The sequence below is a fragment of the Microtus oregoni genome, unplaced genomic scaffold, assembly GCF_018167655.1.
Source record: "Microtus oregoni isolate MIOR12 unplaced genomic scaffold, Mior012 000011F_ref0000422, whole genome shotgun sequence".
Taxonomy (NCBI): domain Eukaryota; kingdom Metazoa; phylum Chordata; class Mammalia; order Rodentia; family Cricetidae; genus Microtus; species Microtus oregoni.
Genome location: NW_024543070.1, coordinates 44520605 through 44581552, shown reverse-complemented (window position 1 = coordinate 44581552; position 60948 = coordinate 44520605). Strand labels below are relative to the sequence as shown.

The 60948-nt window shown below is 45.0% G+C and overlaps 1 protein-coding gene and 1 pseudogene across 1 annotated transcript; both read left to right on the top strand.

Moving 5' to 3' along the window:
- Positions 1-7883: 7883 nt before the first annotated feature.
- LOC121453116 (28S ribosomal protein S21, mitochondrial-like) lies at positions 7884-8209 on the top strand. Its single transcript, XM_041659620.1, has one exon. It carries the CDS (start codon positions 7884-7886, stop codon positions 8145-8147), a length of 264 nt encoding a protein of 87 aa, XP_041515554.1. The 3' UTR covers positions 8148-8209.
- Positions 8210-18489: 10280 nt separating this feature from the next.
- LOC121453211 lies at positions 18490-18974 on the top strand (annotated as a pseudogene).
- The last annotated feature ends 41974 nt before the right edge of the window (positions 18975-60948 follow it).

The following is a 60948-nucleotide window of genomic DNA, read 5'->3' as shown; positions in this document are numbered from 1 at the left end:
GGTAAAACTCTTTTAAGAAGTGGACTCATGAATTTGGAAGGAAAGACGGCGGAACAGAGCAGTACAAGCAGAAAATGAATGATCTATGCACTTCACAGCTACATCTCAGCCAGAAGTCTTCAAGTACAAACACCATACCTGATGAGCTGTAGGGCTGCTGGACCACTGACAAGGAGATACACAGAAGCTCAGAGCTCCTAAAGAAACAGGTCAGTACTGATTAGGGCCAGTATGGAGCTGCCACGCTACAGTCCATGCTGCCTGCCCTGCTGGGATAGAGAAAGTGTGGGGCTGTAGGGTTTCCCACAGCCTACAAGCATAACAGTTGTGACCAGTGGCTGGCCCTGAGGCTAGGGTGGTACACAGCAGTCTAGAGCAGGCCCCCAGGGCTTGTTCTGCTGGGAGACAGAGAGTGCAGGGCAGTGATGCTGCCCTCAGCCTACAAGCTCAGTAGTCTTCCTGGTGAGCTGTGTGGAAGCAGACATCAAGGGTGGGGAAGTGTGCAGCAGCTCACAGTTCACCCAGAACCTCTGCTTAGCCACCTGTGTCCCCTTATACATGTCTACCACCTCACCTGTATCCGCTTATCCTGTTCCTCTTCTTCTCCAGCACAATCACCTGATTTTCTAGCCACAGACAGACAAAGTGACTAGCTGTACCACAGGCTTTTCTGAGAAATTATAGAAAAATTCCCCAGAAACCTCTTCCACCAGGCACACTTCAGATACATCACTGAGCATGGCGTTTGCTCTGTTCCTCTTAAGAAAATAATAGCTTTTGGAAATTGCCTAGCAGGGAGCTGCATGTCTCTGGGAGTTCTGGTCTACTTATCAGGGAAGTCTCCATTCCCAGGTTCTAATGGAATATCTACCCAGCTTCCTTCTCTTCGACTCTCAGGAAGCTGGAGGCCAGATTCAAAGCTGACAGTACCAACCAAAGATCATCTTTCTGGTTATGATTTTTCTAGGCCCTTTGCACTTCCCCATCCATTCCTGTTTGCTGGAGATGCTGTGGTCTGCTGTTTACACCGTGTTGGGTCATGTGCCAGGCTCTGCTGTAGGAACTGAGGACAGGAACAAGCAGGAAGAAGGAATATGGCTTCCTGACTAACTACATTGTCAGCAAGGGCTGGTGGCCTACCCAATCCACAAGACCCATAGGAAATTTAATAATGCCTTGAGCAGACAGGGGAAAGGTGTATAGAGGCCAGGGCCACAGCCAATCGCAGACCCCAGGTCTTGTTCACGTGGTCCTTACGTGGAAGATCATACAAATGGTGAAATACAGCCACGGGCTTATGGAATTTTTGAACTGGAAAGAACAGCAGATAAATCCAAATCCTTCTTTACAGACACTAGAAAAGCTGCACAGCAAGCAACTTGCTTAAGGCTGGGACTAAGGGATGAACGCCTCTCTCCTCTAGCCCAGAGCTTTTTCCACCATCCCACCCACAAAGCTGAAGAGCCTCACGCTTTGCCCATGGAAAGGTTTTCATTGCAGATCCTTGGAAAATGCGCAAAGAGCTTATGCCTGTGCATGTGTGATTCTTTTCACCCCAGCAGACATTCCAAATTGAATAAACATGGGAGCTAAGTCCCTGAAGATTGTTTTCCTCAAAACCTTCCCTGGTTTTGATGCTCTGGTTTCCCTGCGCTTTAGGAGTCACTGGGTTGAGGTTGGGGGCATCTACAGTTCTGTTGGGAGCAGCAGGGGCTGGGAAGTTAGGGGCTTGTGGCTGAACGTGGGGAACAGAAACAGGTGGCAAGTGGGATTGCTAAGCAGGAGCTCCAGGGAAAGCCGTCTGCCTGGTCTAGGACGAGACAGATAGGGATTGCAGATATTTCCTAACACATCTGGTTTTGGTCAACGTTGGAGGGATCATGAGTATAGCTTCTTAAAAATTCCTGAAATCCAAGGGGGTGGGGAGACTAAAAACCGGACGAACGTGGGGACCTTGCTTGCATAGAGTGCTAACCACTTTCTCATTGCTGTCCCCAAACACAGAGCAAGAATCAACTTAAGGAAGGAAGGGTTTATTTTGGTTTATAGTTCCAGGAGACCATAGTTGGAAGGCATGGCCTCAGGCCTGAGAGGCAGCTGGTGACTTTGCAAGCACGGTTAGGACAGAGAACAGACAGGGAACCTGGCTGGGCTGAGAAACCCCAGGGCTCACTTTCAAATACACGAGCCACTGGGAGACATTTGAATTCAACCCACAGTGTCAGGCCAGTAGGCATCTTGGCCTCTCCATGTCTGTGATGAAAGTGCTTGGCGTCTTCAGCAATAAGTCCTTGTCGTCACATTCTGATGAGTAACCATGAGCCATCCTAATAGCCTACATTGTTTTGGAGGTGTTTGGGATCTCTTGACCCCTTGAAGATGGGTATCCCACAGCCGGCCTTGGGTGCTTTCGTTGAACTACCTATCAGCTTCTGGAAGGAGCATTGTCTCTCAGTGATGGTGACTCCAGCTAAACTCTTATTTCAGGAAACTCTCAAAATCGTTGGTTTCCATATGGCTTTTCCCAACATCCCTCGTGTTAGTTGTTCTTCCTCTATACCCTCCTCTGTCCTCTCCTCCACTTCCTTCTCATGAAACCTTCCCAACCCTTTATTCCTCTTTCTCCTTCATACCCACCCCTGTCCTCTCCCTCAAGGTCCCAGCAGTGGTCCTTTTCCAATTTCTCTACCTCTATGGTGCTCCAAGAGAAACATGAATTTGAAGCTGCTATCTACACATGGGAAAGAACACACAGTATTTGTCTTTCTAGGTCTGAGTTACCTTGCTCGGTTTACTTTTTTTCTAGTTGCATCCATTTACCCACAAACTTCATAATTTCATTTTCCTTTGCAGCATAATAAACTTCTGCTGTCTATACATATGACGGTTTCATTATCCATCCATCAGCTGACAGAGAGCTAGGTTGAAGCAGAAGGGGGAAGGCAGTTGTGGGTGGACATGATCAAAGTAGATTATGAGCAAGTATAAAATAATTGAATAATACAGGATTTAAAAAAATCAACAAAATAAAGAAGAAGAGAGATAAACTACAAATACAGTTGGCATGTGTATGTGTGTGCCCGCATACACATGTAGTTTTAGGAATAAGAACCTCACTTAAGGACACAAGTCATCCTGTTGCCAGGGGTTTTTGTCCTGTCCGGTTCCCGCAATCATCAAGTCCCAAAGAAATCACACAGAGGTCTACATTAGTTATAAACTGATTGGCCTAGTATCTAAGGCTTCTTATTAACTCTTATAAAGTATATTAGCCCATTATTCTTGTCTATGTTAGCCATGTGGTTTGGTACCTTATTTGTCAAGGCATTTATATCTCGTTTCTTCTGTGGCTGGACAGGACTGCAGACTAGGACTTCCTTCTTTCCAGAATTCTCCTGTTCTCATTGACCTGCCTCTACTTCCTGTCTGGTTGTCCCGCCTATACTTCCTGCCTGACTACTGTCCAATCAGCGTTTATTTAAAATATAATTGATAGAATCAGACCATTGTCCCACAGCATCATCCTAATAATTGGGTATCTATGACAAGTTCTGGCTGAGTGGTTTTCAAATGAGACTTCAGTTCAGAGCCCTAGGAAGCTCAGCCTCAGCCCCTTTGTGGTGTTTACAGTCAATCAAACACAGAGGCCTGTGGGAGAAGGGCTCCTTTGAGAAATTTGGGGCCCATGAGCTGTGGGAAATGCAAGAAAACGCTGGGTCTGTGCATCCCACCCTCCTTACTTTGCAGGTGTCTTACATACTGTCAGGACCTTTTAGCAGGGGCTCTCTGCTCTGCTACATGTGAGCAGTCATGGATTCCATGCCCACATCTGGGTAGGGCCTAGTTTCCTATCTTGTGAAGTAACGGCATTTGGCATAGGACAGATTTCCAGCAAGGATCCCAATAATGACCATGTGACTACTCTTTTGAAAGCTGAGCGGTCAGATTTTGCAATGATGCATTCCCCCCCCAGAGACATGCAGCTCTGGTGAATGCAATTCTGTGTTTCACCCTTGCTTGGTTTCAGAGTAGACTGGGAGTTGTCACAAACATCTAGGTGTGATTCATTCCTTTGTCTCCTCGCTGGGATCAAAAGAGTGGGAACAGGTGGAGGGAGTGGCCTCTGAAGGGCTTGTGCTGGTGATGCCAAGACAATGAGCTAGGAATTGTGGCAAAAGTCTGTCTGGCCTTGAGCTTGTCAGCCATTGTGTCCCCAAGCCTGGCCACTCTCTGAGGTTTGTCAGCTATGGGGCTGGGAGATGGCTGGGTGGTGAAGTGCTAACAACCTGAGTTAAGAGCCCTAGCTGGGCGCACTGGCCTAAACCTGTAATCCAATTTCAGGACTATGACAGAAGCATCCTTAGGGCTCTATAGACAGTTAAATTGTCAGAATTGGTGAGGTCCAGGCTCAGTGAGAAAGTTGGCCTCAAAAATTAAGGTATATGTTGGGTGTGGTGGCACTTGCCTTTAATCCCAGCACTCAGGAGACAGTGGCAGGCCAATCTCAGTGAGTCCAAGGCCAGCCTGATTAAAGTAGTGAGTTCTAGGACAGTCAGGGCTATGTAGAGAGACCTTATCTAAAAAAAAACCAATACCTAAATAAATAATAGGCAGAGGGTCTACAGAGATGGCCCAGCAATTAAGAACACTGACTGCTCTTGCAAAGGACCCTGGTTTGGTTCACAGCATACACATGGTAGCTCGCAACCACCTTTAACTCTGGTCCCAGGGGATCTGATGTCGTCTTCTGACTTCTTTGGGCACTTTATGTATGTGATACATAAACACATGCAGGCAAAACACTCACATATAAGTAAAAATGAGTAAATTTTTAAAAAATAAGTAATATAGAGATTGTACTGGTTAGTTTTTTGTCAACTTGTCAAAAGCTAGAGTCGTTAGAGAGGAGGGAGCCTCAGTTGAGGAAATGCCTTCCTAAGATCCAATTATAAGGTATTTTCTTAATTAGTGATCAATGGGGAAAGGCCCAGCCCATTGTGGGTGGTGCCATCTGTGAGACTGGTGGTGCTGGTTCTACAAGAAAACAGGTTGAGCAAGTCATGAAGAGCAGTACCCCTCTATGGCCTCTGTGTCAGCTCCTACCTCCAGGTTCCTGCCCTGTTTGAGGAACTCAAACAGTGCTGTGGAAGTGGAAGCCAAATAAACCCTTTTCTCTCCAGGATGCTTTGGTCATGGTATTTCATTGCAGCCGTAGAAAGCCCAGCTAAGACAGAGACGACAGCAGACAAGAGGAGGAGTGTTGGCCTTATGCAAAGACTAAGACTTTTGTACAATGGATTTATGTCCCTACGTTTTGATGTGATGGATCCTAGAACCCCATGGATACCAGAGGGTAAATGGACTGTTTTTTCTCCAGTATGAGGAGAAGTAGAAACTTAAACAGGAGAGTGGTCACGTGTTGATAGGAGCCAGAGACAGCTGGATATGGTCCCAAGCACACAATGTTAACGCCTCTGCTGACTGTGGCATCCACCACTGCCATCAAGCCCTGGAGTTCCTGACTCTCCAGTACACTGGGACGCAGAAGAGGCTGGACACATAGCTCTTGGATTTCTGTGAGTGATCTTCAGAAGCTCATGAACAAAATCAGACTTTTAAACCAGAGTGGCGGGCAAATGGAGGCGTACATTTAAAAGCTAATAATTTTTACTTATGGGTATAAGTTTGATTTATGTTTTCCTTTCGTTTTTCTTGTTGTTAGCACTGGTTTTTAAAGCTACACAATTAATATCAAAATGAATTTTCATTCTCAGCAATTCCAGTAAATGAGAGTAACAGAGTCAAATGTGAAAGGGTCTGACTGTCTCCTTGCTGGACAACACTTCTTCTTTCTCACAGACAGCTGTTGGGTCTGACTGTCTTCTTGCTGGACAACCCTTCTTCTTTCTCACAGACAGCTGTTGGGTCTGACTGTCTCCGTGCTGGACAACCCTTCTTCTTTCTCACAGACAACTGTTGTTGTTGCTGTGGCTCCTTCATGCTCTTTTCCTGTCCACACATGAATGGATATATGCCTACTCCATATGAATGACACGCTATGGTCCTCTTTCCTTTCCCCCTATAGAGCTCACTCGTGCACCCCTTTTAAATTCTTGCCTTACTGATGGAAGCTTGGGTTGGTCTCACAAAGAAGGTGCCACCTGCAACTTACTTTTGTTTACAAAACATCCGTTTTGGTTTGCTATCAATTGATCTAAAAAGCTCATTTGGTGTTGAGATTTACTGTTCCTTTTCCTATCTATAAAGTTGGAGGCACGGGCACTTTCTAGAGTGTGGATTGTGGTCCACTTTGTTTTTGCAAAAGCAGTGACTAACAATGTACTGCCTCCCAGCTGAGAGAGGCCCAGCCTATTGTGCTCTGAGAAGAAGCCTGGGATGTCATTACATTTGGCTACCCAGTGACATAAAGGTCTCCTAGAGCCACTTATGTCCTTGTCCTCTTTGACTCTTCAGAGACATTGCACAGATTCTCACCATGGTCTCTCTACCTGTACAAGCAAGATTTCCCAGTGTGTTTATGTGGGGGTGTGCATAACACAATGTAATGTTTCTGTGTGGTATATAGTATTGTTAGGGTGTGTAAGGTGTGAGGAGTGTGTGATGTATGGTATGGTATGTGTGCAGTGGGATGAAGTGGTGTGCAGAGGGGTGTGCCACAATGTGAAGTTTGGTGTATATAATATGGCATGTTTGATGTATGTTATCATGTGTGAATGTATGTATGTGTTGGTGTATCTTTGTATGTGGTTTGATGTGTGGCGTGGTATGTTTGGCATATGCGATGTACTGTGTAGATTATGTAGAGACTCCAGCCTGCACTTTGGTACTTACTGGCCCACTCCTTTGGGAGAAGGTCTAAGGGAAGGTAGTTTACCCAGGGAGGTATTGCTCCCCAACTCATCCCATTTCATGGCTCCTGCAACAATCCTTCCCAGTGAGGAACAGATATGAACCCAGGCAGCAAGCATTTCCCTCTTCTTTGTAAACTGTGCAAGACTGTGGGCTCCTGGTGAAGTTGCAGCAAGAGACTCCCGTTGGGGGAGAGTCTGGGCACTTTTCTGGTACCACTCAGCACATAGTTTGAGGAGTGCACTTTTTTGATGAATTTTGTGGAATCTACTGTTTGACCTGCGTTGTTCTACTACCTCCAAAGACCAGTTGACAGTGCTGTTCTCTGAAATCAAAGAGATCAGTTTGGTTGATGTAACCAACCGAATGTTTTTTCTTCCTCCCTTCCTCTCTCCCTCCCTCCTTCCTTCCCTTCCTTTTCTCCCTCCCTTCTTCCTTCCTTCCCTCCCTTCTTTCCTTCCTTCCTTCCTTCCTTTTTTCCTTCCTTCCTTTCTCTCTTTCTTTCTTTTTCAAGACAGGATCTCACTATATAGCTCTGGCTGACCTGGAACTAATTATGTATACTGAGCTGGGTTGAACTCACAGAGATCCACCTGCCTTTTCCTCCTGAGTGCTGAGATTAAAGGCGTGCACTACTATACCCTGGCCATTTTTTAAACATTTGATTTGGAGTTACAATGTTCTCTTCCACAGGCACATAGAGTCTTCCGTTAGAAAAGTTTCTTTTTTCCTCTAGCATCCAGAGAGATGCTTTTGTCATCAGAGGCTGGACCCAGTAAACAATATTTTATTTATGTTTTAATAAATAAAGGTTGCCTGAAGATCAGAAGCTAAAACTAAGCCACTAGATGTCAGGCAGTGGTGTCATACTCCTTTAATCAGTCCCAGGATTTGGAAGTCAGAGGCAGATGGTCCAAGGCCACCCTGGGCTACACAAGATCAACACAGAAGGAGTCCAAGTGCTACAGCCGCAGCCTGTAGGTCCTGAAGAATGAAGATTTGAAAGCGAGGCCATGGCTAAACACCTGAAGTTCATTGCCAGGACTGTGATTGTTCAGGAGGGGAACGTGGAAGGTGCATACAGGACCCTGAACAGAATCCTCACTACCGATGGGCTTACTGAGGTCATAAAGCAGCGGTGTTTCTATGAGAAGCCCTGCCGCCGCCGCCAGCGGGAGAGCTATGAAACATGCCGGAGGATCTACAACATGGAAATGGCTCGAAAGATTAACTTCCTGATGCGGAAGAACCGGGCAGACCCATGGCTGGGCTGCTAAGCCCACGTTAGTTCTGTGTCTGACTGTTCTTACACAACCACAATCTCTGCTACCTTTCTCTACAATAAACTCAATCACAGGTGAACAAGAAGGTGAACATATAGAAGCTATCTCACTAGTCCACAATGGACCCTTTTATTGAAAAGAAAAAAGCTAATAAAAAAATGGAATAGGTGCAAAAAAAAAAAAAGATCAACACAGAAACAGATTCAGGTGTTGGTGGCTCACACCTTTAATCCAGGACTAGGGAATCACATGCCTTTAATCCCAGCACTAAAGAAGAATATAAACCCAGAAGAGACAGAGACTCAGGGCTCAGTCTGTAGTTGTTCAGCCTTGGTAAAGGTAAGACTTCTCTAGCGACAGATATTGGGGTTCAACCTGAAGGTCAGAAAAGCAAAGCAGCCAGCACTGGCTCTTACCTCTCCCTCAGTCTGAAATGACAATCCTGACCTCAGGAATCCTCAGAATGAGACTGACTGAGAGCTGTCTCTCCCATTTTATATTCCTCTCTAGTGCTGGGATTAAAGGTGTGCACCATTACTGCCCTGTTTCCTTGGCAAACTAGTGCGGCTACTGGGATTAAAGGTGTGTTACCACTGCCTGGTCTGTAAGGTTGGCCAGGGGGGCTGTTTTACCCTCGGATCTTCAGGCAAGCTTTATTTATTAAAATACAAATGAAATATCATTACACTTTAGTGGCTTGTCTGTTTTGCTTTTCTGATCTTCACCTTGAACCCCAATAACTGTCTCTGGGTTTTTATTATTCTTGCTACAACCCCAAGATGTAGAGAAGTGATTTAAAGATGGACACATTCTCAGACCATCAGTGAGAGCAATGAAAAAGAGCACTGATGTCTTCCCCCTCTTGTGTGCACACCTGGACACATGTACACACACATGCATACTACATCACACACACACACATCCATAAGCATGCAGACACACATGCAGGTACATGCACACACACAGACACAGTATAAATAAACAACAGCTGACTTTGTTATTCTTGGGTTTGTATACATTATGCTTCATTTCTCTTGGATAATGACAATTAAGATTCCATCACTAGAAATCAATTATTCCTATCTGACTCCCCTCCCCAACTGGGGCTCAGAGGAACCAACAGTCAACTGAGGTTCTTATCAGTGAGTTTTCAGGATAAAAAAAAATGAATAAAAGTCTATTTATCATGTAGGGAAGGAATCTAGACTTTATGCTCTGCTGCCCTTTGGGTTGGTGAAAGACTAAGAATAGACACAAGAAATCAGACAATAATAGAATACACGGGCTTTGGAGGGCCCACTTCCTCTCTGAGTGTCTCTTTTGAGGGCCACTTCTGCCTGCCGGGCAGGACCGGGAAGCGTCCTGGACAGAGGCTTTCAAACGCTGCCTCTCACTCCTATACATGGGTACTTAAAGCCGGAAGCCGTCCCTGCTGGGAACCGACTGCTAACACCCAGTTGTGGCTCCTGCCCTGACCAGGAGGCTGAACAGGTGGCTCTTTTCTCCAGAGCCCCTGCATTTTTTGAGGATGGAGTGAATGTTTATGTTTTCGTGAGGCCATGTGAAAAGAATGTGGATATTTGAAAAGAGCCCTATTCGTTTTAACGACAATCGCTGGATACTTCGCGGGCAGCCCTGTTTTCCCGTCCACGGTCTCAGGAAAGACAGTGAGACAGGACACTGTTTGGTTCTGAGGACCCGCGCTCAGATCCCTCCCAGATGAGGGTTTTCTGCCACTTTCCTTATAGTTTTCACGAGTGACTTTAGCTTCTTTGGTTACCAAGTATTTCAAAGCGGTTGTCTTCATGGCGTCTAAGAGCTGATGAGCCCAGGGTCTTATACAGACGAACTATGTGGAGGGAAAATGTGATAAAATTATAAAGGACACAAATATGCATAACTCATTTGAATCAATATTCAGGCCTGGTTACACCATAGGCCTTTTCAGAGGTTGTCAAACCAGGCCCAGCTGGCCCCTGCAGACGCCCCCTGCAGTAATTTCCTCAGGAAGTGAGCTCACCTCCCTTCATGGGAGAGTGTTTCTAAAATGCCGCTGTTTCCTTCAGGCTAGCTCAGACGGGTGGGGATTCACTCCAGCCTTAGAGTTGCTCCTCAGAACCAGGGCGAGAGCACTGAGGAGTAACCTGCCTCTTTGTGCCTTTAAATTTGTGGATGGAGTGTGGTGCCTGCAGTTTCCAGTGACCTCAGGGTGAAGACAGGGTCAAGGAAGGAAGAGTGGCCTGGGGGCTTGGTCCTCTTCCATAGTGTCCCTGGGTCAATGTGGCTAAGGGGGAGACATTTGGTAGGTGGAAACACCTGCGTGTCTCGGCTCTGATAACTTGAAAGTGTCAGGCTCTATTACCCCAGATCGCCATGCCGATGGTCCAATGTGAAGGCTCTCTTGTCAGGGTAACAACTGGTTAGAGTTCTGCTCCTGTGCTTTACCAGCTGTGAGGCCCGGGGCTATTTGTTTAACCTCTCTGCATCTCTGCAATCAAAGCCTGCAAGCCAAGGGGACAACAGCTGGACTTTCTCCTGTGTGCTCAGAAGAGGGCCTGGTTCATGGAGAGACACAGGGGAAATGACCAGAGAATGAATCTGTGTGTGTGTGTGTGTGTGTGTGTGTGTGTGTGTATCAGAGAGTAACTTTCAGGAGTCTGTTCTCCCCTCCCACAGTGTGGGTCCTGGGGATACGAGTCAGAGCTCAAGCTTGGTGGCAAACACCCTTACCCACTGGGCCATCTTATCAACTCATCCACCTTATTATTATTTTATTTTTGAGACAGGCCTCACATGAGCTTGGAGTTTACTGATTCAGCTGGACTAGCTGGCCAGCACACCCTAGGGATCCTTTGGCTCCCCAGAGCTAGGGCTGTGCTGTGCGTTGTAGGCATTTTGGCAGAATGCCTGGCCTCTGTGCACAAGAAGTGACTAGCAGGGTCAGTCCCAGCTGGGACAGGCAGAATTGTCCCTACACACAGTAAGTACACAGAGAGAAATCATTCCTGATTGGAACCCCCATCCTAAGGAGAAGCATACTACCTTTACGATTTCGTTTACTTATTTTTAATTAAAACTTTTTTTCTGAGTTTGGTGATGTGACCTTTAATCCCAGCACTCAGGAGGCAGAGGCAGTAGGATCTCTGTGAGTTCAAGGTAATCCTGATCTACATAGTGAATTTACATAGGACATCAAGGGCTACATAATAAGGCCTATATCAAAAGGTCAAGAAAAAAATGAAAAAATGTTTTTATTTTTACTTAAGTGTCTGCATGTGTGTGTCCATTCCACGTGTGTGAGGGTGCCTGAGGAGGCCAGGAGAGGGTGACATTTGGAGTCAGAGTTATAGACAGTTGCGAGTCACCTGACACAGACTCTGGGAACCAAACTCAGTACTTCTGCAAGGGCAGAAAGCACTTTGAACCTTGAAGCCATCTCTCTACCCACCCCATGGCTCTTTTTAAATACATATATATTTCTAAGAATTGCATTTATGTATTTGAGGGGCGTGTGGTACAGCACAGACATGGAGGTCAGAGGACAACTTGCTGGAGTAGGTTCTCTTCTCCCACCAGGGTGAAGTTCAGGCTGTCAGGATTGGCACCCAGGGAGGCCTGCTGAGCTATCTCAACAGCCCCAGACTGCGTTTAATGCTCGCTAAATACCAAGGTTGGGGAGCCTGTGTGTGTGTGTGTGTGTGTGTGTGTGTGTGTGTGTGTGTGTGTATGTGTGTAGCCACGGTGCCCCAAAACAGCTGCAGAACCCAATCTTGGCCACTATGACTCTTATATTATATTACATTATATTGTTTATTTATTATTTAGTGTGCATGTGTGTGTGTGAATGTGTCACGACGAGTGTCGCAGAGTGTGTGTGCAGGTCAGAGGACAACCTTTGGGAACCAGTTCTCGCCTTCCTCCTGGTTAAAGTCAGTTCCCTCCTGTTTCCTGCTGAGCTGTGCCTTACAGAGTAGCTGGCCCAAAGGCTTCGAACATCTTCCCCTGTTCTCTCCTCCCACCTGACTCCACACCTGTCTGGAAATGAGTCAGGATGGGTGAAATACAGGCAGCCTTGGGCCACCTGAAGGCAGGAGGGAGGGACTGGAGACTATTAGATGGTGGAAGTGTACTGAGCCTGCAGTCTTCAGTGGGTCTGCCCTGAAGTCTGTCAGAGGTCTGTTAGTTCCTCTCTTCTGGGGATATTAGAGTGGAGGTGATCTGGAAGCCCACAAAATTTACTCCGATGGTGGAAGGGTAGAGTTCTGAATTGCAGCTTTTCAGGGTTATTTTAGTATATTTTTCTTGTTTTCATTTCTTTACAGTTTGGCTGATGAGTTAAGACAATACAGATGGCATAGGCTCAGCCAAAGATGCTAGGCTAGGGCTTGTAAGAGTGTTGTGGATGCTACAGGCAGTCTCTGCACCCAGCCTTGACAGAGACATGTCTACTCCTTCCTTCCTTCCTTCCTTCCTTCCTTCCTTCCTTCCTTCTTTCCTTCCTTCCTTCCTTCTTTCCTTCCTTCCTTCCTTCCTTCTTCCCTTCTTCCTTCCTTCTTCCTTCCTTTCTTCCCTTTCCTTATTTCCTCCCTCCCTTTTCCCTCCCTCCCTCCCTCCCTCCTTTCTTTCTTTCTTTCTTTCTTTCTTTCCTTCTTCTGGTTCATGAGGCAGCAGATAAAGCTTTATTTTACAGCCCATTGAGAATGCATTTGCACATAACATACCCATTTACCCCTGACTGATGCTTCTCACTCATGCCAGTCCCTTCCATTCTCCATAAATCTCTTCCTGTAACCTGGAAGTGGTCCTGTTAGGGATCAAGATCAAAGAACTGGAGAGAATGTCCCACCTGGAAGCAACATCCCATGGTGGAGAAACGGACTACTTTTTAGAGTTATCGAGCAGAAGAAAAAGCAGCTAGCCGACTTGGGAGGGTTGGAATCTGAAATGTTCTCTTAAGACTCCTGAGTTGGAGTTACGGTACCCAGCTGGTGGCAGCTTAGGGAGATGGGGCCTTGCTGGAATGAGCGGGTTCTGGACAAGAACCTTTAAGGCTATACGGTATCTTGGCAGCTCTCCACCACACTTCCCTGCTTCCTAGTTGCCAGGAGTTCTGTGATACCTGTCTCTTCTCAGGCCTCAGCCTGAGACCTCTACACTCATAACTCAAATCAATCTTCCAAGCTTTGCAAAGTATTTTGTTATAGTGACAGACCACGGCTAATATAGACACTACAGACACAGATGACCACCCTGAAAGAAGAATGAAAAACACTGGACAAGTGAAACCACAGGGTACAAAAAAAATAGAAGCCAGAACTCGAGAGCCTACACAGTCAAGTACAACAGCTCCTCTGATCTACTGTGCTACTTTCTGTTGTTAAAGTCAGCTACAGCCTGCACAGTCTGAAAATGTGAAGTGGAAAATTGCAGAAGTGGGTCACTGATGCTTTACATTAGATGCCACTCTAACCAGCATGGTAAGGTAAGTTCTCCTCCTCCTCACAGTGGCCTCTTTTCACGAGTGACCTGGGAGCCCTGGGAGCCGGCTCAGCGTCCGATGACATTCCTGTGTGTAGGCATCCTGACTGTGGCTTCAGGAATCTCCTGGGGGTTGTCCCCTGAGGCTGAGGGGAATACTGCAGCTCTGAGAAGCCCTCCTGACCTTGGGAGCTGTTGGGAGAGGTGAATGGCAAGAATGATGAGCGTAGATGAGTCTGGATCGTTTAAAACCACACTGTCCAGGGCTGATGACAGCTGGCTCCTGAACTCGGAAAGTCATTATTCAACACCGTGGTGTGTGTGAAGGCTGAAACACACCAGGATTCGAAGACTTGGTAAGAAAATAAGAGCATAAATATCTCATTTCTCAGTTTTTAGATTCCTTACCTGGTGCAATAATACTTCAGATATAGTAGCGTAAGTAAAATCTATTACTGAAATTACTTTTACCTGCCCTCTCTTGCTTTTTAATGTGTCCGATGTGAAACAAATCTAATTTTATTGAGATATAATTAACAAACAACTATTAAGTAGAGGTAAACTAGAAAATGCACCATCAGAGGGGACCTGCTGTGTTGCTTTTTTTCAGTCTCCTTTCCCCTTTTTATCTGATTTTACTTTTTGTGGTGTTGGGACTGAACTCAGAGCCTGGGCAGCTGAGCAAGGGTCCTGCTGCTGGGCTGTTTATTCCCTCTGGGGAACACTGATGCGGACCATATATTCTCACAGGGGACTATGTGCTCTCCTCGGGGCAGAGCCGCGAGTCTCGAGGGTGGTGGTGAGGCGCTGTAATTTATGCATATTTATGTTTATATGAACAGATTTATGAAGTATCTGTGGTCTTAGAATTCATAGGGCAGAAGTTAGGGAAAAAAATGTCTAAGAAAGTCCCTTATATGGATAATAGTGAAAGTTGAGGGACTCTGCAGAGAAGCGCATCACCCGAGACCTGCTGCTCACGGCTGCCTGCTTCCACGCTTGTGTTTACCACCGCATTAGGAGAAACATTTTAATCATCCTGTGCAAACGGGAAAGAATCGAGGCGTGAGGATTTATAATAAGAGGATCAAATGCCCTCCAAGGTGCCCTGTAAAGGTTCCAGACCAGCATGAGGGAGGACAAGAAGGCCCAGGGCTCGCTGAGGGCTGTGTCCACACTGACGGTAGTGATCCCATGTTGGGTTGACAGCATAGCCATTTCTAGTCCACAGGCTAAGAAAGGAGCTCTGGGGATTGTGGACCACCAGGGGCTGTGTGGGTTAAATCCACGGATGCCCCTCCATGTGAAGTGGAGGGGGTGTGGGTACAACCCCAAAAGGTGTGGTTGGATGCTCATGTTTTTTGTGAAATAAACAGAACTAAGTAGCTATGATGGGATCTTAAAGACTCTGCTCATAGCACATGGAAAGAGTATGAGCTGTGGGCATTGAGTCTGTGAGACTTTATTTTGAGCCTAGGGGGGAAGCGTTTGCTTACTTGCAGCAGGTGGATCTAAGTTGATGGATGCTCTGTGGTTATGCCCTGCCAGCCTGGCCTTATTCAAACACATTTCCAGTGAGTCTTAATCAAAGATTTATTCACTGTTTGAGTGGGAGCACTAACTGGTGGAGAAGCAGGCGAAAGGCTGGCTTATGCTGTTAGCCAAGGAAAATGCTCGGATCTGTCAAGCTATCAACATTGGCTGATAGGATCATAAAACCATACCTTCTCTCCATCTTTCCTCCTGGATAGTAGGAGCTCGCTTTTCTAGTGGTCTAAATATCAACTTTTACAATTTAAAATCCCACTTTATGTACTCTAGGTGTTGGTAAAAATCACAGATTGCAGAAGTCAGGTAACCTTAGGGAAGGAAGGCTCTTAAAGAGAAGAGTGTGAGCTGTGTCTCTCAGTCCACCTCATGTATAATTGTGTAAGTCAGATTTCTGTCACTGTGGCAGAATACCCGAGACAATCAACTTAAAAGGCAGAAAGGTTTATTCTGGGCCCTGGTTTTATAGGTCTCCGTTCATGGTCTCTCAGCCCTGTTGTTGGTATGTGACGACCATGTGTACCTGTGGGTTGGGTGGGGGAGGCCCGTACCTCATGGTGGGCAACAAAGAGACATCCAGGCAGGAACGGGCATTGCAATATTCTCTTCAAGGACATGCCCTCATTGACTTAAGTTTTTCCCACTATGTCTTCTCAACTTCCGAGAGTGCCAAGCTGACCTTTAACAAAACCTCACAGGATGTAAGTAAGTTCTTACAGCAAAAATAGGTGGCGGACATTGACATAAAATCTTCGGTTGTAAACCCTAGTTGCACTTTATGAGAAATTTTAAAAAATACAATTGTCACTTAAACTAAATTTCCCTATCACGTCCAAGGAACTTTGCCTAATTCATGTTTTCTTCTAGTAATTATTTTCTGCCATTCCAAGCAAGTGACTGACAGAAGATTCAGAATCAGCCCACATTTGATGGTGACATTCAGGACAACTTTTAACTGTGACACTCTCTGGTCTTGAACCATACTTGAACCTTCTGTCTATGAACCCTGCTGTTGGCTGGCAAACCATAACTTCCTGGGTTTTTAGACTCAAGTGAGGCGCCTTGGACTTCAAATGGCTATTACAAAACAGCATTTTGATGAGTTAAGTGTAAATGAATCAGAAGCATGTGGACTTAATTAGCCCCAAACACAGCCATTTCAAAATGTAGGAGTGAAAAAAAAAGCATGCTTGTGTCAAACCTCATCTTGGGGGTTTCCTGCTAAATTCAAAAGGGTGAGGAAAAGGGGGGAACATCTGCCAAGCATTCAGGTTGCTCACTTCATGTGCTCTATCTTATCGGGGACTGGGGAACTGTGGGAAACCTCTCCCACAGCCATCGACAGCGCTTCAACGTTGCGGTTGCCAGCCCATTCATGGCCTACATTTAATTAAACCAGGCCTACGCATGGCTGGAGAGAACGCAACTTCCATGTTTTTGAAGATGGGCCAGGGTGCAGTCCACATGGGACCATGTGTGTGGTCTTCTTTTACAGTTAAAATAACCCCATATTATTCTCATGCCTTATGAGTTTTTCCATGTTACTCCTCATTCTGGTCACAGAGACAGATGAGGGCTGAATACAGCTTGCTCCTGTGGCCTCTTCTGGGTGGAACTGAGTAGCGTCCGGCAGAGTCAAGGAATACACGTGCTTTTCTGCTGACGGGTTGAACTGCCCTTTCTCTCCAATGAGAAAGGTGTTAAGAGCTCAAGGGTCAAAAACCAGTCTTCCAGATGAATGAAAGGCGGCCTGTAACAGGGAGGTTTTCAGGAGAAAATAAACAGGGCTTACTCCTTGGAGGCCACAATGGAAACATGAAACAATTATTTTCATAGCTTTCAAGGAGTCATGGGTCAGGTCTAAGCTTTTTTATGCATTGAGCTTGCTCATGTTTGCCGCAGAATGGACAGGTACCTGCATGCAGCTGCTGAATGAGGCCCTTCTCATCAATTGATCAATTGATCTTCCCAACATCTTTATAAACAGGTAGAATCATTCCCATTTCTCCAACTGCCCTGCTGAAGGCTGAGTTCTGCTCAGATTCTGTGGGTCAGAAAGGGGGCAACTGGGCATGAGTTCAGATCTCTAAGTTCCATGGTTAGGAAAGTTTTCAGCGTTCCCCTGTCTACCAAGAATAAAGCAACTAATTGGGTTAAGATCTTAGACTGTGCTTATTGGTTCAACGATTCTCCGCATATGGGACATGGTATGCTCTGGGTCTCCAGGACTCTGGTTGTTGTTTGATAGTCCTGGTCCTTAATTATTAATAGTGTTCCATTTCCCTCCCCAAGGTATCCTGATTAGCATGACAAATTGCTTGGATTCTGAACTCTGAATCCAACCTAAAAGGGTAAGATCTTAATGGTTTTATTTGGTTAAATCATTGAACCTTTCCATTCCTGGTTTCCTGTGTTTTTCCAACCAGAGTTTTCAAGAGTTGATGATGAATCGTGTGTGTGTGTGTGTGTGTGTGTGTGTGGTGTGTGCTTTCTGTTTGTTTTGTTTTCAGATCTTGATATAAATACCTAATGCAGACTCAGGCATTGCCTAGGCACCTGTGCGATTCTTTACTATCTAGTTCTGCTCAGAAATCCCATAAATTGTGTCTTTATGGGGTTGTCTCTGAAGTATGATATTATCAGTCACTGTACAGAGGAAAGAATGGAAAGGCCTGCTGCAATCCAGTTCCCAGGTAGGCAGACTGGTCTTGGAATTATCTCTCCATCTTCTCTTCTCTTGACCAGCCTGAAGTAGAATACAGTACAATTCGTGCTTGACTGATAGTACCTGAGTCTCTGTGGTAGTTTGAATGAGAATGCACCCCCACCAGAGGCTTTTATATTTGGATGCTTCTTTCCTAGCTGGCTGAACTGTTGTGGGAAGGATTAGGAGGTATGATCTTGCTGGAGGAGGTGTGTCCCTGGGAGTGGACTTTGAGGTCTCTAAAGTCCACACCAGGCCCAGTCTTGCTCTCTGCCTGCAACTTTGGGCTTAGATGTTAGCTCTCAGTTTCTGCCCCAGCACCATGCCTGCCTGCCCGCTGCCAGGCTTCCTTCCATGATGGTCAGGGTCTCACCCTCTGAAACTTAAACAGGCCCCCAGTTCAATGTTTTCTTTAAAGTTGCCTTGGTCATGGTGTCTTGTCAACACCAATAAAAAACTAAGATACTAAGATACTCTTTAACCACCCCCCAGTAGCTGTGGACAAAATCTAGCTACCCCCAAACCACCAAGCCTATGTAGTGACGAATGCCCAGCCATTCATAAGAAAGTGCCACCGTGGCCGTCATTTTCCAGTAATTCACCAAAATGACAACTACAAAGTCTTTCCCCCTTTTTTTCTGGAGGGGCACTCACTCTATGTTCTCTTGGCCTTTTAGGACAAACGGAGTTGTTCCTTTGGCCACATACATAATAATCTACAAGAAGGGTGATATTGTAGATATTAAGGGAAAGGGTATTGTTTGAAAAACGAATGCCTCCTAAGTGCTACCATGGCAAAACTGGGAGAGTCTACAGTGTTACCCAGAATGCCGTGGGTATCATTGTAAACAAATAAGTTAAGGGTAGGGTTTTTTTTCCATGAGAATTAATATGCACAAATATTCAATGATCAGAGACAGCTTCCTGTAGTGAGTGAAGGAAATATTCAGAAGAAAAAGGAAGCCAAAGAGAAGGGCACGTAGGTTCAGCTGAGGCACTAGCCTGCTCCACCTAGAGAAGCACACTTTGTGAGGACTAATGGAAAGGAGTCTGAGCTGTTTGGGCCCATTCTGTATGAATTCATGACCTAATGTACAAAAAGAAATAAGAACCTGGACTGTAAAGTGTTTTTCTAAAACAAAGAACAAGAACAAAAATAAAAAGAAGAAGAAAGCAAAGAAAGGAAGGAAAAGAAGGAACGAAGGAAGAAAGAAAAGAAAAAAAGGAAGAAAGGAAGGAAAGAAGGAAGGAAGGAAGGAAGGAAGGATATCACACAAAGAACAGGAGTGGAAAAGTACACCACTACCCCCCAGCTGCCCCAAACAAGATAATCGAAGAAGCCTCAACTATATCCTGCAACCATGTGAGGGAGTCTGAAAATGGCCAGCAATTCTGTGAGACCAAATTAAACTGTTGTTTTTATTCTGTTGAGTTCTAAAGTGGTGCCCTGACATCTGCAGCCTGTGAAGGAGCTCTGAGGGCTGTGTGTACGGACATGACACAGCAGCATTGCTGTAGCACAGGTCATGGGTGGGTGGTAGATGATGTCCAGACACAGAAGAGACCCTCTCTCCTAAAAAGATCTAGAGAAGAGAAAAGGGGACACTTGGTTTAGGAACCCTAATCTCCATGGTTGTCTGCCCTTCACGGAAGGAATCTAGTTATCCTAGCACAGGTGAGTGCAGTTTTGATAGAAACAAGAAGCTGTTTTGATATCTTGATTGATGGTAATGTCAAGAGTAAAAGCAACTGAGAAGGCCATTCTTAACCAATAAAACAGAGAAGGAAATGAAGCCATGAGAAGAAAGGCGATGGGTATGGAGAAGAAAAATAACAAGAAACACTCATTGCTTATGAAAGTTCACCCCATGACACTTCCTTTATTTCATCTTGCTGACTGCCTCCATCTCCAGCCATTAATCCAACATCTTAGGATAAGAACCTGATTAACCCAGGTCATCTGTTCCAAGACAGGCCACACAGGGTCCTGGGTTAGCAATAATCAGCTCTCTACCCCTTAGTCCAGAAGTTTGTGGAATAGTCTTGAATTTCCTGATGATTTGACCAGGTTAGAGTAAACATGACTCCAGTAGACCCAAAGAGTCTTCAAACAGAAAGATTCAGGGTTGGTATTTGCAAAGTACAAGGGGTAGAGGAAGAGTATCAATGAGAATCACCACATAGTAACTGCTCTGCCTCTGCACAGAGGAACCTGGTGCACAGAGAGATCTTGTGCACAGGGATCTGGTCCATGGATGGATCTGGTGCAGGGAGGGATCTGGTGCACAGGGGGATCTGGTGCAGGGAGGGATCTGGTGCACAGAGAGATCTGGTGTACAGAGGGATCTGGTGCGGGGAGGGATCTAGCGTGGGGAGGGATCTGGTGCAGGGAGGGATCTGGTGCACAGGGGGATCTGGTGCAGGAAGGGATCTGGTGCACAGGGAGATCTGGTGTACAGAGGGATCTGGTGCGGGGAGGGATCAGGTGCACAGAAGGATATGATGCAGGGAGATTCTGGTGCACAGAGAAATCTGGGGCATGGAAGGATCTATAGTTTTTAGTTTTCCCTACCTACCTCTATTCTTTTGCCCTATCAGGCCAAGCTAGTTTTCTTTATTAATTAAACCAATTGTATTCACAGCATACAGAGCGGAATCCCACATCACCTCCCACTTTCTGTTTACAAGAACACTTATATGTACATATAAAAGATAGGGGAAGGTCACGTTTTCTGTTTTTATGCTAAGACATCGTCTTCTGCCTGCCAACAGTAGGGTTCCTGGTTTGGGGCTTTCAGACTCCTGGGTTTAGGCCAGGAGCCCCAGCTTCTCCAGCTTTGGGTATGGACTGAGTCACACCTTGTCTTTTGTGAGTCTCCAGCATGCAGACAGCACACGGTGGAGCTTCCTGACCATAAAAAGTGAGTCAGTTTCTACAAAACATTCCCTCATAAACTGTCTCTATTAATACCCTGCTGGAGAACCCTGACTAAGACACCAGGTAACTTGGAACCTTGATCTTTCCCAGGCCACTTACTGCTCAAGGTGAGGTGAGACAGGACCCATTTTCAGATTTCTCAAGTTCCAGATGGTGAGTTTCTCAGCTGGACCCTGGCTCTGGAGACTGACGCCAGGGCGTTTGGTTCTTGGCCTTGCTTTTTAGATCTCAAGCTCAGCTCAATGTTCTGCACAGATTTTTCACAGATAAGAAGTAACTCATCTTCCTATTTTCTCTTCCTGGTCTTTGAGGACTGCTGTCCTCTTTGGAAGACATTTGGGAAAAGAGATAGATTAAAAAGAACGCATTTAGTTTTCTTAGTGGTCCAAGACTACACACCACATATCAGCCTTCCTGGAGGATTGCATTCCCATTCCTAAAATGTGCTAAGAAAGAGTTGTCCCATGGGATGCTATTCCTCATAGATGTGCTTTAGTCTCATAGATGTGTCAAAAGTCTCGCCCTTACTTTCTGAAAGCAGAGAGCACCTAGGATATGTAGTATGTGTTGAAAATGGAATTCAGGAATTCATGGTTGGAAGATTAGGAGGAAGACATGATGGGAATTTGCCATGGAGAGGTCAGATGTTAAACCAGCTCTACGGTACTTGTTACTTTAAAACAAATGCATTAAGGGGTCAGGCTTACATACACTTCTATCAGTGCCTATTGAGACGTGGGAAGCCCTGAGTTCCATTCCCAGCACCGTATGAAGTAAGCCTGATAGCATATGCCTGTAACCCCATCCCTTAGAAGACAGAAGCAGGAGGACCAGAAGTTCAAAGTCACTCTTGGCTATCTAGAGAGTTCCAGCAACACCCCCACCCCTAGATATGTGAAACTTTGTCTCAAAACAAAAACAAAAATTTATATATAGACAATATGTCCAACTGAAGCCGTAAAGTCCTTATATTGGTGCAAGAAGCTAACAAGATTTAATTTTATATTACTCTGGCTAAAGTTGTGCTGTGTCTCCATATCTAATTCCTCCTCCTAGTTCACTTTAAACGTGAGGCACCAATGAGACAAAGGATAAAGAGGATAGAGCGGGTGGGGCGATCAGCAAGTTCATTCACCTTTATTTCTTTAGCAGGCAGGCTAATTTACAACGCAGTCTCCTCAACAGACACTTTGTAGCCACATCTGTGTTTTGCAATACATCCTGTGACAGCCTCCTTCCACACCCTGCCTGTCTTTTTCAGTTTGTGCTTTACTAAGCGCCCAAGGCATGCTTGGGAAGGCATTTTTTTTCTAATGGTGATTAGATTTATGGCCTTTGCCTCCGTGCTAGGAGAGATTAGTAAAACCAAGGCTGTTTAGTTTGGCAAAGACCAGAGAGAACGGGGAATGTGATAGGTACGTTATAGAAAATGGTAGACGAAGAAAAGGCAGGCTGGGGGCCCCCGTGTGGGCTGTGGCAAAGATGCTCGGCAAACTCTGGTCACTATCCACTGAGGCTGCTGACTAACTCGGAGGTTTGAAGTTGCTGGGGGAAGTGAGGCCTCGTGGGGAGAAGCTGTGCTGATGGGGAATGTCTTGGTGGATGTCTTTATATGAAATAGCACCTATGGCTGCACTAGCCGGATCCGTTTACCAGGACCATCCATCCTACTTTAGGCCATGTGACAAGCCTAGCTATGCTTCCTGTTTCCTCGGGTGGGATGGGGAAGAAGGGGCCCAGACATCTTGGCACCAGTCCCCTCCCTCTTTGGGTGTCTGGGTTTCCAGCAGCCTCTTTCCCCAAGAGAAGGACATCTAACATGGTGGGTGGATGAAGATTTGGAAGCCTGGTGGAGTGGATGCAGCCCCCAGGCCAACACTGCCTGTCCTCAGGAATTTAGTAAAGGCTAGTTGTGAAGGCAGTTCCCAGACTGCCTACCTCCTTTAGAAGGGAACTGAAACCTGGGTTTGATTCGTCCCTGGGCCCTTTGTGTATTTTTGACCCCAGAGAGAATTCTGTAAAATACATGCAGGTCAGCCAGCCAATAGCGGATTTCTTTCAGTGGCTGCCGGTAACAGTAGAGTCTCGGGGTCATTCCCAGTCTCTTCCCTGGTTTTGCTCCAAATCCTCTTTTTTGTTCCTCAGTTCCCCTCTGGAGACTAATATCTTAATCTCTAGCCTCACTGTGGTAGAGGGAAATGGTGTGGGGTCAGGCTGCTAATATCTGATGCACTTTGAAGTCATCGGCAGGTCAGCTCGAATCCCTCAGGCAACTGTGCTGGAAACCATTCTACCCTGACCATCTCGGTGGTGAGAGAATTCCTCCATCCTTCACCTCCCAACAGAGCCCCTTTTGTAAAACAGAGTTTCCACAGCCTCCTCTGAGAGCTTCACTTTTGGATTGATTAATTCATTAATTTAAAAACTGATACACAATGATTGCAGATAGATGTAACAACTTAGAATACTTTTTCTACTTTCTCTAGATTTCTCCCTTCCTTCCTCTTCCCAGTCTTTCTCATCTCCTTTCTTTTCTTCTTTCTTTTCTTTCTTTCTTTATTTCTTTCTTTTTCTTTCTCTCTCTCTTTCTCCCTCCTTTCCTTTCCTCCTTTCTTTCTTTCTTTCTCTTTCTTTCTTTCTTTCTTTCTTTCTTTTTATTTTTTGTCTTTCATTTCCCTTTAGGGTTTTATTAAGCTTTATTTGAAACCCCTAGCATTTGTGTTTAGAAGACTTCTTGGATGGCAGCTAATTTGGCTGGCAGATCTCTCTTGCTTTTTTACACAGCATTCGAATGATACTCTTCTCACTCCTCCCACGCTCAGAGCCCGGCTTGCTAAAACCACTGAAAGAGACCAGCAGAAAGAACTGAAGGAAAAACTTATTTGGGTTGTGTTTTTGCTTTGTTTGGTGTCATCTAAGCCCCTGGATGCTACTCATTCCTTGAATTCTAAAGTTCGGTGATGCTAATTGGGATTGGAGCTGGGCAAGTGGGGGAGATAGAGAAGAGAAAGAAAGGGAAGGGCAGGGTTAGAAAAAAGGGCGGGATTGGAAGGAAGGTAGAAAGAGAAAGAAGAGGAGATAGAAAGGAGGGAATGGAGAGGAGGAAAGGAAGGGAAGGGAAAGAGGGCCACCCAGAACCCATTGCCCTTTTGATAGAGACATTGAAAAGAACCCATGTCCCTGGGGAATCAGGAGGATCAATGGGGGGGAGCAAGGTAACAAGAGGGCAGCTGGCCACATGTGGCTACTGAATGGCTCCAGGGAAGCTATTACTGCAGGTACAGGTACGGTGTGTGTTTGGGTTAACTGCAGCTGAGCTCTTTTGAGTGGCAGAATTGGTAACAGGTGGTCAAAAGCATCTTTCTAGGTATCTGCGTCCACATGCCACACACAGAACACTGAGCACTTCATGGCCTTGGCACGAGGAGGGCATAACCTGTCTCTCTCTCTCTCTCTCTCTCTCTCTCTCTCTCTCTCTCTCTGTGTGTGTGTGTGTGTGTGTGTGTGTGTGTGTGTGTGTCTCAATACTTTTAAAGGTGGTGCTTTAGCTCTTGGACCACAGGGAAAAGCAAGAGGTGCCTCTGTTTAAAGGCCCTGAAGAGAAAGATGGAGCTAAGATGTCCATGAGAAGGCAGTTGGCCTGTTTATCTAAGAAAACAACTCAAGAGTGTCTCTGGAAACACTGACTACTTGGTTTTAAATACTCCAGAAGGTTTCAGAGGTCTAGACTGAGTATGTGCTGTAGAGACTGATCATCAGTGCTCACTCTAAAGTGTTGGTCAAGATCGTACTTGAAACCCACTTAAATCAGGATCTCGGAAGCCCCGTGGGCACAGCTCTGCTTCCCATCAGAGGCCAAGACTCCTTTCGAGGGTCTCCATTTTCTTGCTCAGCTCTGGGGTCTGAATAGGAAGCAGGAAGGCATGTCGCTGGGCAGGGTGATTGAAGGCTGGATAGGGGGGACTGTCTGAACAGCTGCCTCCATTCTGTTTACAGGGGCACAGGGTGCCCAGGCCACCCTGGTTTTATTTACCTCAAAGCCACAGTGAAGTCTGGTAGCCACTCCCAGGCGAGGGTCTCCAGCCTTCTGAGGTGGGTGAGAACAGCCTCCCTCCCCTGGGCATGCCCTTTCAGAGATGGGGCTGACTGTCTCAGTTCTCCAGGGTGGTCAGCCTGTAATTTCAAGATTTACTGGTCTCAGGGAGATAGCCAGCCACAAATGGGCAACAAGGGTAATTACAAGAGGCCACTGGGCTAATCCTCGGTTACAAATGTTAGCTAGAAGGTAAATAAGCTTCGTGCAAGCATTTCCTGAGCTGCAAGGGACCCTGCTCCTCTTTATTTTCTTCTTAAAGGAGGCTGAGGCTGTGAGAGAAAGGGAGAGAGAGAGGGGGTAGGGGAGAGAGAGTGAGGGAGTGAGACTGATTTTTTATTTAATTTCATGTGGCTGCTAGGAATTAAAGTCTTTGAAGTCCAAATTATTTTAATGCTTCTTTGTCTCATATTTGGAATTGTTCATGAGAAACAGCATCACATCCCCGACTGTCTGTGGCCAAAGATGGTTTGTTCTGAAAGAGTGTGGGGGGAAATGCCTTCAAATTGAGTAAAAGAAACTTCCGGAGCTGCTGCCTTCTTCAGAGGGAACTAAGAGCTACCCTCCAAACCGAGCCCAGTGTTGTGTGAGAATGGCAGGAGATTCAGGGCCTTCCAGCACCCACTGGCCCTCACGGCCCAGCTCTCTGGAACCAGTCAGAGGTCCTTTGGGAAAGCCCTGGAGGAGAGGACAGCATCAGGCTGTTTTTCTCCAATGTTTATCTGGGTTCTGAAGATTGGAACCTTCTGATGGACTCCCGAGGGTGACATTACATCACATCTCCCCAGAGCACTCTACACCACAGGGGATCAGTGGGAACTGTCCCTCGTGTGTCGGGCAGCCCTCACTGGTGTCCTCCCAAAGGGTCACCACTTTGCAAGGTCTGTGGCTTCTTTGTTAGCTCCCACAGAATCCACTCTGCACAGAGCTAAAGCACCTTTTTCTTTCCTTCCAGGTGGGAGTTTCTGCATGGAGCCAAGGTACCCCATTCATTTCCCTAGGTGTGGGAAACTCAGGAGAATTGCCTCTGTCTGCTGCCTCAGTAACCTTCACAGGTTATGGTTGAGATGCCAGGATTCTACTCCTCCAAGAGAGCTCCTTTTGTAGTAACCAGTTTGACAACTGTTGTGACAGCAAGCCCCTCCCACACATCTCTCCTAACCTGGAGGAGAGCAAACACAGAAGGAGGGAAACATTCCTGGGAGTTCTCATCTCCCTATAACTTCAGAGGGCCTGCTGGAGGCAGGGATATGCAAAACACTGTCAAAATGCATGCTTTTCTGTTGTCCAAGTGGGTGGGCTCTAAAGTAAAGAGGACCCCTCTATGCTGGCTAGTTTTACGTCAACACGACATAAGCTAAAGTCATCTGAGAAAAAGAAACTCCAGTTGAGAAAGTGCCTCCATAAGATGGGGCTGGGGGCAAGCCTAAAGGACATTTTCTTAATTAGTAATGTGGGAGAAGGCCAAGCCCATTGTGGGTGATGTCTTCCCTGGGCTGGTGGTCCTGGCTTCTATAAGAAAGCAGGCTGAGCAAACCATGAAGAACAAGCCAGTGAGCAGCGCTCACTCCTCCACATCAGCTCCCGCCTCCAGGTTCCTGCCTGTTTGAGTTCCTGTCCTGACTTCCTTTGGTGATGAACAGTGATGTGGGATGTGGAAGTCTAAGCCAAACAAACCCTTTCCTCCCCAGCTTGCTTTGGTCATGGTGTTTCATCACAGCAATAGGAACCCTAACTAAGACAGAAGTTGGTACCAGGAGTAGGGTATTGCTGTGAGGGACCTGACCACGTGATTGGGTGGGGGGGCAGGATTGTGAAATGACTTTAGAACTTTGGGCTAGAAAAGCCATCAAGTGTTGAAGCTCAGTGGGTTGTTCTTTAGGAGCTTGGAAGACAAAAAAAAAAAAAAAAAAGTCAATGTAGGCAATGACAGTTAAAGATTGCCGGGGCCATTTGCTATTTTGAATGAAGATTCTGTGCTTTTGATTAGCGGGGGCTGAAGAATCAGCTGTGATTAACAAGATATCAGAATTATAAAAGTGAAATCTTTGCTTTCCTAAGATCCTTAATGCTGGTCATCTGGAGCTGAGGCATTAGTGTTTAAAAAGAGACCAGCATTATTAAGGCAAAATCTTCCGGGAAGTGTTCGTCAGAGTTAACACACGGAAGTTGTGTTCCTGATGTGGCTAACCAAGGTCATACCTCACACTGGTAGACAAACTTGGTAATTTGTAAGAGTCACCCAGGTGGTGCTAACTTTGAAGGCGCGAAGGGGTCATGGAGAGTAGGTGAGGTTGTCACTGGTAGCAGGGTTGGAGTCCCTGAAGAGAGCCCAGGAGAGGCTATCAGTGAAAGTGAAGCCCAGTTGCACCAGAAAACCTTAGCATTTTTAAGATGCCAGTACCATGTGAAGACCACTAAGAAGGCAGCTGTGGAGGAGTAGAGCCAGCCAGAGCCTGGAAAACAAGCTGTATACTGCAGAGAGCAGAGCTGGAGAAGTGACCCAGGCCTTTGGAGGGGTACAGAAGATCATGAGTGAATTCCAAATATTGGACATATTACATTATTTACACTGTAGTTTGGTTTTCCTTTGTTCAGATTGTGACTGTGCCCTGTTCCATCCCTCTTGAAATAAGAAAGCATTTAATTTATCGTGGATTTTATAAGAGCCCAGAGTTGAGAGACTTGCAATTTCTAAAGAGGTTTGGGGTTTGAAAAGAGACTTTGGAGTTTTAAAGAGACTGGATTTCTAAGTGTTTGAATTTGTAAAGACCGTGGGATGTTTTTTAAGTCTGCAAAATGTTTTATATTGTGTTGTTGACATTAATATGTGATCTTGGGGATGAGTAAAAATGGAAAGGCAATGTCTTTACAGGGCTGTGTTTGTGTGTCAAGTTGACTTCGAGTCAGTTGTGCTAGCTAGTTTTGTGTCAACACAAGCTGGAGTCATCTGAGAGGAGGGAACCTCAGTTTAGAAAATGTCTCCAGATTATGGGGATGTAGGCAAGCCTGAAGGGCATTTTCTTAATTAGTGGTTAATAGGGTAGGGTCCAGTCCATTGTGGTAGTACCACTCTGAGAAGGTGGTCTTGGGTTTGATAAGAAAGCAGCCTGAGTGAGGCATGAGGCCCAAGACAGTAGGCAGCATTTCTCCATGGTCTCTGCTTGTGTTCCTACCTTGAGTTCCTGCCCTGACTTCCTCTCATGAGACTATTAAGTATAATAAACCATTTCTTCACTAAGATGCTTTTATCATGGTGTTTCAGCACAGCAACAGAAAACAAACTAGGACATTTATGTGGCTATAACAGAATATCTTGACAAAAGACAATTTACAGGAGAAAGTTTCTAGGTTACAGTCCATCATTGTGAGGAAGATCAGCAGGAACTTGAAGCATAGTCATAACCAAAGACAAGAGAAGAAAGAGAATGAATGCATGCTTGCTCTGTCGGGCTGACAGTCAAAACTAAATATCACATATGGGTTTACAACTAACAGCAAGTTCTATGCTAACAAAAGTAACCAGTGGGATGGGTCTAAGGACCTGATTTTTCAGATAATCATTTTCTGGTTTTGTTGTTGTTGTTGTTGTTGTTGTTGTTGTGTTTGTTTTGTATATTGAGACTGGGGATGGAGAGATGGCTCTGAGGTCAAGGGTACCTACTGCTCTTGAAGCTTCATTTCTCGTCAATCCCGGAGGGCTCTGTGTCTCATGTACTCATCTTCCCTCTGTGGATGTACTCCACATTGGTGAGAGCACTCCATTGTACAACTTCTGCTCTCATCTAGTCCTCCCTCCCTCCCTCCCTCCCTCCCTCCCTCCCTCCCTCCCTCCCCCCCCGCCCCGCCTGCCTCCCTCCCTCCCTCCTTCCCTCCCTTCCTTCCACCCTCTGTCCCCCTTAAACTTCTTACTCTACTTCCTCTTTTCTTCTTCTCTCTCTTCTGAGTAGAGAACAAGCTGGTTGAGAATTCACGATCCCTGCCTCTGTCTCCCTAAGACTACAGGAGTGCAGTCTCCCTGCCAGGACTGCAGACGTGCACGCCAAGAAAGACTCTCGTTTCTACTGATGGGCTGGTTTCTCTCTGGACTCTTTGCTGTGTAGCTAACACTCTGTTGCTGTCAGCGCTTGACTTGTGAACATGTCGTATCCATCACATCCAGGAGTGGACTGGTACTTCCCTGAGAAACTCCCAGAGTTTCGACTGATGGCGCATACATTTCTATTGCTCTCACCTGCACCCTGATCCTGTCAACTTCACCATGCTGTCTCTCAAGTCCAGCCTCTTCATAACCTCTCCACATCCAGGTCAGAAAATGTCGTCTTCCACCTGGATCACTACTGAAGCTCCCATCCAGCCTGTCTGTTTACCTCCTTCATCTGTTCTCTGTAGAGCAGCCGCTGGGATCCTGGTTAAAGCCTAAGTCAGGTGACCCAAAGACTGGCTGCAGACTCCCCAAGCCCATGTGGATGCCCGTGTCTACTCCACTCCAGCCACAGTAACCCTGACTGCTCTTAGAGGGCCTGCTGGCCCCATTCAGCACAGCCCTTCGCCTTAGCCGATCCCACACCCTGCACACTCCACTGTCTTTCTTCTAACATTAGCTCTTTGTTAAGGAGCAACTGAAAGTTAGGATGCCAGATGCCATGGCAGAAATTGATGAGCCTGTTCCAAAATAAGTATGGAAATCCTGGGGCTCCGAATAGGCAAAGCAATCTTTACAAAGGACTGAGTTGGAGAATGCAAACTTACAGATTTAAAATGTGGAAAACCTCACCAACCCAAGAGTGCTGCTAGTGTAATGATGGACAAACCGGAGGAATGATGTTAATCTCAGTGGTCAGCTTCAAGGGATTAGAATCTCCACGAAGCACTCATCTGGGTATGTCAGGGAGTGTTTCCAGAACAGCTTAACTAAAGCAGGAGGCTCCCGTCCTTCCCTCTTCTTCCTGACATTGTGACTGGGTGCTACCTGTTCCTGCCACCATGGCTTTCTCACCATGACAGACTATATCCTCACACATTCCTTCTAGCCACACCACAGCCCTGAAGGACAAGGGTCAGTACTTTCCACATCGTAGAAATGAGGGAACAGATGCTGAGAGGGAGAGAGAGGATGTCTGAGGTGGCAAGGCTCCTGGGTAGCCATTTCAGGATCTGAGCTCAGGTTTCTCCAAAGTCCACGCACCTAATGATGACTTTTGATGAGAGACCTTGAGATGGAAAGTGCTGTTTGCTTCAAATGATTGATGGGCAAGTTTCCCTAGAGAATTCTCATGGGGACAGAGGTATGTCACTGAATTCAGGAAGCCACCAACGGCTTTTCTGGTCTAACTGTGTCTAGAGCTTGAACTCTTACATAGGCTTTGCCTTTGGGTCTTATGTGAAGAGACTCTGCTGAGCTGACCCTGCCTGCATGGAGGATTTTTGAGATGTGGAAATATGCCAACTAATGTGTTTTTTTCCTTCCCTTTTCTAGTTGAGTCTCTGCCAAAAAGATCTAAGACATACATAAAACTTAAGCCTCCCGTTTCCCCATGCTTCTGCTAGCCTTTCCCATGAGTAGACTTTCATTTCATTTGCTGTTATCTTTGATTAAATTATGGAGGTGGAAGTCTTTACAGAGCAGGCCGTAGTCCATTTGACTTGGTAATTCTGTGGTTAGAGGGTCAAGTCAGCTTGGGTGTGAAGTGTCCAGAGCCAATTTTACAGTAGTGACTGTTTGTAGAACCAGAGTGAGAAAAACTATGTTCATAATAAGAAAAGGGTACCTCAGGTGCTGGCTAGCTTGCTCTGAATCATGTGACAAGAATGCAGCTCACCCCACAGGAAGTCACTACCTCTGGGATCCTGGTGGCTCCTGGGGAATTATAAATGTCTTCAATTCAATATGTGTTCTTGCTTTGGCTAGTCGGGCTCAAGGCAAAAACCAGTGAGATGGCTACCTCCAAAAACCAGTGAGATGGCTTGGTCCATAAAGAGTTTGTCACGCAAACATAAGGACCTGAGTTTGATTTCTAGAACACACATAAAAGCTTGGAGTGGCACACGCCTCTAATCCCGAAGACAAGAGGATCCCTGGAGCTTGCTGAGGTCCAGTCTAACTTAACGGGAAAGTTCCAGGATCCATGAGAAACCCTGTCTCAAGAAACAATGGTGATTGTTGGATAGTGATAGAGGAAGACACCATCATCAGCCTTTGACTTCTTCGTGTCTACACACACGTGCACTGTTATGTACATGTGCTAACACACAAGCTAACTCATTTATGCACACACTCATTTACACACACTCAAACAGGATTCCTATTAACATGGAGACATTTGGGTTTGTGGGTGGTATTTGATAAAGAAATGCCTTTGGTCGTGTGGCATAGTTATCAATGGTTGTGGCAAGCTAGTCAAGGTATCACACACTTGTAATCCTGACCCTTGAGAACCTGAGGCAGGGGGATCATGAGTTAGAGGCCAGCACCTGTCTAAGAGAAACAGGTAGAAAAAGGCGGGGAGAGAAAGGAAAAGGGAAGAAGAATAGAGGGGGGGGGAAGGGAAGGAATGAGGAAGAAGGAAGGAAGGAGAAAGAAGGAAGGAGGAAGGAAGCAGGAGGGAAGGAGGAAGGAAGGAAGGGTTCCATTTGGTGTATGCAACAATAGTTCTGAGTTTTCTTTACCTCTCCCTGTACTTCTGTCCCTTCTCTTGACACATGAGGTGGAGACTATTTTCTTGCCTCAATGGTACTGGCTTTAGCCATGTGACTTACTTTGACAAGAGGAATGTTCTGAGTATGTAGAAAGCAAAGCTCTAAAACTTGGCTGTCTGAGTCTTCCTTTTTGTTTCTGTTACCATGAGAACATATTTTGGGGAGTCAGTCTGTGCATCCTAGCAAGAGAATGTTTGGCAGATCTGAACAAAATTTACAGCCTAGAGTCAAGGTCCACTAGGAAGTGACGTTTTCTGTGGTAGAAGCTGATTTTGGGGTGTGTTGCAGAGTACTCTGGGGAAGATGCAGATACTATCGGTTAAGAGTTGGTTACACTCCTACTTTTTGCTCCTACAGCATAAGAAAGCAACAGTGCTTCAAAGGCTCCGGCAACGGTCAATCTTGGTTGTCAACTTGATTGGATCTGAGATGAACTAAGAGATGAACCTCTGGATGGTCTGAGAGGGTGTTTCCTACAGGGATCAACTAAGCTGGGAAGACCTTCCCTCAGAGTGGGCAACACCTTCCCATGACAGCCTAGATGTAAACAGGTTTAAATAAAAGAGCGGGGAGGGCTATTTCCTGCCCACCCTAGCTTCTTGCTGGGGAGTAGGTCCACTCTGCATTTGCTTCCATCTTTTTCTGACACTGGACTCTAGTTTCTTCTGCCTTCCTCAGGAATCCTCCTGGCCCTGTGTACCTGATTGCAACTGCTGAGGCGTTCACCTTAATGAATGGAGCAGCTTCTGGTTCTCAGCCTCTCACGCATGCAAACTGCCATTAATAAACTACCCAGACTGTATTGTGTAAGCCAATTGTATTAGTCAGGGTTTGCTAATGATACGGTCTGGGTAGTCTACACTGCATCCCACCAGAGAGGCTGGGAATCTGGTGATTCCTCTGTCTACCACACTGGTTGCCTTAGCAGTCATGACCTGGCACAGAAAACCTGGAGAATTCCAGGACAGCTGCTGGCCTTCAGTCTGTGTTGGAACCCCAAGAAGCTGTGTCTTGAATCACAGCGAAGGAATGTAGCAGTGGTAGCAACCAAGTAGATGGACTTGCCAATGAGAGTGAAGGCAGACAAGCACAAAGTGAAGTTTCTTTCTCCCATATCCTATTGTCTGGGCTACCACCAGATGGTGTTGCCCATGGTGAGGATGTATCTTCCCTCTTCAAATAATCAGATTAAGAAAATCACTCCCAGAGGCCTGGGTTTTAGTTGGTTCCAAATACAGGCAAGCTGACAACCAAGATTTTCCACGACACCAACTGAATGACCCCCTTGGTACTATCTCCTTACCTTATAGGTGTTGCGGATGCTAAGAGGCTGGGGTCAACCCAAGTTCATTCACAAGAGAGCCTTCCTTATGGCATTTTGATAATGTGAAATGACAACTTGAGGACTAAAGTCAGTCACAAATGTGTTTTGCTTAGCTAATGAAGCGCTTTTAGAGAAATCTGAGCCAACATTGGATAAAATAAGGAGAATGTCACACAAATATCCTAATTTTTGGTACATCTAAAAAATTCCAGAAGGCTTAGTCAATGCTATCTCCCTTTGGGTAAGGAGGTTGTCCCCAACCTACCTTGGTCCCCATCAGATTGACTTCATATATGGGCACAAACTGCCTCATCCCAGACTAATTTGAATTTGACACTTTTGAAACAAGCATAGAAATTTGAAAATTTTAAAGCTACTTCACAGCACAAAATAAATTGTGTAGCCGACTAAGGCCTATACATCTGAATGGGGGTAGCAGGGAGATAGTATTGATAGCATTTATGTGATAATTAAAAGGAATGGGATGGGTTTCCCAGGAGAAAAGCCCAAATCAAAGACTCTCCAGCACTTGGGATATGCAGTCTGTGTTCTCAAGAGAGGAGGGAGGGAGGCTCTGCCTGAGCCTTTTTCTGAGGGGACTGGAGCTGAGACCACCCCAGTGCTGGGCCCCTTCTGTGCTCCCTGGCCAGCTAGCCAGAGGGGAGGAATAGGGTTAGGTTATTCTCAGGGCAAGAGTTCTCATTCAGAACTGGAGGAATCAGTCTGTGAGCTGCCAGTATGTTACTGTAAGGGTTAAGTCACAGTGGACATATGGATTTAACAAACGGGTAAGATGGATGTCTACAGGAGCTATGTCTGCCTCCACTTACCAGTACACCTATTATCAGGGAACACATACACTCGAGAGGTGCAGGAAAAGCCATTACTTACTCCACAACTCAGAGATAAGCACTATAGGATCTTTATGTTATTTTATTTATGGACCATAGGATTCCCTCTTCTTTGACTATGATTAAAATAAGTTGGACCCTTATCCTTCAAATTTCAGTAAATCCAGTACACCCAATATTTCTGATTATTCTTCCCTGGAGTGAAGGGAAAGCATAAAAGTCTTTCTCTGCCGAACCCTGGAATCAACTATCAATGACCCAATGCCAGTATCTATGCAGAGGCCATGACTTAGCTCTCAGAGGTCAGGCTGCCAAGAGATGCATTCTGGCTTCAGGGTTTTCCAATAGCATCACTAGTCCCAGTCCAGTGCATGACACTCTAGACCCTTCCATCCAACCTCTGTTGTCGGGGTTTCTGTCCTGCCTCGTTCCCACAATCATTAAGTCTCAAAGAAATCACACAGAGGTCTACATTAGTTATAAACTGATTGGCCCATTAGCTCAGACTTATTAACTCTTATAACTTATATTATCCCATTATTCTTATCTGTGTTAGCCACATGGCTCAGTACCTTTTTCAACAAGGCAGTCACATCTTGCTTCTTCTGTGGCTGGGCCAGGACTGCCAAAGGAACTTCCTTCTTCCCAGAATTCTCCTGGTCTCATTGACCTGCCTCTACTTCCTGTCTGGTTGTCCTGCCTATACTTCCTGCCTGCTACTGACCAATCAGCATTTTATTTAAAATATAATTGATAGAATACAAATAATTGTCCCACACCAAACCTCCTTCTCCCTTCCCACCTCCCCAGGCTAGCCCTCATCATTTCTGTCCACTCTCTCTGCTCTCTCCGTTGTGTCCCCTTTTTCTCTCTAGGCCCGTCCCTGAATAAAACTATTCTGTGGTCAGTGCTGTCTTTGAATCCACTTCTAAAATCTGGACTAGCATTCTCCTGGGAGCCTTGTTTCTTCCTGTACAGTTTGTGTCATCCCTGGGCACCTTGGTCCCTGCAGAGTTAGGACATTCTGGGTGCAAAGGATGGGATTGCCAAAGGAAGAAGGGAAAGAAAGAGAGGGCTCCAGAGAGATATCTGGGTGTGTGATGATTTCCCCCCAGCTTCAGGTTATAGGGCTTCCCTCTCAAGTGCAGAATTTGCCTAATTTGGAAGTCCAAATTAAGGGCAACTTTGGCATGCCAGGCAGGGCTCTGGCCATGAGTTAAACTTGAGGGTCCTCATGTATCTTGACCTCTGTGTCAAGCCCAGGCCAGGCTACCTTTTCTTTATCTTGTCCTAAGAGTCAATGCCATGATGTCCCCATGGTGTGCTTTCTGGTTTTGACTCTGGTGTTTCTGATATCAGATCCCCTTGATATCCATCTCTGTTTATGAAAGGCCTCTTCCTACAAGCATTGTGAACCTACAAATATTTCTCAAGGCCAGTCAGAGTGACCGCCTGTTGTCCCCAGTGACCCTCTACCAAAGACAGTTGCTCAGCTGTGGCCTCTTGGTTAGGATGACTCTGAGGGTGTGTTCTGCACAGCACTGGCTCAGAGCTCTTTGTACTGTTGCTACCTTGGGAGTGGAGTTCAGGATACCCCCACCCCGCTCTCTGCAAGCTCTCTCTCTTACACACACACACACACACACACACACACACACACACACTTGTCTCCCCATTTGTCATTCCACTCCATATAATAGCACCTCTCAGAATTCTCTCCCAGAAAAATTACCAGCACTGGTATGATTATTTCAGGTTTGTGTCAATGACTGAACAGACCACCCTCTTATTCCCAGATGCCCAAATCTCTGGATGGTGAGAGTTCTCAGGTTCTCAGGCAGAGTTGGAGAGGGGGCACACAGAACATGTAAGGTCCTATAGGGTTGCGGTGCGTTTCTGGGAACACTGGTGTTCTAGTTTTACTCTAGGTTTCCACATATGGGGAGGTCTTCTTGGGCCTAAGGATCTCGATATTAACATTTTAGAGTACAATTTTACTTACCTGCAATTTCTGGAACTTGAATTATTTGCCCTAACAAGACACAAAGATCCATACCCACGTCTTGCCTGGAAGAACAACATAGGCACCACCCCTTCCTTGTGCTGAAGACTGTAGTCACTGTCCCCCTAGGAATACATGTCCCAGGATTCCACTCTCCGAGCTTGGTTTGCCTCTTGATTTGATGCAGCCTGTGGACACTTGCTTTATGACCTTGTGCTAGACTCAACCGTTGGGAGACTGAAATTGAGATAGTAGTGTGGACTGTATACTAATCATGCAGAAAGAATAACAGTTAAAAGGAGACACTGGGCTACAAAAGTCTGAATTGGATGGAGGGTGGCTAACATACACAAGTAGGAAGAGAAATGTCTTTTCAACATGGGTCTGATGGTTGCTACTAAAATCTGGAACTTGATACCTCCTTACCAGGACAAAATTAGCAAGACCCAAAGGTCCCCATAATGCAAAGAGTGTTAAATATAACAATGGTTAAACCCAGGCTCTCTGCTAAAACCATCAGAATTTGGGCCCCCACTTCTAGGAGCTCTGGTTTAATTGGTCTGCTGTTGGCCCTGGGAGCTGATATTCCTCTAGTGTGCTCTGGGGTTAGCTTAGGCTGCTCAGGCACGCTAATGCAGAAGTGCATCGCTGATTCCCTAAAGCTGACTGCAGGAGGAAAACCTGCACAGTAGAAGTCAGAGTGATCCTTTAGGGACCATGATATAATTGCCATCAAGAGTGCTGGGCCAGCAAGATGGCTCAGCAGGTACAGGTGCTTGTCACCAGGCTTGACAACGTGAGTTTGAACCCAAAGATCCACACAACAGGAGAGATCTGATTACAGTTGGCCTCTGACCGCCACATATGTACTATACACATCCATCCATAAATATATACATACCAGATAAATAAACTGAATCATAGTAATAATCATAAAGTAAATTGTGCTGTTCTGAAAAGAACCATAACATCAGCTGTCCCCTTCATGGGGATCAATGACCCTGGTGGGGGATTTGGGGTCCTCTTCTGGGCAGAGGTCTAGAGGTCTCCATAGGAAGGTCTTAGGTCCAAACTAGCGGGAGCCATAGTGTATCTAAATCAACGTTAAAGTGGAATCTCACTTCCTGCATTCAGCCGGAAAAAATATTTACCTTATGAGAGACTTCTAGAATAACACAAGAGTCTGCTGCAGGCTGCTGTGGGCTGCACTCAAGTGATTCCTTCTTGGATTGTTTTTCTCAATGACAGTTGACAGTGGATGATGCTGGTGGAAATCCACTTGGAGAGTCCTGAGTGTGATGCACACACCTTTACTCCCAGCACTTTGGAGGCAGAAGCAGGCAGATCTCTGAGTTCAAGGACAGCCTGGTCTACATAGGGAGCTCCAGGAGAGACAAAGCTACATAGTAAGACCCTATTAGAGGAAAATAAAATCACTGAGGACCATGTCTCTGCTTCTAAACCTGGATCTTTCAGTCTTGGAGTTAATTTTCTCAGTTGGAAATGACTCTTTCAACTAAAACAGCTTTCTTTTTTAGAGGAAAACCAGGGGCAGCTGCTGGTTGAAAGGAAGAGACAGGCTACCTTAAACAAAGTCTCCCCCATGACAGGTTACTCGACTAAGATCTCGTCACTCACAGTTTCATATATTATCTCTTTTAACCTGTAAAGCAGCTCTTTTGCTTGCTTGTTTTTTTTTCTCTTTTTTTAATCCAGACCCAGTATTTAGCAGGGTAATGGGATTTATGATTGTGTTTACATCCGTCTCCGTGGTGATCCACCATAAAAGATCAGTTGCCGGGCAACTTGGCATTGTGGCGTGGCAGTGGAGGGTGGAATTTTTTTGTCTCTCTGAAGCAAGGGCTTAAGGAATAATGAAAACTTTTGCTCATATGTCTCATGAATGCCTCTATTTTCAAGGTCAACTAAACCATTTTTTTGCTTTCAGGAAAGACAAATGCACTTTTCTTCAAGCGATACACCGTAAAATGTTTCCACTAGATTATCCCATCTATGAGCGGCAGCCGGCTGGCTCTGGGCAATTTCATCTTCTCCCAGCTGTTGGGAAATTAGATTTGTGTGATTCTGGGACTGTCTGGTGGAGTGGGTCTCTCTCATTTTCTGACGTTCTCTGTACTCATTAGCAAAAGCCCTTTTCTTTGTCTTAATGATGCTATTTGCACTAAGAATCACTTATCATCTTAGTAACCAGTTTCATTTGGGTTTGTAGTTGGCTTACCGCAATCCCTTTGATGACAGGGTTGGTGTGAGCAGAGAGGCCTGGAAGGCATAAAATAGGACCTCAATTTTCCTCTGAGGTTCCCTATTGATTATAGGCATTTCCACAAATGATCAAAGAGCCTGTTTTAAAACATAAAAGTGCCTTTACCTGACCTCTTTCTTAGCATGGACTCCCGGGTGGGATGCTGAGTCACAGAGATCTGAAGGAGCACAGCCAGAGACAGAGGTGTCCAGGCCACACAGGGATAGTGATGATGATGAACACTTAGCTATCTGCTTTCTAAATATTATGTTCCTTAACTCTTGCAATAATAGTTAGACCATGTCATCGACTAGGGGAAGCTTCTAGCCTGATATACACAGAGGAAGGTGACAAAGCATGAGTGCACACATTCACACACACACACACACACACACACACACACACACACGGATTAAAAAGCAAATAAATAAAATAAACACTTCTGATTGAAATTTGGTTGATTCCATGGATACTGAGGACCCAGTTCTATTTGATTCTTTCTCAATAAGGCTATGCACAAGGTTTCCCGTATGGTTGGAACTCTGAGATATCTTAATAAAAAACAAATAATAAAAAGACAAACCATCATTGGATAGTCCACATTTATGTGAGGCCAGAGATATACAAAAATATATGTGAAGTTGCTGTGGGCACCTGTGTACACAGAAGGTTTGGAAGGGCTTATTGCTTACCTGAAATACCTCAAAAAGTAGGATTACAGTTGAGATATAAGACTGAAGCCTTATCCAATTGTTATTTATTTGGGGGTGATGAGGCTCAAAGGGCCTCAGGCAAGTTAGGCACTGGGCTATCTATCATCTATCTATCTCTATCTATCTATCTATCTATCTATCTATCTATCTATCTCCCCATGCCAAGGTCTCATTTATCCTATGACTTACTCAGACTCCTATGTAGCTAAGGATGACATTCAACTTCCAATCCATTTGCCTCCGCATCCTAATGTACCATTAACCAGGTTTTATGTGGTGTGGGCATTGAACCCAGGGCTTCTTGTGTGGTAGACAAACACTAAGCTATAACTTAGCTACTACTGAACTACACATCCTCAGCCCTGGAAAACTTCTCACATCTTTTATTCCCTTGTTTGTTTATCACTTAAAAAGATAACAACAACAACAAAGCAGAGTATACTATGTAGCCTAGGTTAGCTCCAACCTCAAACTTGCAATCTTCCTGCCTCAGCTTCCCGGCACCAAGGTTATGGGAATAGGCTCTTCCATTCTTGGTTCCCATCTACCATTTCCTTTATTTTTGAGATTATAATATAATTACATCATTTCTCCCTTCCCTTTCCTTCTTCCAAGCCTTGAATATACCTCTCCTTACTCTCTTCCAAATTCATGGCCTCTTTTTTCTTTAGTTGTTGTTGTTGGTGTGTGTGTGTGCAAATGTATATGCATATATATATATATATTCCTAAAACATAATCTATTCAATCTATATAAATTACGTGAATATATGCATTGAGTCTAATCAATTGGTATTGGACAACCAATTGGTGTGCTTTTCCCTGGGGAAGACTATTTTTTCCCATTCTCAGCATTTCTTAGTTGCATATAGTTCTGTGTGTAGGGCTGAGGCCCATGGACTTTCCCCCATCCACTTCGTATGTCCATTGTTGTTGTCTTTGTTCAGATCATGTTTAGGCAGTCATGCTGGTGAGATTTTACGAGTGTAACTTCCAACACTACCAGGAAACACAATCTCATAGCAGCTCCCCCCACACTCACCCCTCCGTGGATGCATCATTTCTGGTACAGCCAATGTGAACAACAAATGCTTGCTGGGCCTCTCTTCAGACACCTCACCTTGACCTAGAGGTGAGGGAGGATGCTGTGGAAAGAGCTACACATGCGGTCTGAGCTCCTTGTACCAAGTTTTCCAGGTGCTTCTGTGGCTGAAGGTAAGTTCAGTGCTGTTTGAGCCCCAGGGCAACAGCAGATTTATCAGAAAGTTACTCTCAATCCTGTGAAGCAGGCAGATCTTTCTTACAAGGAATTTTTTCTCAGTCCATTAGACATGGGATTAAAGATACTGTGTTTCTCCTTTATCTTAATCTCCTATAATACCAGATAATCTCCTTGCTGAAGATGGTAATGTCTTCTGTAGAGTTGACTCACATCCCTGAGGCTTGGGCAGCCAAGTGCCTGCTAAGCAGTCTCCTTGGCTTCCAAGTCTAGTGCCTTGAATGGACCTGAAGTTACTGAGGTGGCCTAACTGACTTGAGAAAAAGTCTCATCTTGCTCTTGACTGCAAAGCAAATCCTTAGTCTTCATAATAAGAGGAACAAACCACACAGCTGCGACTTTTGTGTTAGGTATCAAAGTCACACAATGCAGTGAAGGGTTTGGCACCTTGACATAATGGTATGTTTGAAGAGGATTTGTTTGATTAAAGAAATGATTTTTTGCTGAAATAATTACATTATGATATGATTGGTAAAGAGCCAGCCATGCCTGGAAAAGAAATCCTCATTTGTTGGTAACTTTCCCTTATGAGGCAGTTTGTTATAGCGGTGAGCACGTGCCTTCTGGAGAAGGATGGTATGGTCAAATGCCGGTTCTGTCTCTTGCTAACGGTGTGACCTTGGACAAGCCTATCTTTGACCTGACTACCCTCTCCTCACCAGGAAGACTAATCTGTAATGGCATCCAGGGTCATGAAGCACAAATTAATACATATCTAATGTGTTTGGTGCATATAGGTATTCAATAAAAGAACGTTGCTATTTACTTACCATTGATGACAATTCATCATGACTCACAGTTATGATGTCAAACCACCTATAATATGACATTATCACACAAGGGAATTGACAATTTTTATTTTGTTTTTAATTTTTGTTCCTGTGAATGTGTGTATTTCTGTGTACATCTATACCACATGTGTGGGTTCTCACAGAAGCCAGAAGAGGGTGTTAGATCACCTGGAGCTGGAGTTACAGGTGGTTATGGGAATCAAATTCAGATCTTCTGAAAAAGCAGCGAGAACATTTATGTGGTAAGTCACCTTCCTGACCCGGTTAGCGCTCTTCCATCATGGCCCATTAAGTTGTGCCCTGGAACTCCTTTTAAAGGTTTTTGAACATCGAAGCATTCCTCTTGACTCTTGATCTATATTGACTCCATTGAAATACCACATATTCCAGGCCTGAGCACAGAGTCGTGGCTCTGTTCTGGGCTGCTACTCTTCACCTCTGGGAAGGAAACCCTGTTTTGGAAACCAACTCCTCCAAAGGGAGGGAAGCACTCGGGTTTCTCCTCGGTACACTGCAGGTGTGTGGGCTCTCAAGGATGCATTTCAGAAGATAAAGGAACTCCTCAGGCTAGCAGGTGGTCCCAGGCCCTTTGGAGTCTCTGGATCACATCCCGACATTAGCCTTTGACAAAACAAAAACAAAAACTTCTAACTGACACACAAAAGTGGTGTGTCTTCATGCATACAGCCTAGTATTGTTTTGAATTGTGTACCCATCGAAGCCAGGTGAAATTGAACTAATTTACATGTGCGCCACTTTGCATGTTTATCTTTTTTTTTTTTTTTTTGTAGTGGGAACTTTAAAAAATCTACCTCTTGGTGACTTGTAAATTGTACAATTGCCTCTTTGTATCTGGGAGTTCTACAACCCACAGGTTCAGCCTACTGCAGACTGCAGAGATCCTTAAAATTTAAATTTCTTTTAAAAACGAACACATAAAACAACAGATTTCCCGGTGGCATTTTTGTACATACCTAGGTTTTGCCTGCTTTCTGCCCCTCCCCCACCTTGGATGCTCTGCTCCAGACTTGACCTTCTTGCCCCTGGGACTCCCCCTGCCCATGTTTGTGTCACCTTTGTTTGTTCCCCTCCTGTCTCCAGTCCAAGCCACCACTGCTCCGGCCCCCCTCGCGTTCCTCCCATTCCTCCTTTCGTGACTGCCCACACTCACTCCCACATAGGTACATATATGTTGTAAGAATGAGAAGCTAGGGTTTTCAAATGAGAGACTGTGTAATGAGCATGGAAACATAATTCATTCTGAATGAATAAATAAAGGGGAATCTGTAGTGTAGATAGAGCAGGAAATTTATAGAATAAGAATGAATGCAACTTGCTATGAGGAGAGCAGCACTGAGCAAGGCTGACCACGCATCTCTGTAGTAGGAGATGGTTACTCTTGAGTACTTCCCAGGGGTGACATAGCTGGGTCCTATGGTAGGTTTATGCACGCATGTATGTATGTATGTATGTATGCATGTATGTATGCATGTATTTTGAGGAACCTCTAGAGATTTTCAACCTTCCTAATGCTGCAACTCTTTAATATAGTTCATCATGTTGTGGTGACTGCCAACTATAAAATTATTTTCATTAATACTTCATAACTGTAATATCGCTATTATGAGTCATCATGTGAACATCTGTGCTTTCTGATGATCTTAGGTAACTCCTGTAAAAGGGTCATTTGACCCTCAAAGGGTTGAGAACCACAGCTCTAGACTGATTTCCACAGGGCTATATTAGTTTACAGTAAGTAGTTTCCTTTTTCCTTGAGCATCCTAGTCAGTATTTGTTGTTGTTTTCTTGATAAGACATCATGACTTGAGTGAGGTAGAATCTTGCAGTACCTTTAATTTTCATCTATCTGGTGGCTAAGAATGTTGGACATTTTAAAAATGCATTTGTTTGTATTTCATATCTGAGCTGCCGGTTCACTCACTCCACTGGCCCATTTACTGGTAGTTTTTAGCTTTTTAATCTTTTAAAGTTAAATTTTGAAAAATTATTATGTGTGTATGATATATATGAGGGGTGTGAGTTCATGGCGGTTTGTGTGCCAGTGTGCACGTAGGTCAGAAGACAGCTTGTGAGATTGTTTTCTCTTTCCATCTTAAGGTAGAATCTACGGAAAACTCAGTGGTTCAAATTATGTATGCAAGTGGTTTTATCTGTTGAGTCATCTAGTCGACCAGAGACATTTCTCCTTGTCATTCTCTAAATACAGCTGTTTCCCTAGAGCTTAGTCTGTATAACTTCTTCTAAGTAATCAAGAAATGCTGTTAAGTATTGCAGATGGGAAGAATGTTTGAAGGCTATGTGCAAATACCCCATTTCATATGAAATAACTGAGTACTCTCAGAGGAGAAAACCAGAGGCAATATAATCCTATGGGTGTTCTCCAGAAGCCACAGCTCCCCCAATACTTGTAAGGGTGGTAGCAAGATCAGAAAATAAAAGTGTCTGAGGCCCAACTCAGAGCAATAAACAGAGAGGAAGCAAAGACCTGGAGGGCAGGCTTCTGGAGTCAGCACACCTGCTGGGCTCTTCTGAAGGTGTGCTGGCACTCTCAGGTGTGATGGAGCAAGCAGCTTCTGCCACTAGTGAGTTGCTGGATTAATACTGAAACCCCTGGAGGAGAAAGACCCCGAGTATGGTGAGTAGAGCTTGTTCGTCTCTAGAGTAGCGGCCAGGCATCATGTTGATCCCATCCCATCCCAAGGAAGGTGTGTTTTTGGTTTGCGTGTGCATGTGTGTGCGTGTGTGTATGGTGTGTGGTGTGTGTGTGTGTGTGTGTGTGTATGATTCTTATTTTATTTTGCTTATTCATTTTGGGACAGTGTCTTGTGTAGCCCTAGACTGGCCAAGAATAGCCAAAGTCAGACTTGAACCCCTAAACTGCCTGCCTCTACCTTCCTAGTTCTGGGGTTACAGGTTATGACTGTTCTAGTTTCTTTTCTGTGGCTGTATAAAACTTTCCAACTGAAAACAGCTTAGGGTGTGTGTGTGTGGGGGGTGTGTGTGTGTGTGTGGTGGGTGTTATTTAGCTTACACTTCTAGGTCACAGTCCACCACTGAGGGAAGTCAGGGCAGGAACTATAAGGGAATGCTGCAGTTTGATTCACAGGCTTATACTCAGATAATTTTCTTACACAGTTGAGCACCACCTGCCCAGGGAATAGTGCCACCCACGGTGAGCTGGGCTCTTCTATATCAGTTGACAATCAAGGCAATCTCCCACATACATGCCTCCAGGCTAATCTGATTAAAGCAATCTCTTAATTGAGATTCCCTTCTCAGGTGACTCTTGTGAAGTTGACAGTTAAAGATAATGAGGACAGCCACCATGCCTAGCTTATAATTAAAATTTTTTAATAGATGGGGTGAATGTGGTGTAAAGCGCTTGAGTCTCCAGCCAAATTTCTGACTTCGCTTTGGCAGCATCCAGTCCTCACGTCCTCAGTGACTCATGAGCACGCGGACTAGTTCTACTGAGGAACCGAGGCTCTCTGAAAGAGAGTGTTGAGCTTGAGAACCAGCCGTGTAGTCAGGAATTGGCTTGAGCAGTTCTTAGAGAAAGACAAACCCAACAAGCTCAGAACTTCAGCTAGAGTTATGCTGGCTCTGTGAGTGAACCCTAAACCCTGGGTGATATGGTGTTCTCTTTTGACCGAGGGCAATCTTCTCATCTCTTCTGAAACTGTATTACTTGAACCCCAGCGTCATGAGGCACTGGAGAGATGGCAGTGCTGTAACAGCTTCCCCATCCTCAAAAGATGTAGGATATGGTGGTTACTCACCAATGATGGTGCCTTGGAGAGACACAGGGTGAGGAGGAACAATGAAGAACAAATGTTGTAATTTTGAATAAAGTATCAGGAAAGTGTATCCCCAAGGGGATTCCATGTAGGAGTAGTGTGAAGACAGTGATGGGGACCTAGGCAGGTCCCTGGGAGAGGGCATTTCTGGATGGGGGACAGTAGATGCAGTTACGCTGGAGAATTTAAGGAGCAGCAAGGAAGTCACATTTTGTAGATCAGGGTTGGGGCCCCAAGAGTCACAGTGGGACAGTGATGTTCATTGTTTCAATGACCAACCATGAGGGCCCTGCCTTTTTCTCTGCGCCAGATGAGAAGCCATAGGGCTTTGAGAACTGCTCATGGTAGAGCATAGGCACTGACTGGGTGTTAAGAACAGGAAGTCATGAAGCAAGGACAGAAACAGGAAGCCAGGGCACCACAGCTGTGACTGAGAGCAGTGATCAGGTTCCGATGGATTGTATGCAGGATGGGAGATTGAAGGAGGAGCCAAGGATGGACCCTTTTTTGGTTTAATTTCTGTTACAATGCTAAAATACCATGACAGAAAGCAATTTGGGAAGAAAGGGGTTTATTTCGGCTTATGGGCTATCATTGTGGGGAAGTCAAGAACTATAGTAACTTTGAATAGTCATATCACATTCACAATCAAGAGCAGAGAAGAGTTAACACGTGTGTACTTGCTTGCTTGCTAGTGCTCAGCTGAATGTCTCCATCCTTATAGAGTGTTGGATTTCCTGCCCAAGAAGTGGTTCCCACATCTCAAACCTGATCTAGCAATCCTTCATCAAGACTCTCCTCCAGGTCAGTCTAGATCATGTCACGTTGACAGAGCTATTACTTTATTGTGATGTGGGAGTCTTCTGTTTTGTGTTGATTTCATTGGTTAAATAAGGAAACTGCCTTGGCCCTTTAATAGGACATAAAATTAGGTAGGCGGAGTAAACAGAACAGAATGCTGGGAGAAAGAAGCCGAGTCAGGTAGTCACCATGATTCTCCCACCCGACACAGATGCAGGTTAAGATCTTTCCTGGTAAGCCACACCTCGTGGTGTTACATTATTCAAGCAACGAGGAAGATGAAATGAGTGTTAATTAACGTGGCAAAGACTGGGGTAACAGGCTTGAGGGTGTGCTCAAGACCCACTTTCTAGACATGCTAAGTATGAGGGGTATTTTAGTCAGTGTTCTATTGTTCTGAAGAGGAACTGTGACCATGGCAACTGTTTTAAAAGAAAGCATGTAGTTGGGGCTTGCTTACAGTTTCAGAGGTTTAGTCCATTATCGTCATGGCAGAGGACAAGGTGGCACCCAGGAAGATGTGGTAGCTGAGAGTTCTACATCCAGGTCTGCTGGCAACAGGAAGGGAGGGACACTGACTCTGGCTTGAGATTTTGATCAAAACCCACCCCTAGTGACACACCTCTTCCAACAAGGCCACATCTGCTCCAACAAGGCCCAAACTTCTAATCCCTTTTGAGTATCTCCACTTCCTAATGACCAAGCATTCAAATAAATGAGTCTATGGCGGGCCATTTCTAGTCAAGCCTCCAGAAGGAGTCTCTTAAACTCTCAAGAGTGGTTCTTTAAAAAGGGTACATGTGATGGGTGTTAAGGAAAAGGTCCAGGACAGAGATGAGACAGTTTGTGCTCTTTAAGAGTAAGGATTTTGAATGTCCCCAAAAGGCCTAGGTCCCCAGTATAACGCTACGAGGTATTAGTAGAACCTTAAGGTCTGTGGGAAGAAGTTAGGGCATTGAGGGGTGTGCCCTAGGAGGAAACATTGGGAACTTAGCTCCTTTCTCATTCTTTTGCTTCCTAATGAAGAGGCACTCTTTGCCATATGCTGCTACCATGATGCACTGTGAAACCACAAACCGAAAGTCACAGCCCAGTGTTTTGGACTGAAACCTCTCAAATGGAGTCAAAACCTTTCTACCTTTTAAGGGGGTTACCTTGGGTATCTTGTTATAGTGAAAGAAAGCTAATTAGCACACACCCTTTTACAGATGACCTGGAAAGAAGGCTTGGGGAAGAAGTGAGTGCTGGGCATTCAGAATCAAGGAGAATGCAGGGTGGGGGTAGTGGGAGGATGGGGGAAGTGGGGAGGCGGGGTGGGGGGAGGGACACACACACTTGAGGGTTGTTTTCTACTCTCCTGGAAATGTGTTTGTGAAGAGAGAACTACAGCTCACTGGCCACAAAGAAATCATTAAACAATCAGTCCATAGACAGGGTTCCCTCTAGCTGGGCACCTTGCAAGGGCTCTGGCTTATTTCTCTGGGCAGCATGGACCTGTGGCTTTAGACTCCTTAGGCAGACTCTGCACTGTGAGATGGTGATGTTTTAGGGACAGGGAGCTTCATGAGGCAGCGCACAGCTGAGACTGGGCTCTGTGTTGTACTATTTCCTGGCTGAGTGGCCTCTGCCATCTCTGGACCTCTCCAGGTACATGTTCTGTATCTGCTGAGCCGAGCAGGATTATTTGAAGAAGTAACTAATACTGTTAGTTGAAAGTTCTTTGTAGAGTGTGTAAACAAAGTCAGTGCAGAGCAAACATCAGCTCAGCGCTGTTATTTTGCATTGTATTACTTCCTTCGAGGTTTGAGGGGAAAACTGGAAGATTTAAAATAAAAAAAAAAAGGAGTGTGATTAACTTCCAGAAGTTTGAAACTGATAAGTTTTAGATGTAATCTTAGTAAGGTTCTAGTAACCTCTTCACGACCAAAGCTCAAGATGTTCAAATGATACATCATCAAAGCCTACATTTTAAAATATCCAAAGAGTAAGAGGATATCTAAATGCCCTAGGACTCTCTTTGTATACTTAACTAAATAAAATTATTTGATTATCAGATGACATTTGCTCTGGTCTAGAGGCGCCCTGAGATTCTCCCAGAGCTAAAGGGGTAAAAGAGATGCCTAAGTGTTCATTGTAGACGAAGCATACACATCTGTCTGGGGACTTTCTGACTTTGGGACTATGTGGTTCCTTCTAACCACTTTCATTCCTTCCTGTTTCTCTTGTGAAACTGTGAGCTGTGCCGCCACCACAGGGACCTAGTGTGCACTAGGCACTCGGGTGTACTGACTGGTCAGAATTAGCTGACTAATTGAACAAATGAGTAGCGGATGAAGCCCTGTAGAGCCTCTATGGCGTGGACAATCAAGTATACACGTGGATAATTTAAAACATCAAGCTGGGTTATGGCAGATAACACTGCTGTGAGAGGTGCCCTCAACTCTTCAGAGCTCACCACTGGGTCTCAATCTGGGGGTGAAAGCGCTTAGGCAATAAGTTATGTTTTGTCTTATTGGTGTTGGTAAACCTTCTATCTCTGAATGGTGTTCTGTGCAGTCTGGAGAATAACGTCTGATAACCACAGTCTTGGTTTTGAACCTGTTTGTTATTTGTGACTATTGTGAAGGGTAATGTTTGTCTGATTTCTTTCTCATCCCATTTATCGTCTGTGTAAAGGAGAGATGCTGATTTATTTTTCCGAGTTAATCTTGTATCCTGCTGTATTACTGAAGATTTTATGAGTTGCAGAAGTTCCTTGGTAGAATTTTTGGGGTCACTTATGTAAACTATCATATAATCAACAAATAGTGAGAGTTTGACTTCGTCTTTTTCGATTTGTATCCCCTTGATCTCCTTTTGTTGTTATTGCTCTAGTTAGGACCTCAAGTACTCTATTAAATAGATGGCCAGTCTAGGCTAAGGGAGACTGCCTCATAACCAAACATGGGGCCTTGCTCTGGAGGGTAAATGTGTTTGAGACAATGAGATGATATCGATGAACCTTTTATAAGTGGATGCAACAGGCCGGGGTTTTCTGAAGCTGAAGTTGAGATAATTTGGGATGACAGATATTTGAGATCAATAGATGCAGATGGCCTGGCCCAGAAGGTTCTGTGGCATAAACAGCCCACCCAAATGACCAGTGCTGGACAAACAAGATTCCCATTGACTTTCTACAGCTGAGGTAAACCTTGAAAATCTGATTTGGAGGGTGTCTGTAGGCCTCAATGCCGCAGCAAAAGGGGATTTCTACCTCCCAGTGTTATCTGTGTAGTTTTATTCAGAAAAGGGATAAGTTGACCTGCTGAGTTCAGTTATGTTGCAGAGAGAAGCCCCAGGAGAGATGGGAATTCTGTCCAGCAGCCTTCCCACTTTCACCCCCAACCATGTCAAAGAATGTGTGCCTCTTAGTGGAAGAGCTGGGGAGATGGCTCAGTCAGTAAAGCGCTTACCTTGGAAGCAAGCATAAAGACTTGAGTTTGGAGTCCTAGAACCCATGGAAAAAGCCGGGAGCATGTGCCTGAGCTTGAAAGCCAGCTAGTCTGGCCTTCAAGGAGAAGTTCCTGGCCACTATGAAACTTTGCCTCAAATAAGTATACTTACACCCATGAGACTCTTAGTGAGAGAACAGAGTTTCTCTTTCAAAATATGAAATAGGAATAGAATCTATTTTGAGTTACATCTTATTCTAACAACAAACAATTTTCATCTGTAAATATAATACCTGATTGAAAAAAGTTCCCTTTTAATTATTTATAAAAATTTATATTTATGCTTTTTTATCAGTAATAGTCTAGTGGTTATTCCACTTGGCCTAGAAAAAAACTGCTCAAAAGTTGCAAATTTACAGTGATAAAAAAAAATCTAAATTTTACATTTTTTGTAAAAGAAATGATAACAATGGTCATCGGTTAAAAACAAACAGCTTCAAACACAAAAACATCTGATTATTGCAAAAGCACTCAGAGTAAATCTACTGGAGCCCAAGTCTCCAAAGAGGAAATGGACCAGTAAGTCAATAAAAAAAAGTCTTATGTATTCAGAGAATGGTAGTGGTGGGCTCTGCTGGGAAAATGTTTTGTTTATCATGCATAAAGCCCTAGGCTAGATCCTTAACACCAAGTAAACCTCTTAGGGTTGTGTATAGCTGAAATTCCAGAACTCTGCAAGCAGAAGAATCTGGAGTGGAAGTTTAGGAAGCTTGAAGTCAGCATGGGCTAGAGGAGACTCTGTTCTGGTCTCATAAGAGGAGGGGTGGAGAAGAGTGGGGGCAGGGTTGACTCATTTGGTGAAACCCTTGTTTTGTAAGCACAGGGATGCACATTTGGTCCCTAGAAACATAAAAATGCGCTGATTGAGGTGGCAAGAGCTTAGTGTCAGTCCTGGGGAGACATAGAGAGGAGCTTCCCTGAGACTCACACAGCTCAGTCTTATCAGTGAACCCAGCCCAATGAGAGACAACCTCAAAGGGAGTTGATGATGTTTCTTTTTATTTTTTCTTTTGTAAGGACTCATTGGTTATTATTTTATGTATATGAATGTTTTGCCTGCACACCATATGTGTTCAGTGCTTGCAGAAGCCAGAAGAGAGAATTCAATCCCCAGGAGCTGGAGTTGCAAAAGGTTTGTGTGTGTCATGTGGGTGCTGAGAACTGAACTTGGGTCTTCTTCAAGAGCAGCAATAATTCTTAACTGCTGAACCATCTTTCCAGCCACATGTATGGTGTTTTTGAGGGTGATACCTAAAGTTGCCTGCTGCCCTCCATACAGAGAGAGAGACAGACAGACAGCCAACACACACAAACATGTACATATACATGTATTATTAAAAATATTTTAATAATAATATAAATTGAATTAATGTGATAATTTAATTCTGCTAGAAATTTTTAAATGAATGATTTAGTAGCTTTATTTTAAAATGTGAGTGTTTTCAGTATTAATGATATCCCCACAACCATTTAAACCTAAAATAAAAATTGTTTTTTTTAAATAAATGCCACCTGTCTCAAAATCATACAAGAATGTACATGAATTTTCAAATCACTTTTAGGGATCATATAAGCTAAAACTTTTGGGAACCATTGCACTTGGTACTGGAGGAAAGTTATGGGGTTTGTTGTGGGGGTGGAGCTTAAGAGGAGGTGATGGGTGAGCTATACCTTGACAGACAGAGAAAGGTAGGTGGCTATCATGGGGAGGAACTCTTGCAAACTTTCACACCAGAAGGGCTGATACTTTAGGGCCGAGGACAGCTGTTGGTATAGCTGCTAGCCCACCCATCACCATAATTTTGAATCTTGTGACTGCAGCAATTGCTCCCGTAAGACCTAAGTAGAAATACAGTCAGACAGTGGGCTGCATCTCAGCTTTTTGATGAACTGCCATTTTCTGACTACTGGCAATCTTTGGGTATACTTTCTGCTGGCCAAAGTATGGCATCTGTGTACTGAATCAGCTCGACTGTCCAATCCCTTCCCTTCCCCTGCCCTTGATTACAATATTAGAGCCACAGTATGCAACAAGGCAGGATAGACTATTAGCTCCTAGTGGTCTGGGATTCAGGCTGGTGTTTTCTGTCTCTGTGATCTGTGGAAGTCAATGCTACAAGACTGGAGCTGAACATGGACAAGAAGAGAGCTGGAAAGATGGTTTTATGGGTAAAAGTGGTTGCTGTGCAAGCATGAAAACCTACATAACAATGCAATGGTGTATACCTGGAAACCTACCTAATAATATAGATGCAGTGGTGTGCACCTGGAAACCTACCTAATAATACAGATGCAGTGGTATGCACCTGGAAACCTACCTAATAATACAGACGCAGTGGTGTGCACCTGGAAACCTACCTAATAATACAGACGCAGTGGTGTGCACCTGGAAACCTACCTGATAATACAGACGCAGTGGTGTGCACCTGGAAACCTACTTGATAATACAGACGCAGTGGTATGCACCTGGAAACCTACCGAATAGTGCAGAAGCAGTGGTGTGCACCTGGAAACCTACATAACAATGCAGTGGTGTGCACCTGGAAACCTACCTAATAATGCAGTGGCGTGCACCTGGAAACCTACATAATAATGCAGTGGTGTGCACCTGGAAACCTACATAACAATGCAGTGGTGTGTACCTGGAAACCTACTTAATAGTGCAGAAGCAGTGGTGTGCACCTGGAAACCTACCTAATAATGCAGATGCAGAGGTGTGCACCTGAAAGCCAACATAATGATGCAGATACAGGGGTATGTACCTCTAATTCCAGTATCCCCACAACAAGATGGGAGATGGAGACAGGATAGATTGGTAACTCATGGGCCAGCCAGTCTGGAGTATGCAGTACAATGCCAGAAACAAGAGAGACCTTGACTCAACACAAGTTAAAAGACTGAAGCGGACTACTAAGAACCTGTTATCTGACCTCGGCATGTGTGTCACGTGCGTGTGAGCATGTGCCACACACATGAGTTCTCTCTCTCGCTCTGTCTCTCTCTCTGTCTCTCTCTCTCTCTCTCTCTCTCTCTCTCTCACACACACACACACCCCACACACATACACACACACAATAAATTTTTAAAAATTTAAAGAGGAAAATGGACAAGAATAAGTTCACGAAGATCAGAATCAGCCTAGCATGGTGCTTAAAGCCCATAACCCCAGACCTCAACAAGCTGACGGAAGAGGATGGACAGAGTCTAACCTGGGCTATATATATAAGTTCAAGGCTAGCTTGGGTATTATGGAGACCTTGGGCTGGGGATATCTCAGTTGGTAGAGTGTTCATCTGCCTTGCTCAAAGTCTGACTTCCACTCCTAACTGCGGAATCTTAGCACCTGGGAGGTGGAGGCAGGAGGATTCAGCTTTCAGGGCACTCTAGGCTATACAGTGAGTTTGAGACCAGCTTGCAATACATGAAATCCTGCCTCAAAAATAAATAAACAAATAAAGTTGGGGAGGCAGGCAGTGTTTGTCTTTTGCTGCCATGGGGAGAAGGAAACCTTGGTAAAGTTAGGAGTGAGTGCCAAGCCTTGGATAGAAGGGTTTCCAGTAAGCTTGCAGCAAAGGGAGGCCTTCTCATCCTCCGAGCAGAGTTCAGAAGTTTGTGCATGCCTTTGGAAGAAGAGAACTTGGGTTGTAGACCTCAAAATTGTGTTTGTGTGACATGAGGAGCCACAAGGCAGGTACGAGGCTCTGAGGAGTTCTACTTGTTGAAAATTCCCCGACTGAAGCCTGTGTTGGGCGGGCAGGGTCCACCCACAGATCTTCAGAGGGGCCTCCCCTGGTTCTGCGGGGGCTCTGCCTATGTGCATATTTATCTTGAAATGTGTATACAGATGTGTGGGGTTTCTGGAAGGGGTCTGGGTAGAATGTTTAGAGGCACCGCGGTTTAGCTCGGGTGGAAACGGTTACTTTTTCCAGCTTGTGCAGATGGACCATGCATGTGGGCTGTTAGCTCCCGCATCGGTGCCACGCTCTGTAAACACCGCTGTGGTCCTCGCCTGCAGGATGCTGTGTTGACGGTCATGCCTTACCGCCTAATTGGCTCTCGCTGAAGACCAGGGCTGTTCCTGGTCTCTGCTACTCTGGCGGTGGGGGTGGGGTGCTCAAAGACAGCAATGGGAGATGAATAATCTGCTTCTCTCTTTTAAAGTTCATTTGTCTGTTTCCCAGGGGGGTGGACATAAGCTAGAGGGACCCTCCTCTTTTGACAGACCCCCTTTCAGTGTTTGTGGTTTCAATTATAGCCAAGCCCAGTAACAGAGGGACAGAGAGCCTCTTACGCTCTGGCCCCCTTCCTCACAATTGTTTTCTTTTTAATTAAAAAATTCAATTACATTAATTAGCGTATGTGTGCATGTATGTGTGTGTGTGTGCATGTGTGTGTGTGTGTTTGTACACAAGCCACAACACTTGTGCAGAGGTCAGAGGAGAACTTTTGGCAGCTGGTTCTTTCTCCTCCCATTATGTAGGCTTCAGGGATCAAACTCAGGTTGTGAGTTTGGGCAGCAGGTGTCTTCTTTATCTGTTGAACCATTTCACCACCACACGATGACCATCCTCATTCCCTTCAGAGTTCTGCTTCCATTTTCCCTTTAGGATGAACACATTTGCTTTTGCTCTTCTCGTTTTAACGGCCCGGATAGGCCAGTGCACTCTGGGTCCTGGCAGCATGCATGCTCTCGGCTAAGTCAGCGTGGACTGCTGCCAAGTGCCAGGTCCCACTACCAACAAATCACGCTCATTCCGCAGCCCACTGCAGCCCTGCTGAGACTCAGGTCTATAAATCCCACCATGACAAGTCACCTGGGAACTTCCTCTGCTGCTGGCTGCTCCACACCCTTGCATTTCCTTTTTCCTGTAAAAATAAAATCCATTCCCAGCTCCAGTTCAAGATATCAACACCTACTTCACGCAGACATATTTTCAGGAAAATAGTTTCACCTTTGAAATAAATCCCCTTCCCGGTGTTCTTTCCCCTCCTCCATCACTGCTTGGACCCTTCACTTATGCCCCTGCTCTAGCAAGAAGAGTTAGTCTAAAGACCCTTCCTGCCACCCCATATTCCAAACCTGGAGGGTGTGCACTTCAAGAAATAACCTCAGAGGTAGCAAGGCCCCCTCCCCAATACCCCAGGAGGATGGTGGAGAGATGCCCTCAGGCAGGAGACTGAATTTAAGACAGACTTCCTTTGTGCAGGTTCGGTAAATTTCTTTTCTGCTTCCTTTTTCTCATTTCTGAGACAGTACAACCAGGGGAGTCTAAGGGTCCAGTCTGCGCATTTTAAGGAATGGCAATTTCTTTCTATGATCTGAAAGGATGTTTCTTTGCTTTCCTGTGGCCGTCAGTCCTTTGAATAAAGGCATCTGTCTCCAGAAGTCTTGGGTTAAAAACACATAAATGGATTCGGGGAGGAGCTGGGGTGAACAGTTGTTGACTTTGCAGTTCCCCATTCATGCTAATAGCACCCCATTTCCTTTCCAGGAAATTACCTCATTGCTGTTCCGTGCATTCCAGGGAATTAGCTCACCCTTGTGCTAGACTGTCAATCAAGGTGCCCCACTCTTCCTGGCCAAACCACTGGCACATTACCAAATGTGGGGCTAACTGGATTTTCCCTTCTAGGCACTGAAGAGGATCCAGAGTCAGGACATACCATAGCTTCCTAACCCAAGCCGGGATGGCCCTACAGAGACCCTGATTCCATTCATTCTTGACAGAGGGGCAGGCAGCAGCTGCTAGAGAAAGGCTGAAATTAATGTTTCCTTTCAACCTGGAACCAAAAGAACAGAAAATAAAGTTCTTACCTACCTGAATAGGTGAACCAAGAGGTCAAACCACAGGGTATCCATCATCAAACGGAGGATAAGAAGTTCATCTACAAAGCCTGGTTGAGTGAGAAGGGAATACAGAATTGCCCAAGAGCTTTTCCAAACACTCCGTGGAATACCAGGATCCAGGGCAGCAAATATCATTTGTATCTTACTGTTTTTGTATTAAATATGGAAAGCCTGCTTCTCTTCTATCTTCTTCTGCTCCGGCTCCTTCTCCTCCCTCCCTGCCCCTTCCTTTTCTTATTCTTCAGACATGGTCTCACTGTGTAACTCTGGCTGGCATGGAGCTTACTATGTAGACCAGGGAAGCATTGGACTCATAGAGATCCACTTGCCTCTGCCTCCTGAGTGCTGGGATTAAAGGTGTGCACCACCATGCCCAGCATCTCTTCTTTTGGTGCTGAGATTGAACCAAGAACTTTGGGCATGATAAGCACACATTTATAACTGAATTGTACCCTGAGCTTCTTTTCCTTTTTTTCTGTTAGTGAACAAAGAAGGACCTTTTAGGATGGAATTCTGCGTCTATTACTGTAACCAATGGAGGGGTCTTTCTTCAAATCTGGATGGTTAAGGCTTTGGGGTCCAGAGCTGAAGTCTGAAGCCAAGCTTGTCTTCTGCCACTTTAGTGAAACTGAAGCTGTAGCTGAAACTCTGTTCTATCAAGTCAACCAAACCAAACCCAAGGGTTGACGATGGCACAGAGTACTTTTCTCTGTAGCAGCCCTTGTAGTTCTTTTCAATCACACATGAACCTTGCTGGTAAGATGGCTTCATATGTAAAGGTGATTGCCACCAAGCCTGATAACCTGTGTTTGATCCCTTGTACCCACATAGCAGAAGACAAATATGAACTGTCTTTTGTTTTCCAGTCTTTGGAAAGACACACTTTATTGTAAGACATTTTCATTGCCTAGGCTCACAGAAATCCTTGAGTTGAGCCATATTGCCCTCCACAAGACTTGCCCATTCAAATACCAGCAAACGAAAACTCTGAAAGTTATGTAAGTTCTTAGCCATCAGAGAAATACAAATCAAAGCAACTCTGAGATTCCATCTCAGAATGGCCAAGATCAAAAACACTGATGACAACTTATGCTGGAGAGGATGTGGAGTAAAGGGAACACTCCTGCATTGCTGGTGGGAGTGCAAACTGGTACAGTCACTTTGGGTTTCAGTATGGTGATTTCTCAGAGAATTAGGAAATAACCTACTTCAAGACCCAGCAATACCACTCTTGAGTATATACCCAAAGGATGCTCAATCATACTACAAAAACATGTGCTCAACTACGTTCATAGAAGGATTATTTGCCATAGACAGAACCTGAAAACAACCTAAATGCCCCTTGACTGAAGAATGGATAAGGAAAATGTGGTACATTTACACAATGGAGTACTATATAGCAGAAAAAAAATAATGACATCTTGAAATTTGCAGGCAAATGGATGGAGCTAGAAAACATCACATCGAGTAAGGTAACCCAGATCCAGAAAGACAAATACAATATGTACTCACTTTTGACCAGGTTTAAGTAGTAGGCATGAATTCCTTCCTCTGGAGTAGGCCTCAAATCAAATCCAAAAGCTTACCCCATAACCTTTGCAGCACTATTGTGCCAGTGAGGTTCACCTTGCCTGTCAAGTCAGTATTTAGCATAATTTGCCACTGGGTAATATCATTGATGGTTTTTCTCTCCCAGTGACCTAAACTTTCAACACTAGGGAAGCCATTCATCAGAAAGGAAGTTTTGAGGTTAATTCTACCTTGATTTCTCTATATCCTGCAACCAAAGTGTGTTGTGTCTTCAACAATAGGGTCTTGTCATCTAGTTCTAGAGGGCAGTCATGAACAACAGCAATAAACTCTGTTGTTTGAGGGATATCTGGGACTTTCATGACCAATAACATGTAGGAAGGTATTCCATGCTTGGCATGACATTTCATTTAAGAAGGATTTTTAATTTAGTAGGTGATTGGGAGGTGGTGAAAACTTTAAGGAAGTAGATGTCTGGACCTGTGCCCTTCAAGAGTAGAAAATTATTTCAGGCTCTTCCCTCCCCCAGGCTTCCATGGGGTAACCAGCTTTCCTGTCCTGTGTGCCCCCTCTTCCCATGTGATGATCTGCATTTCTATAGGCCCAGAATACTGGAGTTAAATGCTCAAGGGCTGATGTTTCTGAAACTGTGGTCGAAAACAAACCTCTCCTTATGTTGTTTGTGCGCATATTTGATCACAGCGAAAGGAATCCAACCACAAAGGCTCTGGGCAATGTAAAGTTATTAGTTAGCCCAACACACTCAGGGCCTTCATCTTTCAGTTCTATACTAAACATTCCCAACTCTTTCCTGGTAAAATGTCTGTAATAAAGACCTTAGGGAAGTTTGCAATCTATTCAATTCAAGGTCAAAGTGAGGCTGGGAGGAGAGACTCCTGCTCTTCCTCAAGGATGTGCTATGTTTGGTAGCAAAACATCTTCACCTAAAAGAAGGGAGTTCCTAAGCCTGTTGATGGTGGCGCACTCCTTTAATCCCAGCAGTAGCCTCTTCTAAGCAGAGGAGCTACTGCAGGGTTACACTGGCATCTGACTGATTTGTAGGTTCCCAAGTCTAGCTGGTTGCACATGAAGATGCCCTTGTAATGAGCCTGCAATGTACTAGCCCCAGGGTTCATACCATGTAATAATAGGTACCACACACACACACACACACACACACACACACACACACACTAGAAGTAGCAGAAACTGGGAAAGCTGGAGAAATGGTTCAGCAGTCAAGTGCATTTGTTATTCTTCCAGAGGACCTAGGTTCCATTCCAGAACTCACATGATGGGTCTTAACTGTCTGTAACTTCAGTTTCAAGAAATCCAATGTCCTTTTCTGGCCTCCTTGATGGCTAGCTTTCCATAGTGCTGGAAGGTGCTGTTCAAGCCTCTGGGAGAGAAAAGTCATTGATGGTATTTATTACCTGGTGTCAAACCCTACACGCTACACTATTGACCCAATAGGTGAGAAGTGTCCACTGGTGCGATAGTGCTACAAAGGTTATGGGAGTTAGCAGATAATATTTAGAGATTTGATCAGCGGGCACATGGTGCCCAGACATACATGTAAACAAATACTCATATACATAAAATAAATCTCAAAACCAAAAAGTGTCAAGGAAGAAATCGTTACAGCAATGCTCATGTTAAACAGGGAGACAACTCGGGCCCCAGTTCCTTTCAGGTCATTGTTGTCCCATTGCCTCTTAATTTTCTGGTTAGACTCATGCTTGGGGCTCTTTAGCTCACAGACAATGTATGATTTCCTCTGGGTGGTTCTGTCATCTGGTGGGAGACCTTGGGACATTACTCTTTGTGTGTTGATTTAGAACAGAAGTGAGCTAAAGAAAGAAGATGGAGAGAAAGAAAATCCTCTCAGCTCACAATTATAATCTGAATCAGTAATGAATCTCAGAGTTCAATGTGTGGGAAAAACACTGTGCTCTGCCCATCCATCTCCTGGTTCCAATTTCCAAGCACCAAGTCAAGAGCATGAGAGAATGGGGAGGAAATAATAAAATCATAGGGGAGTTGGAAGGCTTAAAGGGAGGTTGAATTTGGGATGAAAACATGGGGCCGAGCTGGGGAACTGCAGGCCCGCAGGCCAGTTCCATGGCCCACATGCATTGTATGTGTGGTGTGCCCACACATGTGCAGAAGTCATGAGAGGACATCAGGAGCCCTTCTCTATAATTCTCTGCCTTATGCCCCGTTTCTCACTGAACCTGGACTAAGGTTGGGGTTCCAATGCGCCAATGATCCTTCTGTCTCCACCCTCCCTACCAGTGATGTGGTTACAGGTGTGTATAGCTAGGCCCAGCTTTTACATGGATGCTGGAGATTCAAACTCAGTTCCTCATGCCTGTACAGCAGGCTTTCTCACTCACTGAACCAACTCCCTTGCCCCTGATTTTCATTTTTTTTAATGTATTTAGATTATTGGTCTATTCAGTGTTTTGAAGAAAATGAAAATTGGTAGCAAACATTTAAACATATTGAGATTTTATTTAAAAAGCCAGATTTCAAACTTCATTTGGAAAAAAAAAATCAGAATTTATGGCAACATGAAGTCTATATTCCAGCAAAATGGAAAGTGGTGGCTTCTTCAAACAGAAAAAGGTCATCCCTTTGAGGGGACAATTGTCTCACTGGGCATTACTGTGTTTTATACTATGTATTGGATAAGGTCTGCTTGCCCTATAGAAGCATGTTCATGTGGCAGTGTATTAGAGGGGATGTGTGGATTGGTCCAGTGGCTGGAAATGCTGAAATCAAAGTGTGTTTTACCTGAGAGATATATCAGCCTTTGCTGAGTGCTTGACAAGAACTCTTATGAAGGGGAGAATGATGGCAGGAAGAGGATGTGATGCTTGAGGGAATGGATTTGGCCGATGCACAGATAGCCTCCGACTTCAAACAGTTGTGACAACAGAAGAGGGTGAGACCCTGGGGAGGCATCTCAGTCAGTGACTGTGTGCAAGCATAAAGACCTGGGTTCAGATCCTCAGGACGCAGGGAAAGTGGGTGTGGTGGTAAACCCATCACCTACCTCTGGAAAGGTAGAGTCAGGAGAATTCCCAAAGTTCTCTGAAGAGCCAGCATGGAAGACTGGAGCTTCAGATTTAAAGACTTTGTCAAAGAAATAGAGGTGGAGTTGGGTGTGGTGGAATACATCTTCAATCCCAGGTTTGAGAAGCTGAGGCAGGCCTGGGAGTTCCAGGCCAGACAGGGCTACACAGTGAGACCCTGTCTTTAAAGTATCATGTGTATTGGGGGGGGGGATCAACAGTCTTTGATGAATGATATTAAACATCCTTGAGAAAGGCACATGCTTGTTTTTTAATGACATCTGATGAAGGTAACATGCCACTCACGTGTGGAGAGGAGAATCCAACCAGTGCTGGTCTCAGCGAATCTCTCATGCGGAAACTCTGTCTTGGGTGTCTGTTGTGAAGTTTTGAGTGGCCCCATGGGGAAAAAGACATTCTGCAGGTTGCTCTGAGCATGCAGAGGGATTTACCTTACTTCCTAGAGAGATGCTTGAGTAATATGTCTCTTCACCAAGAAGACAGGGTCTTAAGATTCTACCTACCACTCTTGCATTGGAGTTCTTTCCTGCATTTCCTCTCAGATTTAAACAACCCAAAGTTTTCTCTCAAAACCTTCCTAATTATTTTTTCTTTTCATTCTTTTTCCTCCCAAAGACACAACAGAACTAAAATGGCATATACCCTTCATCCATGGGTGGAATGACAGTAAAAACTGTGAGTCTTAGTAATGGGCTCTCCTGAGTTTCAATCCTTAGTGTGGTCTTTACGAAGCCACTTAGCCCCTCTGGGCCTCAGTTTCTCCACTGATAAACTGGAGGTGATGTCACAGAGGTTTTTTTCTTTTTTAAATGATTTATTTTTACTTTACATGTGTTTCCCTGTATGTAAGTCCATGTACCACATGTGTGCAGTGCCTGTGGAAGTCAGGAGAGGGCATCAGATCCCCTGGAACTGGATAAGCTAAGGTGGTTGGGAGCAGCTGTATGGGTGCTGGGAACTGAACCTAGGTCTTCTGCAAGATCAGCCAGTGCTCTTAACCAATAAGCTATCTCTCTATTCCACCACAGTTGTTTCAAGGATGAATGAAATACACACATAAAATACATGTGACTTATATCAACAGTAAAAACCCAGAAAGTCATGACCATGTCATTAGTCACCATTACCAATGTCATCTTGATACACTAAAAATGTCCTTGTTGCAGATTTCCATGGTGAATGGAAGAGGACCCCCCACTCCTTCTTTCTCTCTCTCTCTCTCTCTCTCTCTCTCTCTCTCTCTCTCTCTCTGTGTGTGTGTGTGTGTGTGTGTGTGTGTGTGTACACTGAGCCACTCCTTCTTTCTGTGTGCATGTTTGTGTATGTGTACACACTGATGTATGTACCTATGCAACTCAGGGATCTATGTTGGGTGCCTTTATCACTGTCCACTTTATCTTTTGAGACAGCGTCTCAGTAAATCTGATGTTCACTGTCTGGCTAGACTGACTGATCCATGAGCCCTAAAGATCCTACTGTGTCTGCCTCTTAGCACTAGAATTACAGGAATTCTTTTCCATGTGAGTT

Excerpts from the sequence above, each read along its gene's own strand:
- LOC121453116 (XM_041659620.1), top strand. The coding sequence starts at position 7,884 with ATGGCTAAACACCTGAAGTTCATTGCCAGGACTGTGATTGTTCAGGAG.